Genomic DNA, 50,814 nt, shown 5'->3' on the forward strand with positions numbered 1-50,814 from the left:
AGCGCGAAGTATGCAGGTCAGTGAAGGGACAATGGGCAGCATTACTGGAATATTTATTGGTCAGTGAGGTACAGATGGGGCTCAGGCAGGCAACCATTAATGAGCCTGTACTAGTCCTAGAGAGTCAAGCAAGGATGTGATGGTTTCATGAGTAAATTTGCAAATTTTCCTGGTTAGTATTCAAGTCAGGAGAGAAAAAGATCATGATTAATGTCTATTAGATCACTTCTTACTAGTTAGGCTATGAGTAGAATCAAGCTGTTATTATTAATAGCAGATACCAATTCACACATTGTGCCCAGTTTGACTCACACTCAGACACTCACCGACTGTTATCTGGTATCACGATGTGCTTGTGGCCTTGAGAGACTGGAGAATCTTGATGTTCTGAGTTTTTCTGTTCTTGTGAGTCCACAGGACTGAGAGCCTCCTGACCTTACGTGTTCTTAGGAGATTTTCACTTGTCTCTCAGCACCTACCCATTCTTTCTTTGATCTGGTTTCTGGTATCACATGCACAGGCTCATTGCTCTTTCATGCAAATTCACCCCATGTGGGCTTTTATGACAGAAATGCAGAGCCAGAGTTGATCCAAAAGCCATCATGTGTCCCACAGGACACTGTCCTGTCCCATGATTTCAGCTTGCAGCAGTAATCTTTACCTCCAATTCCTCTGAATACAGTTCTTTTGTATCTATGGGAAATTTATGCCTTTACTGCTTCACGTTATAAACAGAATTTCAAAATACATCACTCACTGCAAGATAACTAAGAGACAAACCACTCTTGCCTAATTGTTTCAATTCACAGTATGAGCCCTTTTGTACAGAGGCTGTACACATTTCTGAAGGCTTCCTCCAGGTCTTACGCCTGTCAGTCCCATACGCCTGTGAAAATGGGAAAGATAAGCACACCCAAATGTATGTCTTGTGGTCTGAAGTTAATACAGGCTGCTTCAAAACTTGTTTTGGGGCCGTGTAAGTACATGTGCCTTTGAACTGCTGTTATCTTTAAACAGAACATAGATGGAGTTAAGAGATGAAGGTAATACACTGAGTGTTAAGGTAAAGATGGGGCTGCCAGAAGGAAAGCAAGCAGTTAGGAAGGAAACCACTTTTTTCCTTGCTCGGGCTGTGCTGGAGGGATTTTGAGTTTCAGAGAAATGAGATGTATCCTGTGGTTAAGATAAACCTGAGCTTTGAGATGGATTAATCTCTGTATCTCAAACTGACAATGGTTTAAACAGACATCTGAAATGAAGTTACCTGGAGTGCTATCTACATTTGTGTTATCTTTATGAATGTATTTGTCAAAGCCTTCCAAAAGCTAGTTATATATTTACTGTCTTGTGAGCCCAAATGCTTTTGGAGAAGTGTCAGTCTGAAATTTTTCAGCAAAAGTATCACTCGAAGAAAGTGGAGTCTAAAGAAATATTAATATTTGACAACATTTGTTTTCAGGGAGACTTCAAGAGTGAACCAATATGATTTTTATTGTAAAAAAGATTAGAAATATTCAGTTTCAGAATAAACTATTTTTTTGATCTTATGACCCATGGAATGAAGAGTTAAACAAATTGAAAGTAAAGTTTTAATGATTTCTTTTAATTGTGGTCTAAGGCATATGTTTTCAGTGCACTTCCACTGAGATATTTTAATTTATACATACAGGGGTTTTATACAGGGTTTTTTTTTTGGTGACTATTGTTGCTTTCTGTACCATTTTTCCTTAATAATTAAAAAAATTATATTATTCTCTGTTATTTTTCCCCTTTAAGTTTTGTTAATTCCAAGTAATCATGAAATCACTATTTATTCAAACCATGTGTATTAAAATTAACTTGGGGTCACTGTCTAGGATTTCATGTTAAGTGTGCAGTCAACTAACAATTGAACAACTGATCCAATGGCCACTGAAAATTTGCATAAATTTTGGCAGATTATGCTCTGACCTTTGCTTGAGAGATTTGTGAGGACTACTTTTTAATTAAATGCCAGCATCTAAATTCTCAAGATCAAAATGATTCAAGTCTCAGTAGGAACCAGGTGACGTGTATGTCTGTGTTTATCCTTTTTTGTAAGATAAGGTTTCTAAACTTTTCCTCTGAATATTTAAATCTTTCATGCCTGAATTTGAAGATACAAGTTAAAAACAGTGGACCAGGTCTCTCTGATAGCTGGTCTCCAAACCCACAATTTCTTCAGACCAAACCATCATAACACCACAGTTCTAGCTTAAGAAAGGGATTTCAGATGTGATCTAAGGGATGCAAATCACTCAATAATCAATATTGCTGCTTGCAATGTTTGTATATTTTCTTCCTTCAGCACTGGTGATTGTTTATTGCTAATAATTTAAATCTGTTTTCCTTTTGTAATTCAATTACAGGTTACTATGAGTGTGTGTGGGCGTGTGAGATAGAAAGAGAAAGTGGAAACTATGCAAGTGTATTTGCTTTGTGAATAACTATTAATTTAAAATATGTGGTAAAAAATAGCCTCTTAATTAATAAAAGACATAGAAGTAAATATTTTTTGTGCTCTTTCTGCATGGCAGAATCTTCTGTCAAGGAAAATGGAATTTACAGTAAACATTATATCTCATATCTTGATACATAAAGGAGAAAATCTGTTCAAGAGTTGCCAGGTCTGTTATTATGTACAGCTGATTGAATCCTTAAATTTTCATATGCAGAAAACAGAAGAATGACTATATCTTTACAATAAAATAATTTAAAAACTGAAAATTTAGGCATCAGATGTGATTAATTACTCTTTTGAAATGTTTGGAGGGTTTTATAATTTTTATTATAATAAATGTATTAGGCATATTTTTAATATGCTATGCTCAAGTCATTTCTTACATTTCACAAGTATCATCTGCATATAGGCATTAATCAAGCTAAAATTAGGATGATAGTATTGCTCTTAAGGTATATACCCAGAAAAAGACAAAGTTGTCGATGTCCAGGAAAGCTTTAAAAATGTGACAGGACTTCCCATTTCTCTTAGCTGAGGATAGAATGCTTTGATTGTAAAAGCCCAACCAGTAATCACAGGGATGCAAACTACAGTGAATAGCTGTTTGCATGTATTGTTAGTTGCTGCATTCAACTCTATCTATGTTAAATGAATAGAACCTGTGGATGATCCTCCTTTACATTTCTATATTGTGCCCAGAAAGAACAGGCAATTAAAAATAATTAATTCAGTGCAAGCTGTGTCAATTAAACTGCCTCAGCTTTGTGACTGCTATCTGAAGATATTTCAAAAGAAAAACCGAGCATCATACACATAGAATAGAGTCAGCCTAAGTATTATCAATAACCAAGGCTATGGGGGTTGTATGAAATTGATTTGGTAAAGCAAAGTGATTGGATCCCCTTAGGGATACATAATGTGTCCTTATGCTCCTGCCTCTGATTGGAAGGAATATGTCAAACACTGAAGGCTCTGATGATCTTGCCTGTCCAAGAATTGAAAATTGTGATGGCGTCCAACATACATGATGAAGAAACATGTAGTTGGATGCTGAAATACAGCAACAGATAATTAAGAAAACGGAAGCAATTAATTAGTTAATTAATTCCCTTTGTGCTACTGGTTTCTTGCACTTGTACCCAGTTATACAATAGTCTACGTTTTCCCTTCTTTTTTCCTCATTTCTTCTTTTGTTCCGTTGCTTCTGTACCAAGAGTGTATATCACGTTCATCTGCCCTTTCGATTCTCACTTTTGAGAGCGCAAGTTATTCCATGCCTTATTCTTACGCAGTGGGATCTTCTCAGTGTTTGTTCAGACAAGGCTGGGAAAGGATTTGGTGGCTCTTTCCTCTTAGACCATTTAGGCTGCTGTCTGTCACTTCAGCTTTTTACTGGCTGTGCTGGTTTATCCACCAGCCCCTGCCCTTTCAGGCCACACTGGGATCTGAGAAATGCTCCTTAGGCCTCGGCCTTGATGAGCAGCCCCTGGGCCCAGCTCCTGTTGAGCTTATCAGAAACAGGGTCTGCTCCCAGAAACTTGCACTGCCTAACGAGCTCCTGGATTTTTTATGAACAGCCTTGGAAACTGTTTTTCTCGCCTGAATGGCATAACATCCTTGTTCTCACAGTTTCAAAGAAAGGGTGCCGGCCCCAAGCGTGGCCAGGATGGAATGTTGCCAGGACTAAGGCCCGTTCACTTGTGGCTACAAACAGAGCTCCAAAATGAGACCCTTGGAGCTCTCCTGGGCCACAGCGGCTGGGACCAGCAACCTCCCTCTGAGCCAGCAAACTTTCCTTTGCTGCACTCGAAGATCACTAAATAACAATGGATCCTGGGCTGATACCCCTGCTCCTCGAGGCCCCTTTGCCCATTGAGGAGCTGCAAGGGTGTCCAAAGTCACTATTTTGTTAATTTTGAGGGGAATTTTTCACGAGTACCTTGCTCTGACTTTTTATGTCTGTGTGCATACAAGTGTGCACAGCTATGGCAAAACAGGAGAAATGCTGCTCTCTCAGGTGTTTAAGTATCTTAGGTATCTAAGTAAGCTAGGCCTGTAAGTAATTTTTATTTAAGTTATAAGCTAAGTTAAATGCTGTTGAAGGTTATTCCTTTGCTAAATTGTTAAGTTTAAGGTGTAACCTAAGTTATGTTAAATGCTGTTCAGTGTTGTTCCATTAGTAAATTGTCAAGTTTAAGGTACAAGTAAAGTTTAAGTACTGTTAAGTTTGAGTGCTATTAAGCTTTTCAGCTGTATTTCTTTTTATCCTTGCCCTTTCTATCTTTGTATCACACACAGCTAAACACACACCTAAACACACATACACAAATAGATAGTACTTGATTAATTTATGTTTTGATTGAGTGGACTTTGTGTGTTGCTTTTTTACCCTTGATGTGCCTTAATCATCTAGTAATAAGTACAGTGAACCCTGCCAATGACCTTTGACATGCTGTTGTTTACTATTAAATCTGATTTTTACTTATACCCTTGCTGGTGATTTTTAAAGCAATCTCAACTTTCATAACACTGAATAATGAGGTTTTCTATTCAGGTCTCCTTTTTTCCCTGTAAAATAGGGGATCTGGGAATCCATGAGTGTAAGACATACTTGTAGGTACACCCTTTCTGTCACTGTGGTAAAAACAAACAGTGACTTACTGACAACTCCCTTAAGCAGAAATTTCCTTCATTTTTTGAGCAACTGACATTAATTGCTCCTGGACTTTCACAAACACTTATATTCTGTCATAGCTGAACTGAAATTTCTGCCTATCCTGCATTTTAGGTTAATTCAACACACATTTACATATGTGTGCAACTACTTGAAGATAATAGAATTTTTTGTTTTTCAGCTCTGAGCTTAGTGTAGTGTTCTCTTCCATTTCATAGGACGGATGAAAATAATTCAAAAGCTAAGTGCAAATATCATAATGTTAATGTCCCTTCATAAAAGAAAGATACTGTTCTAAGAGATTTCACTGCATAAGTAAAAGGTGCAAAAAGAGCGCAAACACACTCAAAAGAGTTGAATACACAACAAAATTTGGCTTGTGTAAGACTCTTGCAACCTGAAGGCATGAATAACACTTGCATTTTCATATCTTAACAAACTAAGCTACTCTGAGATGGAAAAAAAGGAATTTTGGTGAAGAAATTGTCCGTTTAATAGATGTGTGTTTTGGTGTAAGACGCTATCCAGTTAAATGTTCCATTCCTGCCTTTCATTTCAATATGCACATGCAGAGCTAATAAGGGACCACCATATAATGTGCCCAGCTGCCAACTGTACACGTGCTACCAATTCTTAAATCATGTTCTGATGGGCATTGAAAGCAGAGTCCATCAGATGTTGTCCAGAATTTCCATTATGAAAATTCCAGCTGTGCTTATGGGAATGCAAATCAGAGAAGGATCCTGTAGTCATCTCTCACGTAGATGTTTGCATTTCTTGCCTTGCGCTAAGGACTCTAATCAGATTACTGTTTTTTCACTTGGAAAAGACTGTGCTTTAGAAAAGAAATGGGGACTACTCTTTCTTTGAATTGCTCACTGATGACATTTTTCATTATTAAATTACAGTAATACAGAAAAGTGCTTTTAACAGAATAGGGCTTTGTTTCAAATGCTGGCCTCATTGCTTTGTGTGAATGGTTTCGTAGAAAATCTTGTGAGGTTTTTCCTGGATGCTCAATGTGAAGAGTTATAGGACAAGATGATTTGCATGATGTCTTCTGGCAATGTTAGAACAGGATGAGCTCTAAATTTTGTTTGTTTCACGATTTGATTGACCCTACCAGACTTGAATCGAGATGCCATTGCAGTTATGTGGCATTGGTGTGTGTGGAAATAGTTCATATGTTTTGGAAGGGTCTAATTCGATGACTTTCAAACCTTCTTCAGGTTGCAAACTGGCAGGTTTAAGGTGGGGGGAACAAATCACCTTTAGATTACAAACAGAAGAGAAAAAAGAGAAAGTGCCTGCTCTCAGACAAGATGCATGTCTTCAGAGGATCCTAATCCCAAGAAATGTCATTTTCCTACTAATACAGAGGTTGCTGCTTTCCTTCTCAGAACAAATACTTATCAAACTTCTATTCCAATTTATCCAATAGAACAAAGGGATTTAGTAGATGGTGTATATAATGCATGCTGAACATATTTTTATTCATATGGCCGTAGTTAGTTAGGAGGTTAGTTACAGACAGAAAGTCTTCCAGAAGACTGACCCTATGAGCATTTCCCAATATTTCTGTTGGCTTTCCCTCTTAGATGCCCAAATTCATGTGAGTCAACTGGTAACTATTTGATTTAATTTTATGGAAAGGAAGCTATGGAGGGAAGATGTACTTAAAGAGGCAGGAAAACAGCCTTTGGAATCTCATGTGCATGAGGAATGTGGAATAAGGGAACATAAAGCAATTTGTGTGAGAGCAGCTGTTCAGGGTGTCCCTGCTGAGCAGCCGTGTGCCTCAGAGCTCAGCCAGGAGCAGGATGGCTCACACGGATTGCGGGTTGAGCACAGCCCACGTGTTTTGCTGGTTGGTGTGGTCAGAGAGCTCTGAGGCTTGTTCCTGAACGCCAGTGAGGGCAGAGCAGGGAAGGGCAGAGGATGGACCAGCCCTCCCAACACGGGTGTCTCATGGTGCTGGGCTGGGAACCAGCATGGTGACAATGCATGGTGCTGACAATGGCATGTCAGGGTGTCATTGCCATGCGCTGAACTTCTACCATCCTCGTTAAATGGCATAAAAAATGTTCATGGAAGCCTTTGCTTTCACCTGTGGTACAGTTTTTGTCATGAGGGAAAGGAAGACTCGCTCCCAAGTTATCCTTTGACTTGTTAATTTTTAATTTGTAAAATAAAGCAATTCAGGCGCAGACTCAGATCAAGTACAGGTACATTGCTTCAAACAGACTGACAACATCCAAACCAGATACATTGAATCAGGATGGGCTTAGTGAATACAAGGCTCAAGTATGTTTCTGTGACAGTCACTTTAAAAGTGAATATACTCCCCCTGCAGCTGAAAAGAGTCATGAAGCTCCAGTTCAGATGTAACAATAATGCAGTGACACAGATCACTGTTTCAGCAGGAGGAAGAAACTCAAAAGGCCATGTCATGCTTTCCTGAACCATGCTGGAATGTTATAGACACTTTTAAAATCAACAAATATTTCACTAGAGTATAACCAGAGTCAAAAATGATGAATGAGATATTCTGAAAATATTTGGAATTCCTCAGAACCCTCATTAGGAGGTTGTAGTAACCAGAAACCACATTTAAGCCTTATATTCACAGAATGTGACCATGCCTGTGCTAAAACAGGTCTATTCTATTTGTATAAGGTGTTGTAACTTCAAGTATTCCAAGCGATTACATTCTAGTCTGTGTCTTGGCCCTGTTTTTCTGCTGTGTTAGGGAAACTGTGGTGATTTCCAAGGAAAGTACAGCAGATAGTAGAAAATATGCACAATTATTCTTAATAAGACTGACATCCAAGTAAAGCAAATTCCCACCTTCCTATTGACTGCTGATTCCAACACCTATTATTTATATCTCGGATGATTTCAATTTAATTGATTTGGATCTAAACTAGAAAGTCCAGGCTAAGCCACTGTCTTTTACATGGATGCAGTTCTGACGTGACAGTGACTGTGGTGCCAAATCCTGGCTGGCAGCTCTTGAAATTTGGGATTGCTCCAAATTAAGACCAATGTGTGTGCTGTAGGGCAGGCAGCCATTAAAACGACACAGATGGAGTCTCCATTGCTTAAAGCTGAAAAGACATTGAATACGATGATAAGCACACAAATAAAATATACAAGGTAAAAGATAAGGAAGGAGCAGACGGACTTGATGGCTTTCATATGGGCCTCTAAGCTGGGATCCCCAAAGCCACTTGCATTATTTTGCATCTGTCTGGTGTGTATCAACAGAGACCAAATCAGCAGGATGCTTGAAACCACAGACAGTATTAAAGGCATACCTATACCAGCATTACAGAGAAGAATTAATAAACCCAAAGTGTCTTTCCTTGTGGCTCTCCTTGCTGAAGAGTTGGTCATGGATGAAGGAGCAGTGATGTTCTTGTGCACACCGTAGACATCCCAGGCAAAGGGAATTGCGGCTGTGAAGGAGCAGAGCCATGATGTGAGCAGCATCCAGGGCACCAGCCTGGCAATTCTTAGCTTCAGCCAGATGAAGAAAGACTGTGTAAAACTGGCAACCTTGATACAATAGAAGACACTAAGCCAGGCTCCAAACCACAGGCTAGAGTAGCTCATAAACGTAAAAATTATCTTGGTAACTCTTAGCAGGTTTTCTGTGTAAAAGAAGGGCTCATAAAATATATTCATTAAGTAATCCAGTGTATTCCATGACTGCAAAATGAATTTAGATGAACTCAGTGAGATCATGATCATATCATATGGAGGCCACGTTTTGCTCCCAATGCAGCTCAATGAACTGGCAGCCAAGATAATTCCATCTCCTAGAATTCCTGCCATGGATTCAATTATAGCAATGCATAGACAAAGGAGAGCGAAAGATGTCATCATTGCAACTCAAGAGCTTGCAATTATTACTCAGCTTGCTCTGGGCTCCTGAAAGCCTCAGATCTGGCACTGCCAATCCCAAGGAGCTGTTATGGGCAATGCTCACCTATTTATCTCAGAGGCAGAAGTATCCTAATGTCATTTAATATTTCTGCTGTTTTACATCTTGTGTTGGGGGTTGATGTGCCATCTGATTTGTCTAAGCATGCAAATTGGGTCAAGATTCAATTACATAGTTTTCATTTTGCTGAAAGGATTTGCATTGGAAAGAGTTGTGGTGCAGGTGAACTGTGGTGTTTACAAATGTGGATTTGCACTCCAGTGTCTGGTGTACTTCTTTACATGTCTCGATTTGCTTTTCTTTCTAATGCCTTAATGTCTCCCTTTGTTGCACTGTTATGTCTCCAGGGTTTCTGAGACATAGTTGCCATGGCCTCTTCTAATAGTGGGGTAACTTTTCTCTTTATCAGATATTTTCAAGTTACTGCTGCAAAGAGGATTGCCATATTTTTCTTTTGTGGAAAGTTTTGAGCATTATAATTATCATTACATGCTTCCTCTGAGTGTCCCAATGGAGAACAATAAATTTCTGTGGGAATATCAGAGCAGAGAAAAGGAAAATAATTTTGCAGAGTACCTCACTGGTCCATTTTTCACTGGCCTCCAGAATTGCTGTGAAATTTGCCTAACGAATTTAAGATCTGGGAATATACAACATTACATATAGGGGCAGTAGCACAAGTGTTAATTGAGGCACAATTTTGCTCCAATATGGAATATGCATATGTTTTTGAAATTCTGTTATATATGCTAAAAGAAGTGAATTCCACATCCAAGGAGATACAGGTCTTCAATATAAGCGGAGAGGCTTGGATTCCTTTAAAAGCATTGGAACTCATGTTTCATCTGTAGCCCAGAATATAGAAGAAAGCACACTAAAGGTCTTCAGAAGTGCAGTGGCACAAGTAGCTGTCAGTAGCACAGTAAAAATTTGTGGGGAGTGATCAAATGAGAAATTTTGAGATGTTTTCAAGGTGGTTTCTTTGAGTACTTTGAAATTTCCTAGTGCTTAATGTAATCTATGATGGCCTAGGAGAGTGTTCAAGCCATTTTGATCATGCAATCATAGGAGTAAAACTCCATGAGCATTCACCTCAGATTTATGTACATTTGTTTATATATTTTATACATGTACTACTGTGTGTATTATGTACATATTAGGTACAGATACTTATTATTTGAAAATATACACCAAGAAAAGGATTGAAATAATTCAAGACCAAATAAAAAATATTTAAAAAATTATTTCACTTTAGTATTGGTACAAACTCTTTTTCTCTTCTCATTAAGAATATGATTAATAAATATTTTTAGTGAGAGCAACATGATTGCATATGCCCAATTTTTGGTTTTTGATCTGGGCTTATCACTTTGTGACACAGTGATTCAGAGACCTTGCTCTATGTTCAGTTTTGTTGAATACATGCTCTGAATGGCTTCCCCACTATCACATCTGCAAAGTTCTTTGTTGAAATTCAGTTGAAATTGCCAGTTTCCCTCTTGTCAAAACTTGCAAACTACTCATATATTCTTCTGGTTTTATATGTTTACCAAATGGATTTAAAACTCACAGAAGCTCTTCCTTTGGAGATTTTTAAAACAGTTTAGAACATTCTGCTTCCAAATTTTGCAAGTGTACCTTTATTAGAGTTTTTTTAAGTTGTCACACTTCTACAATTTTTGTCATGAAAATCTTTTGAAAAGCAGTTCCTTTCTCATCCACATTTAGAATTTCACTTTCACCTTGAAGAAATAAAGAAGTGTGTTTGGTTTTTTGACAGGAACTGCTCTGTAGCATGCTATTGACAGACACTTCCAACAGAAAAAAAGTCAACAAATATGTATCACTTCCCTTTTAGTAAAAGAAAACTTTGGCTGCTGTTTAAATTCAACTCATTAAATTCAGCTCTTTAAATTCAGCTTTTAAGCTCACTCATTGAATCACAGAACGGTTCGAGCTGAAAGGGGCCTTAAAGACCATCCAGTTCCAAGCCCCTGCCATAGGCAGGGACACCTTCCTGTAGACCAGGCAGCTCAAAGCCCCATTCAGCATTGAGCCTGAGCCTCTTGCCACAAGATAACCAGCAAATGTTTGTGTGATATGTGTGGGGTTTATGGGGAAGGTTTTGGCAATGGGGAGGCTGCAGGGGTGGTTTTTGTGAGAAGAGACCAGAAACATGCCTCTGTGTCACACAGCAGTAGTCCAGTTACCCCCAAAAGGGACCCACCATTGGCCAAGGCTCTGCCCACCAGTGATGCCAGTGACATCTCTGTGACAACTCATTTAATAAAGGGTAAAGACCAGTGCACAGCAACTGTGAGAGAGAGGACAGAGAGAGAATATGTGAGGGAAACAGCCTTGCAGACAGCCAGTCAGTGAAGAAGGAAGGGGACAAGGTGCTCCAGGCACCAGAGCAGACATTGCCTTGCTTTCCCTGGACAGGACCATGCTGATGTAGACTGTGACTCTGCAGGCTCCGGCAGACCACACTGCAGCAGATTTCCACACTGCAGCAGATTTCCACACTGCTGCAGATATCCACACTGCAGCCTGAGCAGAGCCCCCTTGGCAGCAGATGGTTGTGCCCTGAAGGAAGCTGCATCCTGTGGAGATCCCACCATGGAGAAAGCTCGTGGCAGGAGCTGCAGCCTTTGGGGATCCCACGCTGATGCACTTTGTTCCTGGAAGATTTCACCTTTTGGAAAGGATCCCCTCTGCAGTCCCCATTCCCTATTCCCCTACCCTGCTCAGGGAGGGAGAAGATAGAAGAGTGAAGAGGCAGTGATGGGGGAAAAAGGTTTCTGTTTTTGTTCTTTCTTTCTCACTCCCCTAGCCTGTTATTGATTGGAAATCTCTTATTGATTGGGAATAAATTCAATTATTTTGCCCATGTTGAAGGAATCCCCACAAGGCCAGGCAAAGACACTGAGGGCACTATCAGGCCTGCAGTCCACCCATAATGTGGGCAAGGACAGCAGATAAGCTCTGTGAGAACAATGAGGGACAGCCACAAGTCCAGGGATTGCCAGTCATGTCCAGAGTGACAAGACATGCCTAGGATCAAGCCAGTAATTCCAATCTTCAGGCCAGGATCAGTATCCAAGTGAGCTAAGCAGGTGGAAGGGCACAGGCAAAACTGCAGCACAGGCTCAAGGGGAGACCAAGGTTGACCCTCAAGCTTAGAAGTGGCTCCTGAATGTAGAGGGGTCCAAGCCCCACTGAGGCTTCATTCAGCAATTTGCTAAAAGGCCAGTCAGGTGGACTGTGGAAGTTGGCTTTGAAACAAGGCAGCCAAACCCCCAAAAGCAAGGCCTTACTTTCACCAGAAAGTCCATTCATAGCTTTTTGGCTTCCCCTGTCCCCGCATACACAGAAAAGCAGTACAGCCTGGCACACAGGTTTTGCTCTTTTTTTAAATCCTGCTGTGATGGGCACTGAAAATTGACTCCATTGCATGTTGTCCTGAATTTCAATGATGAAAATTCCAGGTGTGCTTATAGGAATGCAAATCAGAGAAGGATCCTGTAGTGATCTCTCATGTAGATATTTGCATTTCTTGCCTAGAGCTAAGGACTCTAATGAGATTACTGGTTTTTTTGTTGTTTTTTGGTTTTTTTTCTTGGAAAAAACTGTGCTTTAGAAAATAAATGGGTTCTTCTGTCTTTCTCTGATTTTCTTACTGATTATTATTTTCATCATTAAATTACAGAAACCCAGAAGAGTGCCTTTAACAGAAAAGGGCTTTGTTTCCAATGCTGGCCTCATTGTTTAATGCTACATGGGAGCAGTTTCCTAGAAAATTTAATGGTTTGTTTTTTTTTCTGGATGCTCAATGAAAGAGATACAGGACAAGATGATGTGCATGATGTCCTTCTGGCAGTGTTAGAGCAGGATGAGCTTTGAATTTTGTGTTTTCTGATTTGATTCACTGGACCAGACTTGAATCAAGCTGCAAGAGGGTCTGAGTAGCATTGGTGGTTATGTAAATAGGTAATATGTTTTGGAAGGGTCTGAGTCCATGACTTTTAAATTTTCTTCAGGTTGCTATATGGTTAGTTAAGATGTGGGAATCAAACCAATTTCCATCCCATGGAAAAACAGACAAAAAGAGAAAAATGCCTACTTTCAAACAAGATGTGTGATACCAGAGGATCCCAACTGCTGTAATTCTCATCTTCTTACTAGTACAGAGGCTGCAACTTTTGTTTCACAGAATAAATTTTTATCAAATTAATTTATTAACTTATCCAGTAGAACACAGGGATTAAGTAGATGGTGCATATAATGCATGTTAAAGATATTTTTATTCATGTGATAATAATTAGTTAGGTGGTCCGTTACACAGAGGAACATCTAGCAGGAGATTGGCCCTATGAGGTGCTTTCCAAAATCTTTGTCAGTGTTCCCTCTTAGACGCCCAAATTCATGTGAGTCAACTGGTAACTATTTGATTTAATTTTATGGAAAGGAAGCTTTGGAGGGAAGATGTACTTAAAAGAGGCAGGAAAACAGCACATGCTTTTGAATCTCATGTGCATGAGGAATGTGGAATAAGGGAACATAAAGCAATTTGTGTGAGAGCAGCTGTTCAGGGTGTCCCTGCTGAGCAGCCGTGTGCCTCAGAGCTCAGCCAGGAGCAGGATGGCTCACACGGATTGTGGGTTGAGCACAGCCCACGTGTTTTGCTTGTTGGTGTGGTCAGAGAGCTCTGAGGCTTGTTCCTGAACGCCAGTGAGGGCAGAGCAGGGAAGGGCAGAGGATGGACCAGCCCTCCCTGGGTTGTCTCATGGTGCTGGGCTGGGAACCAACATAAAAATGTTCATGGAAGCCTTTGCTATCACCTGTGGCACAGTTTATGTCATGAGGGAAAGGAAGACTCACTCCCAAGTTATCCTTTGACTTGTTATTTTTTAATTTGTAAAATAAAGCAATTCAGGCACAGACTCAGATCAAGTACATGTACATTGCTTCAAACAGACTGACAACATCCAAACCAGATACATTGAATCAGGATGGGCTTAGTGAATACAAGGCTCAAGTATGTTTCTGTGACAGTCACTTTAAAAGTGAATATACTCCCCCTGCAGCTGAAAAGAGTCATGAAGCTCCAGTTCAGATGTAACAATAATGCACTGACAACAATCATTACTTCAGGAAGAGCAGAAGAAAAGCAAGAGGCTGTTTTATTCTTTACTGAATCATACTGGAATCTGAGTCTTGGCCTTGTTTTTCTCTTGTTCTAGAGAAACCATGGCAATTTCCAAGGAAAGTGTAGCAAATAGGAGACAACTTACACGACTTTTCAAAACAAGACTCAAATCCAAGTAAGGCAAATTTTTACACTTCTTCATGATTCCAGATCAAGGCCCCAGTCGATTAATTCCAGTGCCTATTATTTTATAGTTCTGACAATTTCATTTTAATCAATTTGGATCTAAACTAGAAAGTCCAAATTAAATCATGATCTTTTACACGGATATAGTTCTGACAGGACAGTTAGTGTGGTGCCAAATCCTAGCTGGCAGCTCTTGAAATTTTGGATTGCTCCAAATTAGAACCATTGTGTGTCCTGTAGGACAGGCAGCCAATATAACTACGCATATGCATTCCTTATCACTTAAAGGTGTAAAAACACTGGAGTAGAGGAGAAGCAAACAAATAAAATATGTAATATAGAACATAAAGAAGGAGCAGACTGACTTGATGGCTTTCATATGGGCCTCTAAGCTGGGATCCCCAAAGCCACTTGCATTATTTTGCATCCGTCTGGTGTGTATCAACAGAGACCAAATCAGCAGGATGCTTGAAACCACAGACAGTATTAAAGGCAAAGCTGTACTTGCATTCCAGAGATAAATGAATAAATCCAATCTGTCTTTCCTTGTGGTTCTCCTTGCTGAAGAGTTGGTCATGGATGAAGGAGCAGTGATGTTCTCGTGCACACCGTAGACATCCCAGGCAAAGGGAATTGCAGCTGCGAGGGAGCAGAGCCATGATGTGAGCAGCATCCAGGGCACCAGCCTGGCAATTCTTAGCTTCAGCCAGATGAAGAAAGACTGTGTAAAACTGGCAATCTTGATACAATAGAAGACACTAAGCCAGGCTCCAAACCACAGGCTGGAGTAGTTCAAAAATGTAAAAAAAGTCTTGGAAGCTACGAACACGTTTTCTGTGTAAAACAAGGGCTCATAAAATATAGACATTAAGAGATCCAGTGTAGTCCATGACTGCAAAATGAATTTAGATGAACTCAGTGAGATCACAATCATGTCATATGGGGGCCACGTTTTGCTCCCAATGCAGCTCAATGAACTGGCAGCCAAGATAATTCCATCTCCTAGAATTCCTGCCATGGATTCAATTATAGCAATGCATAGACAAAGGAGAGCAAAAGATGTCATCATTGCAGCTCAAGAGCTTGCAATTATTACTCAGCTTGCTCTGGGCTCCTGAAAGCCTCAGATCTGGCACTGCCAATCCCAAGGAGCTGTTATGGCCAATGCTCCTCACCTATTTATCTCAGGGGCAGAAGTATCCTAATGTCATTTAATATTTCTGCTGTTTTACATCTAGTTTTGTGGGTTGATGTGTCATCTGATTTGTCTAAGTATGCAAAATGGGTCAAGATTCAATTACATAGTTTTCATTTTGATGGAAGGATTTGTACTGGAAGGGTTATGGAGCAGGTGAACTGTGGTGTTTACAAATGTGAATTTGCACTCCAGTATCTGATGTCCTATTTTACATGCCTAGATTTGGGTTTTTTAAAATATCTTATGTCTTAATCTCTTCCTGTCTTGCTCTGTCATGTCTTCGTTTACAAGTGTAATCTCTGTGGCCTCTTCTAATACTGACGCAGGTCCTTATTAGATGTGTTCAAATATCTGCTAATAGGCTTGGTGGGCATGTGACAGCCAATCAAGGTCAACCCCCCACAAGTATAAAGGATTTTCATCATCTCTCCCCTGCCATTGCACAGTATTGTAAAGGTTCTAATATTTCAAGGTCTTGTTTTTATGAAATGAACAAAACTGATGACATCCTCTCGCACCTTTTGCAGGTCTGGCTCCAGTTTATTTGCTGTAATAACTCATCTATGAACATTGTAGTGAATGAATTCCAGGTGTAGTGATGACTACATAACCTTACCACCCAATCCTTCTCTTATGCCAGTCAAAGCAGCTGTTCCACTGGTCTTTACACTTGCACAGCTCTTCCAGAAAACATTTTTATTAAATAAATAATTTACTGTTGGGAATACAGCTTCTGTAGTAAATCTTCCCTTCAGTGGCTTACAGAAGGTAGCTCTTCATTTATTTCACTACTGTAACAGAATTTGTCAAATACCTTAATCTGAGGCATTTTAGAAACATTTGTACTTTCATCCAATCACTCGGGAATCCTCTTCCACTATGTAATTTGTGCTGATACTTCTCTCTTCAAACCTTCAGCAGTATTTTCTATGTTTCTTCTAACATTGTTTGCTGACAATGGAATCCATTTTAGTTTGATGCTCTATTGCTTTCTGTGTATTATCCCAGACATTTTTACTTTTTATGGCAGGAAGAATAAGTGTTTCTCTGGTGCTATGTGACATTTTTTCTTTTGCTGTGAAGCAAGAAACCTCAAAGGAGGCTTCTCTACACATTTGTCAATAAGTTTGGTGAAATTTTGTGAAGTACTGCATTGAATGTCACATGGCTTGAAACATGGCTGAAAAAATTGTAGGAGTTTCTCTTTGTGCTCTGGATGCTTACATTTTAAATATCTTGCTAATTCTGGTGGCTTCATACTGACATTAGCTAAATTTTCGAAGCATTCTCAAAATAAAATTTTCAAGTACTTCCTGTCCATGTGATCTGCATGGCCAGCTGTGTGCTTGAGTAGTCTGACTGTATGTGCTTGTGTGTGTTTCTATAGATCACAGGATGATACCATCATAGAATGGTTTGGATTGGAAGGGACCTTATAGATTATCTAGTTCCAACCTCGCCACCACTCCACTGCCCAAGGAGTATTTGCTCAGCCTCACTCCCTAGATTGACTTCAAGAAAACAGAGCTGTAGCATCCACACATAATCAGGACAACAGATTCATTCACTTGTAGCAATACAGCCCATAGATGACAAATCTAATTAAGTAGAATAGCAAGTGTAGATATAAACAAATATCATAAATACCGCCTCTTCTGGAGATGTTTCAATACGATAGGTTAGATATTTAATGAAATTATGTAACATTGGAACAATGTCTATTTGTAGTTATTAACATACTACAGTACCCTTCTAATGTTGTTCAATTAGAGAATCAGACACAGTTTGCAGTCAGCAAACTGCTTACAGAAATAATTCTAAATTTAGGATTATTACTAAATTGCAATTCATCCCATATGCAACAAACTACAGAATGTGCAGTTGTTTCATGCAACTTTATACTATCCTGGTAACCCACACCAGGGAATGACCTTTGTTTCCATGGCTAAGAGACCCAGGGTGACCCATGGGCCTCTACTCATTGCAGACCTCAAAAGCCAAGCCAAGCCTACCCTGTCTGGTAATGGGCTGACAATCTGAGTGACACTGCTGCCATTCCAGCTACTGGATTTGATTCTGCTCCTGTATTCTCAATTATGCTCATGCTCAGGAATTATCTAGAAAGTATTGGAACAATCTTTTTCTCCAGGAAGGAAGCTGCTGATGGGTAGATAATTCCTTCACCCTGTGAAAAATGACCATCCAGTTCCTGGGACCACATTGTGCTGTGCACTTTGGAGAAACAGCAGGAAGTGACACATTTTGACCTGAAAAGGGTCCGTTTAAGGTTCTATGTAGTGATCTCGTGCCTGTCACTGTCCCCATATCACATTCTGGTCACCAACACCTGAAAGGATGGTGCTCTGTTGCATTTTGCAGCCTACTCCCTCGATACAGATTGTCAGGCACTCGGTCCCAGTCCATGGCACAGATGGAGACAAAGGTCTCTCAGGCCATCTTCCAGAGTGTCTACCCATGAGTCAAAATCAACATCAGATGGGTTCTAGCTGAACCTGAACACCCCGTCCTCATGGAGTCAACTAACAAAGTACATATATATCCCCATACACAGTTTATCGGAAGGCTACTATAGAAGCCTAGTAGTCAACTATTTCAAAAGCTGCTCAACACCTTGTTAGCCCACAAGGCAGAACTATGGTTGAAGCATAGATTACAATGGTCAGGTCAAGGAGCAGCAGGAGGAGCTGTTCCATAAGGAAACGAGATCCAAAAAGGCAGCATCATCACAAGGCAGGCAAGGACAGGACTGTCAAGCATGCAGTCCCACCTCCTATAGGCAAGGATAGCAGAGAAGCTCTGTGATGGGTCAGCCAGCAGTCCAGTCATACCAGATGTGTCCATAGTGGTACGACATGTCCAAGATCAAGCCAGTAATTCCATCTTGTGGACCAGGATCAGTATCCAGGTCAGCTAGGCAGGTGGAAAGACTCAGGCAAAGCTGCAATACAGCTCAGTGAGAGAGCAAAGGTGAGCACCCAGCTTAGAAGCAGCTCCTGCAATGAGAGGAGGCTGAGCCCTGCTGAGGCATCTCCCAGCAATCTGTTTTAAGGTCAGTCAGCTGTGCTGTGGAAGTTGGCTCTGAAATTCAGCAGCCAAAACCCCAAAAGCAGTGCAGAGCCCCTAACCATCTTCACCATAGCAGTACCTGGGAACTTTATCAATGAGTCCATCCCAGTCCTGCCTTTTTATCATCGGGTGGTAAAATTAATTCTATCAGCAGTATTCAACACAAGTAGATTCCAAGGGCTTGACAAAGAAGTCAGAATTAACTACCACAGTGATGGGTAGCTAAGTACATAAAATAGTTCAGTAAATGTCTAGAGAATAAGTATACAGTGTACAGCACTCTAATCTGGTTTACCAGGAGCACAGCCAGTAGATTAAGGAAAGTGATTCTCTTCCTCAACACTTTTTCAAGGTGGTATCTGGAATATTGCATCCAGTATTTGGGGGAATTATAGTTTTTACTACTAAATTTACACACAACACCAGGCTTAGGCTGACCACAAAGTTCTGGAAGATGGATTCAGAATTCAAAGTAATTTTGGCAAGTTGAAGATGCAGTCTGATAAAATAGGGACAAATGCCTACAGAGATGAATAAAGACATGCATATATAAATTTGTGAAGAAAGCTGTAATAAAAATAGATGCTATGCTGGGAGATGCAACCAGAAATTTTTGTTTGTTGCATAGATTGAAGCAATGTACTCTTGTATGCAGCTCTAATAAAGTTGCATTGCAGAACTATAAAAATTGGAAGCAACAGTCTTTTTCAGTTTAGAAAGAAGAAATCTGCCAAAGGTCTAACAAACATGCAAAAATAACTCTGAAGATCCAGGAATAAACTTTTCTTAAAGTGTGTTGTGGAGAGGACAAGGAGTGGCTGGTTTCATAATTACAAAGCCAGATACTTCTTACAATTAGTGCTAAAATTTAGAGAAAAAAAATCATGTATATTTTCATTGCAAACTTTTTTAAAGAGTTTGAAGAAGATGCTTCTGGAGAGTCACAGGGGAGGCTGATCCTGCCTTGGAGAAGTAAATGAAAGCAAAGCTTATTCATCTAACTATATGGAAATCTACTAAAAATCAATTTGTTTCCATTTCATCAGTCTGGGAGAAATTCTCTCCCAACTAATGAACTTATAACTTATGAACCAAAGTGTTTGGTACATAATAATACCTCATAGTGATGCAGGAAATTATTTAGTTCAATTCAAAATATGCCATGTTGCTGGCCAGATGCAAACAACTCCACTTTACAGAGGCACTGGGAAGTTACCTGATGACTAAAAACCACATAATAACAGAATCAAATATACGAAGGGAACTTGAAATCTCCAGAATTATAAATATAACCCTTAACTTCTGAAACACACTGCAATAACTGGAGATACTGAGGAGAATGAAAAGACTAAGAAGAGGAGACATAAAATGAAATTGTGGTGGAAATACAGAAGAAAGAAATTGAGGGTTCTGCTCAGAAGAGATAAGTTAATTTTAATTTTTTAATTTTTTTTTTAAATTTCACTAGCATTACTTTGTGATATTGCAAAGTATATGAAGAGCTTGAGTATCTAAGTTGGATCTAAACCACAAATGAGGACAGCAGATTTAGGGGCTGAACCAAAAAGAATTTTTGTGACTTATGACTCTTCACTGCCTGGTCCACAGATGTAACTAATGGTAGATATTATGGATGTACTTCTAACAAAAAAAAATACATAAAAACAATGTCTTGCTGATACCTTCTAAAGTATTTTGAATGGCCATGAAGTTCATATAGTTTCAAATTTAGCTGTAAATGCGATGCTTCCATATAGTTTCTTTTTGCGGCATTACAATTAAAGTACACATTTGGAGACATAAATCTGAGTTGTGGTCAAGTGGCTATTGAACTGTAACATCCACAATTCAAGTGATTTTGCAGCAGAAGAACATTATCTACATGTGAAATAGAAATGATTCTTCTTGATAGACCCATAATCTCTGAAATTCAAGACTGTTTTCACCTCACACTTTGGCACACATAATTTAGGTTATAAGGCTTTGCTCTATTTTGCTGTCGCCAAGCATAGCAATTAACCTGAGTTTTCCATAAGTAGGTAGAACTCCACATCTCACACAAGGTTGTCTTTCATCTGAATTGTATCTGTAGGGCTAATACAGTAAAGCACAAGACATAGCTTTTATGTTATGAAATACACCACTTTTGATTATTTTGATTATTGCATATGAAAGGGTATTTTTGTTATTGTCATTTTTCAGAATCAGAACGGAGTTTTACAGGAAATATCCCTTTAAATCAGCCTGTCAGCAATTGTAAAAAACAGAGCAGGTAGCAAGCACTTTAAAGAACCATGGAAAATGGTCTTCTAGGATGTATTTTGGAAGATGGTGCACTGTGAAGAAGCAAGAACAGAGTTGATACACACTCAATTGTATGAGAAGCCCTCTGGCAGACTGCTGGACTTAGATATTACATTTGCCTTAGCATGCCTTCTCAGTAGAAGGCTGTGTGGCTGCTTATTCAGCGATTATGCTTTTATTCTTTTTTGCTCTCCTTGATGTTAAATAAATGCTTCAGAGGCTAGGACTTGCTTTTCTGAATGGAAAACTATGCCTCATAGGTTTTTTGGAATGGTTTCACAGTGAATGTCTGAATGCATAAAGAGATATACAACTGCAAAAATCTTTTTTAATATCAGTCTTTAACCTGTTGCAGAGAAAAAAAAATCAAGTTCTTACTAGTACAGTAACTACAAAAAACCTACAAGATCTTTAACAATAGCCTGAGGTGTTATTCCAATTATGCTATTTATTCTTGAAGGTTGTGCCCAATGAAGCAACAAAGGAGATATTAAAGTAACACAGAAAATAATAGAAGACATTCATGTATGATAGGGTTATGACCAGGGAAACTCATGTACATTCATGTAGGACAGGGAAAAACAAGGTGTTTTTTAGTTTCAATTTTAGTGGTTTTTGCCATTCTTATTTTCACTGCTTCCCCTGTCTTTCTTGCCTAATCTTCTCTACCCTCTTACCCTTCATTCTCAGACTTTCCTTTCCTAGTACCTGAAACCAACTGCTTTTCTTTCCTGTCATCAAGGATACCCTTCCTGCCTACCTCCCAGTTCACACATCTTGTATCCATTCTATCCACTTGGATCCCAGGTTTGAGTATAGTCTTCCTTATGGGTAGACTGATGAATCTTCAATTTGAAGGACTCACAGAGGTCAGGCTATTCCTCTTTTTTCCCCTATTGTCTTTAACAAATTTTTTCAGGTAACTGAATTGTCACACATTGAGCTAATCTGTGGTTAGAAGCTTTGGTCTCTCCCCTTCTTCTTTCCTCCTCTGAACCTAAAGTCTATTTACTGGTGGTTGTGGTTAGAAGTATCAATGACTTTTCTGTCCTTTTTTTCCTGAATAAAGATGTCCTAGAAAGCTGGAAGGACAGGTTGCCCAGGTGGATGTCCCCTCACTAGAAGTGTTCAAGGCCTGGATGGAGATTAAACAGCCTGACCATGGTGGGTTGGTTGAACTGGATGATTTTTAAAAGGTCCCTTCCAACCAAGGCATTCTGTGAGTGAGTGTATGCACTGATGGACTGATGCTAGATGAGAGAGCAAGTTTTTGGTGGGTGAAAGAGTGAAAAGTTGTCATCTGCATATGTGATTTGAGAGTATCTGAGAGCACTTTTGCCCCAGAAGGAGTTTCTCTCTGTCACCTGCAGGGCAGTTAGAACACTCTGCTAGATCCCTGACTGACAGCTCCAATTATGGGTTGTTTAAATTGAATTTATCCTGTCATCAGTCCTCCAATCTACAATTGAATATTATGGCTCTCAGGCGGTCCTGACTCCAGTTTTCTGAACTTTTTTAGTGAAGGAACAAGTGTTACAGTGTTCTGATGTCTTCAGACCAAATTTGTGCTTTTGATGGTTAGCAAAATTACTACTAACCTTCAGCAGACAGTCTTTCATATCAAGGAGATTTTCTTTCATGTTGTTTTTTAATCCTCAAGTCACACTGCTCAGTAGTAGTACCACCAGGGACCCTTTGAGTTAGAAGAGCTTGAGTTAAACAAGAATTTTTTTAAACCTAAGTGCAGTCTCTTTGTAAGTGATAGCCTTTTCACAAGAGTTTTCAAGATGGCCAGTGTCATTAACATTGCCTCACCATGTTTTTCTAATGCACTTTTTAAAAGAGCAATCTTTCGTGCAGTCTGTGATATATATATCTTTTGGAAGGTTGAAGATGGAATATCAATCCATGAAGCAAAACTTCAGTCTACCAAACTGTCGCAGTGGAATTTACTGTTCCCATGATGTAGAAGATCAAAGTCCCAATTCAATTTCACTTCAGGACAGATATTAGAAAAATAATTTGCTGAAATCTGCTTTTGATTCCAAACCATTTGAAATACTAACCATTTAAAATTACCATAAGAAATACTTGCAACAACATCTGTCAAATGCACGCCAACACATTAATACATCCATGTTTCTTTGAATCATATGTTTGTTTAATTCTAAGAGGTATCTAAAAGATAATTGCTGTTAAGCATTTTTATGTGTAACAGCTGGAAGACATGCTGAACATTATATTTTTTTCAATGTGCTGATCAGTTAGATTTGGAAGAAGCTAATGCACTGTATAGAGGAAAGTGTCTGTCCCAGAGAAAAAAGCCAGAGGTTCTCTTACTAATTTGTGGACTCAAGAGAGCAGAGCTGTCATATGTGCCTTAAAGATAAGAAGGGAATGAGTTGATAAGGATTACTTGTGACGCCTTCTCCCTTCCTGCCCTCCCTCCCTCCACCAAGCCCCTCTTCCTGCTTCTGTAATTAGAAAAATTTTACAGGGAAACTTTTTGTCTTTGCTTTCTGTAGGTGATAAAAGTGTCTTCAAAGTAAACCTACATGCTAGCAGGAAAAACAACAGCACTATTTTCATGCATACGTGAATACATCACACACTGAGCTCTCAAGATGCCCAAAGCTCCACAGGTTGTATATTCAAAACCCCATCAGAGTATTTACAATGCCATCATGCAATCCTCTCCAAGGCAGAGCTTTTTCAAGGCTTAAATATGTATACAGACTGTCACTTTCAGACAGAAAGTGCTACTGTCCTGTGGCACATAATCTGAAAGGAATTTCCATATCCAGTTGGTGATGTGGAAAATGTAAGACATGCTTCACTGCCTTATTGCTACCAGATGCAAATATGCTCTATCCTTACCCTGACAGATGCAAGAAACTCTCCTTGAAAACATACATAACTAGAGTGTCTGAATTACTTTGCAACAGCTAATAACCACAGCCAAACAGATTTTTCTGAAGCGTGGATCATATAATTTCAGATAAAATATGTCTTATACCTGGATATCTCAGACCATAGTCACAGAGGCAGCATCTATGTGAAATAAATCCATATTTTTCCAATGTGATACACAAATTTTGGAATAAATGAAAGTTTTAACAACTTCATTCTCTCCATAACAGCTCAACTTTGCTACTGAATTACTGAACAAACTCAAAACCCAATGTCCACTACAGCAGAATACTACTCAGGAGCATACTTTTCCAGAACAGTATTGAGAATCCAACAATAATGTCTATTAGATCCAACAGATAATGTTACTATGGTATGTAATGCCTTCAGAAAAAATATCACCATCACACTAGATCTTGCAAGGCAGCTTTCTCAGCATCACAGAACCATTGAAACATATAGTAATTCAAAGAGCCGTGCTCTTCACTGAGAAAGAGAGGGTTTCTCAGGTTTCCTTTCCTGAAACAGCCCATGCACTCTTGAAATGAAGTTGTGATCCATCTACTGTTCAGGATGTGTCCTGATTAGTTTACAAGTCTGGTAAAAATCGTCCATACATACACATTCAAAGCATTTCTAGGTAGCATGTGTGGGACAATCCATGTCTTGTGGCAATATCAATGTAATGTTTTGCCAAATTATGTGGTAAAATTTCATTTAATCAAGAGGAAGTGAGAATACCTGTTTAATAGATACTGGTATATGAAACCATGTTAATGTCAATCATATCCTTCCAGCATATTGACCAAAGGCTTTTTCTTTCTTCTCAAGTGTCATTTTAAAAATGAATACTTCAGCCAAGGTTTTATTCCTTGCTTTAATTTTAATTATATTGTGTTCAAAATTGTCATAACCATTTTATAATCAAAAGAGGCAATAAATTCCTTGCTCAGGTAAATTTTAAAACTTAGAGAGTGTTCATAGAGAAAAGAGAAGTAAAATTCACTTCATTACATAAAGCTTGGCAGCTGTTAGATGCTGTAATTATGAAGGTGGAAGAGTTGAAATACAGTTAAGACAGATAAATAAAGTGAATATTGTCATGAACAAATTTGATCAGATAGTTTACAAAGATCTCTTCACTGTGAGATCTCAATTGTGGCTAATAAAAGTCTGTTTTGTTGCTTTCATTAAGTCAAATCTCAATCAATTTATGTGAGAAGTATTTGCAAAATGGATTCTGATGTTAAGGTGAAGTGACACACTGCAAGGAAAGAAAGGTCAGTAGGGACCTTTTTGTCAGTATGCAAGGATTTTCTTACTGTATTTAGAGCTGTTTGGTAAATATAGAAATATATAGCTACCAGTAACCTGAATGCTAAAAAGAACTGGGTGTAAGTAACTGGTTTCAGCCATATAAGAAATCTGTTGTGATAGTAAAGTGTTAAATTATGCAAGCACTACAAAAATAAGGAAAAATCAGGTTGATAGGAGCTCTGAACAAGTGAACAGATATCAAATTATCTTCAGACTAGTGAACCAAGATATCATATTCTCCTCAGAGACTTGCAGCCTGCGGAGGCAAAATGTCCTGTCCTGGTCTTCTGCTTGTTTCAAGCACTTTGGCTGACACCAAGCTGGTCCCCACTACCTCTCAGCTCACAGCTGCTAATTGGGAAGGTCTCACATCCCAACGTCTCACTCTCCTACTCAGTTTTTAATGTCTCATAGAAGTAATCTGGGTTCCTAGTCCTCAAAGCAGAGAAACCTCCCTCCTAAATCTTCCCAATACTCCTTAAATAAGCAAAGACACACATGCTGGCCATCTTCCAAGAAGCAATGAACAACTGTAAATAGAATCAGCAATTAATGTTTTTTTTTTCTATGCCTCTTAATGGGAAAGAGAAAATGTGAGATGTGTTTGCCCCTTGAATGGACACTAGGGCGCAGATGAGAGAGCGAGAGCAAGAAGCAAGTCAGCACCTTGGCTTTTCCTCGTGGGAGGAGGAGCACTAGGATCCCTAGCCCGCACTATCTAGCAATAGGCAGAAGCCTGCGGGCCCCAAGGCAACAGCAGGTTGAAACAGGCTAGTGGCAGGGAGAATATCAGACCAAAACAGGCTTGTTGGTTGGGCAGGATAGTCAGGCTGCTGGAGAGAAAAGAAACAGCGAATAGCTGAGAAGAGGCTGAGGGAGATAGAGAATCACATACTTCTGTTCAAAAAGATTTCTGTGGAGCTCCAAGACACAGAAAGGCAGGTGGGTCACAGAGACACAGAAGGGGAAAAAAATCCTTTTATGAGAAGTAGAGGTGTTAAGAAGGTGGGTGGAGAGTTGCAGAAACACCATTTCCCTCCCTCCCATTTTCTCTAAGGGTGTTTGTCTCTGAGCTTTTCCTCTCACTTCTCCTCCCCACAGCAAAGAGCCAAGCTGGGAAGAAGAGATTGTCTCTGAACTCAGCAGAGTGTGTGGGCACAGAAGACTGATAGCAGCCAAGTAAACAGAGTTCACAACTGTGGTAGCCGCAGGAGCAAAGCCTGCTCAGTGACAAGAATGAGCACTGTTCCACAGGTAAGGAAATGGGTCTGTCTTGTAATCTGCTGGGGGACCTTCATTGCACACCTCTCTTTTCCTTCCCCTTTCATAGCTACACTGCTTATTGCCTTGGGGGACCGAGGTAGTTGAGTTTTTGACAGTTTGTATCCCGAAAGGTCTTGTCCGGGTCTCAGAATTAATGATTTGGGATATGGTGTGATGATTTAGGGGTTCTTGCCCTTCCTGTTAGTCACCCTAATGGCCATTCTGAGAACTGTTTGAAGCACTGACCAACAAGTAATAATAGCAATAGTAAAACTATTAGTAGTAGTAATAACAACAACAACAACAACAACAATAAGAATAATAATGACATATTTTATTCTATCTCCATTTTTTTTTCAGCAAGATTTTATAGGAAAGTACTTCTACAGAAATGTGCAGTTTGTCCCCTACAAATAGTTGTGGATAAGCAAGGCATAGGTTTTGGAATGTGAGAATGACATGGTGAGCCTAATTGCTTCCCATGTAGCGTGGTGTCCTTTTTCAGCTTTGATGTCTTATATAAATAGCTAGCAAAGCCTTAATTACATATTTACAGACAAATTGCACTGAACTGAACTGTTAGCTCAAGGTTGCTAAAAAAGTACAAAACATTCAAGGGCAACAGAGATAAGTGAAGTGTTCTATGTTATTAAATAATACAAACACTGAAATGTGCATGTGTTCTTACATTGAGATCTGTTCAGTGTGACTGTGGCTGTAATGCAAACAGTCACTTTTATTTATCTCATCTGCATTTTTATAGTTGAAGAATTCACAGAAATGTTTGTTTTGTATATCCATTCCCAAATTTCTGTGTGATGAACATCAAACCATAATCATAATTTTAGTTGTTGACCATGGTTTTGCTTTACAATTTTAGTACTCCAGAATACAATTCAGCAACCTTTCTGTTTCATATTTCATGTGAGCAGGCACTCTATTTCAAACACAGGCTAAAATATTTCTCAAATAGCATTTAATGGGCTCAATTTATGTGCTTAAATAATTTGCTGACAAAAGATAAATTTAAGAAAATGAAGGTTTTTGTGATATTGGGATATTAGTCTGAAAATATGCCATCCATGTGAGTAATGTGATAAACATGATTTGGGTAACAGCCAAAGTCAGTAATTCATGAATAATCTACTGGCTGAAAAACAATACCACTACATTATCTGGTAAATAGTTATGAAAAATAACTTCAGTTCTCTCTTCCTTTGATCTCTTTTTAAAAATTTACTTTATTTTCATGAAAGCTAGATGCTTCTTTTTCTGTAATAGCGCTAAACATTGTGAAAATGGAAGGTAAGAAAGAATTAGGCAGAGTAACTTCAACCTCCCTTCAGAATTCAGGAACAGCTCACAAACAGAAAGAAGGAGATGCTCAAGGAAAATCAAATTCTTTGGCTGATTTAGTTGTATCAAACAGTTCTTGCTTTAGTGATAACAGTACTTGTCATGCTATCCCAGGTATGCTTGCATTTGAGTCAGATGATACACATAGTACATTAATTTAAAGTCAGAAATTTTTATAATTTACAGCTATTAGAATAAATCTTTTAATGATTTTACAGCCATTTGTTCTCACTTAGCTATAGTGAAGACATTTAAATTTGAGCATTTGCACATGCTTAAAAACATGAAAGAACTGAAACTGTAGTGGAAATTGCATTCATCTTTATGCTAATACTGATTATTCTTCTCACCCATAAGTGAGGCCTATAAGGAAAAACCCTGTCAGAGGTTGAAGTATTTTTATCCTTTTCCACTGGCTTGTTCAAACCATTCACTTGTATCTTTACATGGAGCATGCTGGATGAAGCAACCAGGTCTCAAAACATACCACAAAAAAGTGCTGCTGCTTCCTGCAAGCTATGTAATGTTCCTGTATCCTGTCTCCTGGAAGTGTTGGTATGCCACCTCTGGGTCCATCTACTTAAATCCACACCTCTGCCTCAGCCAAGAATCACTGGCTTAGGAAGGCGTCTGTATTTTAGTGCCTGTGAACCACTTAATCTATTGTGGCATAAAAGTGAAATTCATTCTAGATCAAGAATCTGACAGGGATTTTGCTCTGGTCGGTATCTGTCTAAGAGTACTGAAAAAGCAGGTATTTGTCTGTCTAGATTTGTTTAAGCTCTTGTCATGAAAAAGACATAAAGGAGAACTTAAAGGAGAACTAAATACGACTGCCCTCCTCTTTTTTCTCTGTTTATGTACGTCCACAATTTCTTTCAAATCCCACCCCAGTTACAGATGCAAGATTAGAAAGGCATTTATCATCGAAGGTGAAGTGTTTCAAGAACAATTTTTATGCTTATGGTTCACATAACACAGACCGTAATCCAATTTCTACGTAGAGGTCCACAACCAATTTCCACTCCCCTGTCATTTGTTTTGTACTATGTTATTATTTTGGGCAGGCTGCTCTCAGCCAGGTACTTCTCTAGTCGTTTCACAATGGAGATTTGAGGGGGGCAGTGCTGTTTCTCTTAGAGATTTTTAAAACTCCGTTATTTGATGCATTTTGCATTTCAAAATAAACATCATGCATAGGCCTGAAATAGGCCGACTGTTAAACTAAAAATTCATAAGAAATTCAACAGACAGTCTTGAAATTCCAGTTTCTTGTTAGTATCTCAACAGTCATACCATTTATGACTCAAAAGAGAGAAACAGATGTCTTCTGATAACACGAAACCAAATAATTGCAAAATTGTTACTATTTCATAGTATGAATAGGCCAGACTTTCTGTGTTAAAAACAAGAAGTTTATCGCAGCAGAGAAGTCAGGAGAATTGTGAATGTAAATAATTCACTCTTTCCTAAATGGTGAAAGATGAAGGCTTGCATGCCAAAGAATAGTTTTCCTATTTCCTTTATCAGCTAAGCTAGTTTTCTTTCACTCAGTTAGTTCCCTGCTGTACTGTTGTGACACTTACTCTCTTACTCCAGGAGTAAAACTAGTGTTTTGCTACAGGGACTTATGAAAGGAATTTGGATTTCCTCCTTTGTAGTTTGTACACTGTACTTTGCCAGTATGATCACGTTCTGTATCTAGCAACTTCTAATGTCACTTGTATGTACTTGCTCTCCATTTGGTTATTCTGTATATTTCCTGAAGAAGTCAGGAGAATAGGATTTTAAAGGAGGAAAGCATTAGGCACTCAACTCTTGTTAGCAATTTCCAGGAGTTGAGGAAGCCTTTGAGAGGCTTTTCTTCAAGATTGAATAAAATTCATGTTTGAAAGATTCTAAAATGATGAGGTCTCTTTTTCTATTGCTTATTTTTGTTTTCCTTTCAATTAATGTTTTGGTGCAGAAGTCGTAAATAGTATGTTAGTCCAGATGATTAACAGCAGACTCATTAATTTCCTCAACGTTCCCTTAGGAGAAGGAGCATATACTGTGACATACTTAATTCCTGTAAGATTTTCCTCCATTTCTTGTGATTTTTGTCAAGATCCATGTTTCCTGGTTTTGTGGCAAAGAACACAGATACTTAGAGTGGTGGGAAATGCAGTTTAGCTGCTGCATGTAAGGGAGCAGCAAAGGCAGAAGAGAGGTGACAGTCTGAAACCTGAGAGTCATGGCAAGGCAGGCAAGAAGCAATGACTTAAAAAGCAAGGGGTGCACCCCTCAGTATGGGCATGAGGGGTGTAAGGTAGGCCTGGTGACAGTGCCCAGGGTCAACCAAGAGTGTAGATTGCCAGGCAAGTCCCTTGGGAAGGAGGCAGGTCCTTGGGCAAACCTGCAGAATCAAGTCTGTAGGTGATGGTGAAGATCCAGATTGATGGGATGCCTGTGCAGACAAAGCCATGGCTGCCATTGCAGCAGAGCTCAGATGGATACCGCACAGGAGAGCTGCAGATGGCCAAGTTGAAGTGGGCATGTGCACTAAGGCTGCTTCTTGCCTTTCCTCAAAGAGTTCCAAGGCCTGACAAGGTTTCTCAAACAGATTTCTTTTATCAAAGAATCAGGCTAGAACAGGGAGCTAAACTTGAGCCTGTGGGGACAGTACAGACCAGTCCCTGACAGTGACATGTAGGACTCTCCCAATAGCATTTCCATCAGCTTTCACAGCAGCGAATTTTCTTCATGTTTGCTACAGCTGAGGTTTTCCATTATCCTCTGGGTTTCCCCCCTCCCTTCTGCCTCCCTTTTCTCACTGTGTACTCCTATTCAGTCATTTCACTTTTCATTTTTTTCAGTTCTTTCCCTTTCCTCATATATCACCAGTATGCATTCCTGTGTCTGTTGTTTCGTAAACTGCTGTTCTCCAGTCTTACGTACATCAAAGTATGCAGAAGGAGAGAAAATGTCATATTATCTAACTATATCCAGGTAGATGTTAGGGGTGTATCTTATGATAGTCATCTAGTTTCCTTTACAGCCAACAGAGAAAAGGACAAATAATTCTGAAGAATGCTTCAGCTCATCCTAAAACAGATATCTAAAACAGAAGGTGTACTCATTAGGTCCCTAGCCTGTTCCACAGACAAAAAACACACACCTAGATTATGAAGAAAACAAAATTTAAGTGACATAAAACCTGTCTCTATATAAGATCTTCTCAGCAATTTACAGCTTACTTCAGTTTGTAGAATAGAACAAATCTTTTCTCTCACTTGAATTGGACTAGAGGGCTTTGGATGCAGTATTTTATTTCTTGAGGAGAGATCCAAAATTAGTGCTCAGATTGCCAGACTCTGGCAAAAGAAAGAACCACCAGTCCTAGCCATCCTATTATTAGCTTTATAGACTCAAAAAGGCTTTGATATCTTCAGGAAGTATATGCAAGGTGATTCCACAAACCAGAATGAACCATGGAGGCACAAGTCTCCTCATAGCAAGCTGTATTTTCAATGAGTAAATCAAAACACTGTGCAACAGTTATAGCTTGAAAAAACAGGGAAATAAAGAAAGTGAGAAAGCCCATGGCAGTACAGACATGTAGATGACTTGGATGACTATTGGTGTTTTGGCACTAGTCCTGTGAATGATTTTTTAGTAGATTAGGTGGGAGATGGAGTATGTTATTAGTGCTAACCTTAATATGAATTTTTCTTTCTTGATTTTTTTTCTGTCTCTTCAGACCTGTGACCAGGAGCTGAGAACAGGTGCAAAGAAAGAACGATGCCTTCAGGGGAAAAGCCTACTTCTATGTGCACTTCTTCTCAGTACTCTCCTTGGCTTTACATTGCTTATCACCTACCTCGTGATGACTTGTGCTCTAGGTATAATATGAGATATCCTTTTCCATTCTTCCTCATCCACCCCATTTTTAAGATCCTTTTCTCTCTTACCTACCTCCACTGTGTTTTATGCTTAATATCAGTTTTAAGAACTAGACTTTCAGAATCTGCAGGAATCATAGCTCCTTTTATCAAAAAGGTACATTTTTCTACCTCTTCCTTTATTCACAGTGGGAAGAGATCTTCCACATCTGTCCTCCTCTGCCTGCTATTTAATATGCCTGAGCCCAGTTTTGAGGGAGAGCAGCATTATATTGTATTGCACCTCATCAATGTGTTCTGCTCTCTCTGTAGTAAAGAAACTGAACTGAATCTGAGACTTGGAGCTCCTCTTTTGCCTTTCTATCTCTGCCTTAAGTCTAGTCCTGGTTTTCTAACACAGATCAGTGCAGTCATAGAGTAAAAGCAAAAGTCAGAGTTTCTTGCTAATGAGGAAGCTGTGAATATAGACCAGAAACATTAATTTGGCTTCCAAATTTGCTAAAGAACTATCTGCAGAATGGTCCATGTGAATATCTCTGCATATAGAAAGCTCAATACAGAAGGTGCATTTATATTGGTGGATACAGACATTCCCTGCTCCAAAATAAGCACTGTTGAATCTTTACCTAGCTTTTTTCTTTAGCTCTTGTTATATGTTAGAGACTGCAGAGACCAAAGAAAATCTGTTTAGATCTAGTCCTTTTTCACTCTGCATACCTTCTTCCATGTCAACTTTGAAACCATAGTATGGAAAGTTTTACCTTGATTTACAGGTGGATTATTTCAGTAAATAATTGATCTGATCTGATGTTGATATAGGATACTCAACTAAAATGATAATGTATACCCAGCAATTTGAAGCAGAAAAAGAAAATTATAGATCAGAGCAAGATATTCTAGAAACATCCTTGTCCTCTTTTGACAAATGTCATGCTGAAAAATGTTTCCCATGCTTGGAAAAAGACATGTTTTAATCTTATCTCATTTCTTTCTCTGTGCTATGTCCTTCTCTTGCATCATGTATTGACACCATCAGTCGCTTCTTGTTTATCATGTGGCTGATTCAGAGGAAAGACATTGAGATAGCAGAATAATCCAACCTGTGGCTGCCTAGATAGTACAAAGGACAATCTTCCTGGGATGTGAAAGAGGAACACATTTCATCCACATTCAGCAATACCTTAGAAAGAATTCAACACTGCATGCAAAGGAGCTTGTACCAAAAATAAGTCTTTTGGGGTAAATGCCCCCTAAAAGATTTTTGTTTGGAGTTGTTTTCGCTCTCTACTGTTACTTCTCAGTTCTTTCTTATTTACTTCCTCTTCAGGATCCTGTGATGCTGAGTCAGATCCTGCTCTGTTGGAAAGACTTCTGAATTCTAGGAATGACACTGTTAACCCCTGTGAGGACTTCTACAAATATGCCTGTGGCAGATGGGAAGGCAAACAGTCAAGTAGAACCAGAGAAGAATCACTAAATGTATTTGATGTGTTGTTGGAAGAAAACCTGTTGATCCTGAAAAGGCTTTTAGGTAGGGTCAGATGATTGGTGTGTTACCTTCGGCATCTGCCTCGGTCAGATCTGACAATAGTAGTGACTGAGAGCACAATCATTCCTAACAGGGACTGAGTCCCCTCTCTTCGTTCTTCTGTCATTACAGGTACAGATTTATTTTTTGAGCATGTCACATTACAGTAGCTGCATTTTAAACATTTTAGTTCCTCTTGCCGAGTGTAACAGATGAAAGCCATGCTTTAAATTCTGACAGCAACCCAAACCATTTTCCTGTTACCTTGTCAAAGTAGGCCATTGTTGCTGTGCTAGTCTGAATGTGCACTCTGGTGATGTGTCCTGTCTCCATGGGGCACTGAAGCTAGATATGCACCAACTTTCTCTTGTGCTCCAGCTTCCATGCAAAAAACCTCACATATTTAGCCTCAGGAAGAGTCATGGTGCTAGAAAGTTCCTTGCTTTGGGTCACTGTGGGAAATGTGGATGTATTTGTTAAAATGTTCTGGATCAAAGTACAGTATTTTCTTAACCTGTTCTCTGCTCTAATGCTGTCCCAACTTCTTTTTAAATTGCTTTTTAAAATTTTAAATCTACTTTTTTCCTCAGAAAGTCCACCGTTTGGAATAAGAGGCTCAGCCAAGGAGAAAGCAATACAATTTTATCGTTCCTGCATGGATACTGAACGAATAGAGTCCCAAGGAGCTCAGCCATTGAAGGACCTCCTAAATGAGGTGAATGTTTGTGCTGTTTCCTCTCCCTCAGGAAGAGAATTCCTACAGGGAGAAGGAAAGTGGGCAGGTGCAGTCATAGTCCTACATGATGTAACTTTTGAAGAATCTGACCCTAGTCGTGGTTCATAGCACAACTTGCAAGTGATAAATTTTCTAGCTTTAAATGCTGTTTTAAGAACTGATTTTCTGACATTCAGGTACCTGAATCTCTCCTCATAACCTTATATATTATTGACGGATGGTAAAAAAAACAAGTCTACAGAGAGTGGTCATGTTTAATCTCAGAAGTTTGATTCAGTATGATGTGACTCACAGTTTGGGGAGCATCTTGAAAATGGATGAAATTTTTATGTCTAAAATGAGATGATCATTCAGTAGTCAAGGCTGCAAGGAGAGCTTGTTTAAAGGAGAAAACCCTTCTCTTTCCATTCTGGGAGACTCCTCTTGGTGCCAGGGAGGGCTGGACATCTTCCAGCCAGGAAAGAACATTTATGCCCTGTGTCAAAAGAAGATGCAGAACCTTCCAGCAAAAGGAACAGTGACTACAGGCCCACCTGTGAATCTACACTGATCTCTGTTTGTCCTTCTGGATGGCTTCAGAAAAATGAGAACTATTTCCTGTCTCCTCCTTATCCAGCATTTTTTCCTGCACATCTTACTCTGTTGCTAATTACAATTCCTTCTCCTTGTGTCATTTTGCAGTTCATTGCTTTGCTTAAGGGAAAGTGTCAGATCATTTTAAAGCCACCAGGGTATGTAGAATACTTCACGAGTTTCCCCTGGTGCTTTTTGCTCTGCTGCTTCTCAGTTATCAGAATGACTGAGCCTATAGGTGTAAAAAAAAAAAAATTGTAAGTACAGATCCAAACAGTTTTTCTCACTTGCAGCATTTCTGTCTTTCTTTAGGTTGGTGGATGGTATAACACAGGTGTGCAGGAAGCAAAAGATTTTAATAAGACTCTTCAGATTCTCATGAGCAAATACAGCACCTTTCCATTTTTTAGAGTCCATGTGGGACCTACTCCTTTTGACCCCAAGACGAATATTATTCAGGTGAGTGTGCTAAAGAAAGAACATTGTCAAGGAAGCACTGTGAGTAAAAAGTCAGACCAAGACTCACTCAAGTTAGGCCTGTGTCCTTCACTGAAGAACTAAGCAAACATTTTCCAAAAGTAAAACAAATTAATAGCATTTCAAATTCCATTATAAAGAAATTACCAAAATATCCTCACATTTGCATTTCTGAAAATAGTACTTTTTCTTTACTCCTTTTTGCAGATTGACCATCCTGAGTTTGATATTCCACTTGAGAGTGAATTCAAAGAGAAAAATTATCTTGAGGTAACATATCAGAGGCTGAAGAAAGGTAAAAATAGCTATTTGATGCAGGGATCTCCTTGAATTGCCTCCTGATTCAGAGTGATCTGTTTCCATGGGTTACGGTCAGTGACCTCTGAAAATGCCTCCAGAAAGAATTCTTTACGAAACTCAACTTTTCCAAAGGATAGACTGTAAAATCTAACACATTTTAGCTGCCAGGTTTAAAACTTCTAGTTTAGAATGTTATAATTACAATTTTAATTTCTATTTGCTAAGTAGTCTGAACCTGGGCTTCCTTTTAGTTTTTGCCTTGAATGAATGTTTTTTAAAAAATGCTTTTTGTCCAAAATAAGGCTTTATAACAAAATTTGTGTATTGTAGGGAGGGATAGCTAGCATTTTTCAACTTATTTTAAAGTGTTTGAACATATGTTGGGGGAACAAGTTCTTTGACCTTGGGACATTGTAACAAAATGAACTTTGTCATTTCTGAACTTCATAAAAACTGAGTTATGTCAGTTTCTCAATCTGAGCCTTTCAGAAAAATCCTCAGAAAACTCCTGAGCTATCACAAGCATTTCTCTGAAACCTCATGAAAATAGAAACAAGAAGGTGACATATTCTCTCCATTAAAATACTGGGTCATTATATCACTGAATTTCTCTCCTCTGACTCCAGAAATGGCAGGCCTACATCTCTAAAGTTATTCTAGTATTTGAAGTGATTGTGAGCTGTGAGGAAAAGAATCTTTTGGGAATTCATTGTTGTTCACTGCGAGAGGAACTGTACTTGGCAAAGCATATTCCACATGAATAATTTCAGAAGGATGTTGCAGCAAGAAGACAGTTTTAGGGATGGGGTGGGTCTGCAGTAGTTTTGAAAGACTGAAGTCTATACAGTCAAGATAGATGGGTGGATGGATGGAGGGAGGGATGGATGGATGGATGGATGGATGGATGGATGGATGGATGGATGGATGGAGGGATGGATGGATGGATGGATGGATGGATGGATGGATGGATGGATGGATGGATGGAGGGATGGATGGATGGATGGATGGAGTGACTAAATTTTGGTCATGCATCTTCCATTGAAGATATGCTCTGTATTGCAGGTTCTCCGTGTGTATCTTTCATATTTGAAGAAATTGGGGGTCCTACTTGGAAGGACAGAGGATGGTCCCCCTGACTCCTTTTCCTTGACCTTGTCCTTCATCTCTAACCTCCAGCGATTTGTCACTCCACTGCAGAAAAGACAGCAGCGGGGGATGCTGTTCTTTCACACTACCATTAGGGAGCTACAGGTATCTGTGCCTTAAAGCCTGAGCAACTCAATTACATGTGACTTTCAGGACTTCATTCTGAAGATCCAGATCAAAAGAGATATTGTGTCTCTTGCTTTTTGCTTGTATGATATGGACAGATAATAAATCCAAAGTCTGCAACCAGTCAGAGTCCCATTCTGTTTGTGAGACGCAGACCGATCCAGCAGAAGTGGTGCCCCGTGTGAGGATCAAACTCACAACCTGTGTTTAAATGCCACTGTCTTGCAAATTACACTTAGAGCCTGTTGAGCTTTAAATAACCCAGTAACTTATGGTCTTTTACTGACAAAGTTTTTTCAAGCCCACAACTCTCTCGCTTCCCCAGTGCTAATTCCCTTTAAAAAAAGTCAGTTCTCCTCTTCAAGATGCACATTATAAAAACAATTTAACTTGTGGAAAGTATCTCTTAACATTATTGGGAAGACTATCCTGGTTTCCCTATTATTTCTTGTGAGCCAGTTTAGATTCATAGCTCAGCATGTAAGGTTTGTTTGCTTGCAGGAAAAGGCACCTGCTATTGACTGGCTGGCATGTCTGAAGGCTGTCTTCCATCCTGCGCCAATGAACCTCTCTCAGCAAATTGCAGTGCATGACATGGATTACTTAAGCAACATGTCACAGCTCATCGAGAAATGGCACAAGGGAAGGTACGAGTCAATATCTATGGTTGCAGTTGCTCATGCCCCAAAAAATATTTTCTTCAAATACCATAAGTTTAATAGATTAGAGGCTGCTGTGTTAGAGGCTGCTGAATCCAGTAGTCTAAAAATTGCAAGGCTTTTGTGGCTTTGTATCCACAGGTTTGGCCAGTGCTATGGCTTAGGATATATTCCCAATAGGTTTGCATATGCATGCACCATGTATGAACACACATCTAAAATAACATATTTATGTGTGTCACACAGAGATGGAACAGTGTCTTGACTGGCACCTATCCACTCATAGCACTCATACCAACATGAACACAGACTGATTCTATTCCTCAGCTCCAGCTGATTGGGATTGGTCTATACTAGTGAAATATGTGAGTGCACATGCATGATGTGGCTCACTCCAAGAGCTGGTCTTGGGTATTTAGTCTGTTGAGAAGCTGGCCAAGATCTCTTGGTGTTCACTTGGATATATCACATGAATATATGATCCCCTGAGTCTTGCAGCACTACTTTGGTTGCTCATACTCTGGTGTCTTCCTGTTACAAGCACACGTATACTATCAGGTCTCTTCAGTAGCTGCTCCCAACCACTAGTATTCCCAATAGTCAGCTCTCAGACTGCTGCTCTCTCCAGAAGCTAGCTGGATCCAAAGTCCCTTCAGTAGTCAATTCTCAGACTTGTCATCTCTCCAGCATTCAGTTCCATTTTCACACACAGTGAGTAGAATGTTACTTAACAACAGCGTTCGATAAGTTAGGAGTACAAATCCTGGTTACCATATGCAGGGCTCAGTCAGGCAGACACCCTGGCAAGCAGTTTACACTCAACCATTCCCTCTTATCAGTTTCCTCTCCATTTTCCCACATATATTCTCCCAGTCCACTATGATCCCTCCCTTTTCTCCTCCTTTGGTCCTTCCCATAAACATGCCATAATAAATCTCACATAATCCCACAGACCTCTCATAATATTCTATATGTTTCACCCAGTCCTAAATAGTATCCTTCTCCAACTTCCCATAAAGAATCCTGTACCCCAGCAGGGAGTTACCCCTTAAGTCTCCACAGTGTTTTGGGGAGTTTCTGTATTCAACTCATGTCAATGATCCCTCTTTGATAGCCCCAGGTATATTCTGTTCAGAGTTCTTTATTGTCATTGTTCAGGTTCCTAGGATTTCTCTGCCTTAAGTTACTCCTTTGACACTTACCTCGCTTCTGTGTTTATGGTTACCAGCCTTCAATCTTCTATCTACAGGGTCCTTCACATATATATGATTGTTTGTCTGGTTGGGAATCTTTCCCCAGCCCTTGACAGTCAATTCCAAGATGCACGCCTGGAGCTGTATAAGATCCTTTATGGAAAAATGGGGTCTAGAATGGTGAGTTAGCCTTTTATCAGTTTCTTCAGCCTCCCCAACAGCTGAACACTGTAGCTCATGTCTTCTGAATGTTCTTTTGATACCTTGGATGGATGAAGTTTCTTAGATCTGTGGAGAAAAACTACTCTCCCATGGTCATTAAGAGCTTCTTTTTTCTCAAAAGAAATGTGTGAGTAGATATGACCCTCAGAAGTTTAGAGAGCTGAGTGTACTGTATCATGGAGTAGGGAAAAATATATAGATGGTCACCTTTCTTCTATGGCTTTTTCTCTGCTAATATACAAATCTGTATCTTGAGGGAAAGTAAATGGAGTAAATCATAAGGAAATAAATGTTTTACTAGAAATTTTTACTGTGGTAGCTTAAATAGAACTACATTATTTATTCACTGCTGTCAATTTTAGACAGTGCTACTGTCCACACATCTATGTATCATTTTACTGATTTCCTAGTTCTTTGTCCTCACTCTCACGTGTCTCTACTTTGCTTTTACAGATCCCAGCTGAGCGCTGGAGGAAGTGCTTGACTGATACCAGCTCTTTCTTTGAGCCAGTTCTAGGGAAGATGATTGTGCAAGAAATTTTCCCTGAGCAGACCAAGAAATATGTAGGTATTCATCATCTTAACCCCTAAGCAGAGTTCAGCTTCACCTCTTTCTTTTTTTTTTGGCATGCCACCTTAAGATCACATTAAGGCAGCAATATCATCTGTAGGTTTCCTACCTTTTGTTCCTCCGCTTATGCACTTCCCCTCCTTTTTTGGGAATATGTCAGAACAAGACATTGGTGTCATTTCGGAATAATCAATGCCAAATACCACCTATTATCTTTGTCTCAACTGTTAGAAAAGTCATATGTGCAGCACCAGTAGCTATAACAGCCCTACAAATGCACGCAATCTCTGTATACTCCCTGGAATAACAGCATTAACAGTATTCATCACCAATGTGATATAGCTCAATAAGATTTTCAATTTCAAAGACACTAAGCAATCATATGAAAACATTCTGAGTGGATCCATGGCAAAAAGTACACTTGCCTGCAGTGTGGAAAAGATCCCTGGTTTTTTTTCATTCTGTGATGGTCAGAGTTCCTTTTTTTTTTTTTTTTTTTTTTTTTAGGAAAGTTAGTGTAGTACCTGGTTAAGCAGAGTTTGAAGTCTCTAAGGTGGCAAGAGTAAGTAACACCAAGAAAAGCTAATAGGAAAACCAAGACTACATGTAGGGAAGCATACATTTTAATGAATAAAGCATAATTTTGAAAGGGTTGACTCAGAATGCCATAATTTTGGAAAGGGAGACACCAGCAAGAAATACCTGTGCATACTGAATTTTCATTATGCTCAAGAGGGGAGGCAATTTTTCGATATCGAATGAGAAGGAATTGTCTCCATCTTAGTTACTGTGAGAGGCCAGATGAAAAGGTGTGTGGCAGAGAATGGTGAGCCCTGAGAGGAAAAACTGGATGCCAGATAACTTAAGGCTAAATCACTGTAGAAAATGAAATCTCTTTCATCACACGCACAAAAAAAGGAATTTTCCCCCAGTTATTCTGTGGTTGAATTGCTAGAACATGGGAAGATGGTAGCTAAGAGTGAGCAATGTTTTTGTGCAGTTGTGACCATGCCTTCTTTTCTCCATGGCAGGCTGAGCAGATGTTCTCTGTGATCCGAGATGCCCTCTGTGACCGCCTGGATCAGGTGGAGTGGATGGATGAACAGACTCGCCAAAATGCTAAGGCCTTGGTGCGTGCAGCAGGCAGAAATTACTGATGCCTTCTTTCCCCTGATGGCTCTGGAGAAGGAATGGAAGAGACCTACACCTTTATGTGTTCCTACCTGCTTCTACAGGCACACAGTCTTAGATAGATGCCTTATACTAAAAACTGAAGGTGGTTTTACAAATGCCAGCATGCGTGGGTACATACACTGATAGAGTGGCTCTGTTTTTGTCTGTCCATAAATACTCTGAATTAATTTTATTGTGATACAATTCCATTTTATACATCTAGAAAGGTTAAAAGCTAAAAAGCTAAATGGCAGAAGACAATACAAAGAAAAAGAATAGAACAACACTAGGCCTCAGGTTGTAGAGTTGAGAAAGCAGAGCAGCAGGACAAGATGTCTTCTTGAAACCAAGTAGCTGTCCTTTTGAAGGGCTGACTCACATATCATGCTTCCATTGGTTAGGAATAACCTTTAAAAGGACTTGCAGAATGTGAAGCCTCCTTTTGATCAAGCTTTTTTTATGTTTGTTTTTTTGTTTGTTGTTATTTTAGGTATCCAAACTACAAGTGGAGATTGGTTATCCAGCTCACATACTCCAGACTGACAAAGTGAACCTGGAATACCAGAAAGTGAGCTATATAATGTAAACATGCCTGCCTCATTATTGGCAGTTTACCTGTATCAACTGCTGTCTTGTCTGCTTACAAAAGAGGCTATGACCTCCGGAGCACATTTCCTACAGTTCATTTTTTGGGAACATATGGGACCACAGAACCGTTATCTGTTGCTTCTATATTCTTGCCTATACTGTCACCTATTTAGACGTGCTGGCCTGATAAAAGTAATTTTTTACCTGTTTGTATATTCTGTTTGGCCTTCAGATAACTTTCCGCTCATATCTTAAATTGAAGGTCTTTAGAAATGGGAGAGAAAAAAACTACAAGTACCCCATTGGCTTCTCTTCTGATTAACTCTTTTTTGATCCATGGGACTTTTCTTTTTCTCATTTTTTCTTTTTCTCAATTGTTCAATTCATTCCTCACTTATGCCCTATGACAGTCACATCCCCTGTCTCTTTCCTCAGCTGGAGATGAATGAAGACACTTTTTTCCTCAATGTGGTGGCTTGCTTGAAAGTACTGAGGGAAAATTCCTACCTGAATCTCCTTCAGCATAACCCACAGAAAAAGTAAGTCAGATGGTGATCTGAAAAATATAACAAACTCACATACTTGTGAACCAGCTGAGGTTGGAAGGGACCTGTGGAGATCTCCTAGTTCAATCCTCCTGCTCAAAGCAGGATTAGTGAGAGCAGATCACTCAGAACTGTGATAACTGTATGTCTATATCTGTCTTTTACTGTGGAAGAGGAGGAAGGGCAGGTGGGAGCCAGTGGGCAGAATTGGATTCAGTACCTCTGAAAGTGGTTTCATCAGTTCTGAATGTTGCTGCAAGTCTGCATTGCTACATCCTGCTTTAAAGAAACCTTGAATCTGGCAGGCTGTCCTTCATTGAGCCTGAGCGATGCTACCAAAATACCCATCATTGTGAAGAGAGCGCCAGACCTCTGAAAAAAACCCACTTTTTTTGATCATGCATCCTTAAGTAAGGGGGATAGCTGATTCTCCTGGACTTCTTAACAAAGCCAACAGCAAGGCACCCTGATGACAGGAATGCTGGTGGAGTCACCTCAAAGGCAGGACATGGGATGCTTCAGAAGGAAGGCAGCATTGACAGATGGGCTTAGGGCCTTACACCTCCTGCAGAGTATTCTATGCATGACTTCACAGGAGGTTACTAATGCTAATTTACTTGACAGGGAAATTGTGAGGGAGAATGTCTATGAAAACTAAGCTATTAGTTCTGACTGACTGTAAACAATTGAAGATTTATTTCAAATACCTGTAACTCTAGAGAATGTGAATTTCATCATTTGCTGGTGCTGTGTGAACAGTTGAGCTTTTTTTTTTTTTTTTTGTAAGCTCATTGAAAAAAAGGATCAAATTGTGAGATAAGGAGTTAGTACATTCTCTAATTTCTCTTTTTATTTTGCTTCTAGCTGGCATGTGCACCCCTGGAGTGTGCATTCATACTATTCAATAAGCCACCACATGGTGGTCTTTCCAGCTGGAATGTTCCGCAGTCCTTTTTTCCACATGGAGTTTCCCAGGTATGGAGGGGCTTCAGAGGTGCAAGCTGGATGTAGTCCCTGGGCTGCATCATGCTTCCAGGAGGAATCTTAGCAGGCGGTCTGTCCTTAATTTCTTTTTCTCACTGCATCCCAGAAAGACACAGGAAAGGGGGGAAGCCCAGATTTTTCTAAAGCCAGATGGATACTGCTTGATGCATTCTGAGAGAGAGTGATCATTGACTCTGCTGAAACAAAATCAGAATCTGGGTGAAAATGAACTAACACAAAGATATTACTCCAGGGCAAAGAGGCAGAAGTCATGTGTAGGTTAACTGTAAAGAAGACATTTCACCTTTGCCTCTCTTTTTCTAAATTCCAAGGATTCCTGAAATCTAACCCAGAGAAAACAAGAGCCTCACAGTGCAACTTCTTGTCAGAAGCCTTTTTCAAATGTATCACAGTTCTTCTATTTTTTTTAAGAAACCCTTTCTACTAAGCAAATAGATTTTTAACTCTGAGTCGTCCCCTGCAATAACAACACTTCTCTAGACCATACTCCTCTGGTTCTGTTCTTACATATATGGAACAGATCTCTTAAGCAATGTTTTTTCTGATAATAAAAGCACTCCAAACAGTTGACTGTAAACATATAATTCTATGTCCTTTTTGCCTATAGTGGATTACTACTTGTCCTAGTACCATTATACTAAAACATAAGCTCACATTGTGGCAAGAAGATGAAGTTTGAAAGAAATCTGTTTCAGTTAAAACTAATTATTGTCTTGATGGTGATCTTCTAGTGCTTGCAGTATTTAATTAATTTATTATAGTATGAAGAAAAGGACATCTCAAAAGAATAGTAGAAAAGAAATAGTAGAAAAGATTTTTTTCCCCAGTGATATGGGCTGTCACTATATTCTTTCTCTGTGAAAAAGTGTCTATGCCTTCTTTTTCCTTTTGTATTTGGTGTTAGTAAAGTACATTTTTCTCACTGTCACCTCAGTTGAGTAGACTGATAAGTAAAACTTGATCAGCTTTTGGTGAGTTGGTATGATAGCATTTTCTCAGATGATGCTCCAGAGTTTAAACTTTACTGGTAAAAGCCAATTCAGGTGACTGTGAGGATAATTTTTAAAATAAGAACTCAGCAAAGCAGTACAATTGTTATGGAATCGTAAAAAGGTTTGGGTTGGAAGGAACATTTAAAGATTGTCTAGTTCCACCCCCCTGCCGTGTGCAGGGACACCTTCCACTAGACCAGGTTGCTCAGAGCTCCATCCAGCTTGGCCCTGGACACTTCCAAGGGTGGGGCATTCACAGCTTCTCTGAGTAAAATTTATAAATTACCAGCTATAGAGCTCCTCCTGAGTTCCCAGTGATGGAATAACGATCTAGTACAAAAATTTCATGCTTCAGCAGTGTTAATCAGTGCATGGGAAAAAAGAATGAGCCCATAATTTCATATAATGGAAATGCATTTTGAGTGTTCTCTTCCTTGTGGTAGTATTCGTAAATTAATTGCATAGAACCATAGAAATTCCATTTGGAGGTTTATAGGACGACCTCTTGCTTGTAGCAAGATTGCCAATGCTAGACCAGAGTAACTGCAGTCAAAACATCATGATTTTAATTTGCCTTGCCCGTTTTATGTGTCCTTTCTCTCTAGACAAAAGTTGCCATATTGCTTCTCCCAACATCCTGCTTTTGTATGGTTACCATTGCTGTTTGTGCAGCAGTTCAGACAGAGAAGGCTCAATAAGGACATATATCAACAACGACAATACCTGTCATTACAGCTAATAAAGGCGGAATCTCGTTCATAGACTCTTATTGTTATGATAGCTTATTAGCAACAAATACTTTAAAGTAAGCCCATAGTACAATTTTAAGCATAGGTAAGATAATTTGCATTTGTATTTGCACTTTTACATGGCTGAGTGACAATGCATAGAAAGTACTTCTGTGTGGTCCCAGAGCAGAACACTCCTGTGGAGCACACATTTGTGCTCAGTATAAAGAATGCTCCTCTGTCCTCTTCTTCTTTCCAAAAGCACTCTTTTCATCTTTATTTTTCAGCGCTGTGAATTTTGGAGCCATCGGGGTCTTCATGGCACATGAAATTCTTCACTCATTCTATGGTTATGGTGGGTACTGGCTGTGGTGTCTTCATTTACTGTCCTAGGTCTCCTAGAAGAGTACTTGGTACTCCCTTAGAGGGTCTGAAATCCTAGTCCTTACATCAATATATACATATATGATTAAGGTACATGAACGTAAGGAAAACATATTTCAGTTCAAGCTGGCTACTAGGAAGAATCAGTGATTAATATGAGGAACACAGGTGAATGCCATAAATAGCTTTACTTCTAGGACATTTTTCCCCCACAGTGTTGCCTGAGGGCTGTCCTGCATGCAACAGGAGTGCACTACAAAGCTCTATAGACTGCTTGGTTGAGCAGTATGAAAGCTACAGCTCTAACGTCAATGGCACCTTCACACTGTTGGAGAATACAGCTGACACTGGAGGGCTCGCCGTCGCTTACCAGGTACTGTGATTTACTTCTGCAATCTCACAGTCTCACTATATAACGCACAAGATTGCCCCGCTGCTCCTCTCTCCCATGTCCCCCTCCAGTTCCAGATTTCTTGCACACCTGTGCCAGTGGAGCATGAGCCCAGCATGTTCTCTGTTAGTCCAGAGAGAGTTTCCTCCCAAAGCCTCAATGGAGGCTTGCTCATAGCCTCAATACAGCCATGTAAGACAACTTGTCCCCTTCACCACATTTACTTCCCTGTTTACATCATGCATACAAAGGCATGCTATTGTATATATGCTTATGTTATACTTGAGGAAATAAACTGAGACATGAAACAGAATTTTCTGTGATGGTGAAATGACTCCATAACAATGTTTTCAGCAGTACTTTGGAGAGAATTTTTTTTTTACTCATGCAGTACTTCAGTTTAACTGCTGAGGGTGGTGTGAGATCCCTAGATCTACAATAGTACTTGTTGCATTCTTTCATGAAGAATATTGGGAGGCAGAAAGTCTTTAATTATAGTCAAATATTTGTGATTTTTTTAAAAAATAATTTTCATTCTTTCATAGTATAATCCTATGACAATGTGTGTATTAGTATATGTGTAGTAGCAACTGAAATGGTAAGGAAAGTAATTATGTTGAATTCTCCCACTTTAGATTTATTAAGGGCATGGCCAGCAGCAGAGAGCCTCAGAATGAGGAGAGAGATACAAACTTGCTAATTTAATAAATATATATTAGATTGATAGATTTCATTGACAGAAGACATGAGCTTGTGATACTGTCTAAGGAAGATTTATAACTATCCATTTTATCTCTCCATAGGCCTATAAGAATTGGCTGAAAAAGCACAAAGAAGAGGATTTACCTAAGATTGGACTTTCACACGATCAACTTTTCTACCTCAGTTTTGCTCATGTAATGAATTCTAGTCATGTGTCTTTTTCACTCTCCATTTCTTCCACACCCTTACAGTTTGTCTTTCTCAATATTCAATCACTTTCCCCAATGATTCTGTGAGATCCAGAATCTTATTTAGAAGTTAAAAATCATATTTACAGCTCCTAACCTGTTATGGATCTCAAAGCTAACAAAAGGCCTGTCTGCAAATATATCTTTTACAAAGCACTGAAATCCACCAAAATTAAGTTGTAGCTGACAACTGTGTCAGGGAAAGCAGGCTTCATTGACAGCCTCTAAGTACTTTTTTGCTGTTGTGAGCAATCTTTCACATGGAAAGTGAAATCTAACTGTAGAAGTCAAGTATCTGTCCCTCCCTTCCTTCATTCACTTCTCTGTCATGGTGCGTAGCTGGATGTCGCATCACTCTGATTGACTGATAGTGAAAAAAAGTGTTTCAAATGTTATTTAGAGACAAAGAACTAGAAGTACATGCACCCAAATTTTGCTGTGTCTGTGGGAAGCTGCAGTAAATTGTGCAGCTATGCATAGCTGTGCTGCCAAGTTCCTCATGATAGATGGTGGGACTTCTGTGCTCGAAAAATCACATCCCTATAAGTCACTGTAATTGTGCAAAGGGAGAAGTTTTGTGTGTTTATTAAGTCAGAGCAGTGTGTGAAAAAGCCAGCTTATTGCGTCTTGGTGGCAAAATTTGCATTTTATAGGCTAAATGGCAGCTGCATCATTTGTTGATAAAAAAATGACTGAAATAATGAGAATGAAGACTTGGATTGCCAGTTTGACACCAGTAAAGTCATATAATACTTCCCAAATCTCTAGAGTAGTAATGGGATTTTGTGTAAGTGTAGTCCTTTGTTGATGAGCACTCATTGATTTCACTTAAGAAGTTGAATCTAGGCACTGAGACATCTTTATCACTTTTTTACATAGAGTCCAGTCTTGCATGAGCCTAGTCAGGGTGGCCTAAATTTTCTGTGTTCTGGACTATGCAGTATAGAAAAAGTGTAGATGACTTGTCAGAGAGTGAAATGGGGACAGAGAAGTCTAAGGAAAGGGAAAACAATCTGAAGAAAATCTTGTTGTCAGCCATGTATGCACATTTCCTTGTTTTCTCCAGCGCCCTCTGACATGTGCAGAGGCATGAGGAGACCTGAGTCTTCTTCACATGAGGACTTCCAGTCAAACTGACTTTTCTATTTTTCTTCCCTTCAGGCAATGTGTGGACACCAGGATCCAGAGAAGCTCCAGTCTTCCCTGAACACAGATCCCCATAGTCCCTTGCCACTTCGTGTCTCTGGGCCTGTCAGCAATAGCCGGGACTTTTCCAAGAGCTTCCAGTGTCCAAGTGGAACCCCAATGAACCCAGACAACAAATGCCGCATCTGGTAGTGCACATGGAAGAGGAGGAAGAGAGATGTGATGCCAGGGAGAGGAAGGCCTGACACATGAAAATATGACCATCTTCTCAGGGCCTCTAGGATGACATGGTGCTCTTTTCCACTCCTTTGCCTTCCTTTTCCTGTTATCCTTTCCTCAGCATTTGATAGCAGGGAAATTCTTAAACTGATCTCATAAGGAAGGGATCTCCTCCAAGGCTCTCAGTGCTCTGTCCCAGATGTGTGACAAGTCCCAGGGCAGCAAGGTGACTGGCCAGTTTCTAGTAGGCTTGTGAGGAGTTGTGAACGGAAAGACTGTTAGTAGTCCCTCTGTTTAGTGCATTTACCTGTCTGCTCCAGCAGCCTCACAGTTCTGTAGAAAGGGCAAGTCAATAAACAGGAGCTGTAAGACTTGTTCATATCTTACAATAGCTCTTGGGGAAATCCTATGGGTTACTGGGCAAACCGCACATAACTTACGAGAGAGGGAAGAATCCTCTTCTCTTCTTTTGCTAGTAAATGGAGACAGGTGCTAGGAAAGACAGTGGCTACAACTTGTAGGCTGAAAGGTAAGTGACTTAATAATGAAGTTTACTGGAGGCCTTCTCTGCTCTGTTTTTGTTTCATCAGCAAAATTCAGACATAAGAGGAAAGAGGAAGGCTCCCCCATTAATGGGAGGGTAACTGGGGAGCTGAAAACAGATTATCTTTCTTTTCCAACAAGATCCTCTTTTTAAAAGTGTCTAGGGTTGAGGATATGGTAGAGGATGCAATATGGGCGAGTCACAAAAGTTTCTAGAAGTTTCTGAAGGTTGAACAACTAGAGCCTCTTCCAAGAGCCTCTCTGCATCCTGATCCTGGTTCTCTTCCTACATTTGTAAATATTTACCATCCAAACAGAGACATAGAGCTGTTGCAGGGTTTTACTTTCTACTTGAAATTGAATTTTACGTATTAATTTGCTTTAGAGCAAAAACAGAGTAAGAAACAACATGATTTGGTGTAGCAAAGTGCCTAAAGTACATTCTTAAGACCAATGTAATAATTACATTTATTTCAGTGTCTCATAATTAGAAAATTTATGCCAATGTTCTAAACTTTACTGATGTTAATAAGTATACAAAATACTTATACCTTTTACATACTCTTCAAACTGTTCTTATTTATGGGAACATTTTTATTTTACTTATAATATTGGCTGCCTGGGGATTGTTTGTGGAATAGATGATGGCAAGTGGAAACATCCCTTATCAATGTAAGCATTTTAAAAATAACTGTGTTAATCCTTTTCAAGTACTGACAAATACAGCAAAATGTTTCCCAAGAACGGACTGTTCAGAGATTTTGTTTTCATTAACTAACAAAAATAGTAATAAAGTGTTTGTTTCTGAAAAAAAAATTACTTTGATTGCAAATGCTTTATCATCAGGCCTGTATCTTTTTTCTGTATTTGTACTGTTCACAACTTGTCCGATGCTCTTAGTTGAACTTCACAAGTAATAAATACGAATACTAAAATAATTTGATTTATTTACCATCATAAAAATAACAAAATTAGGCTTGTACTTATCATTACCATTTAAACAGTGTATACTCTTCCTTCCCTTCACTCATTCAATTATTTTCTCCAAGCAGCATGTCCAGACAGGTTTTTTTGAGATGCTAATAGCAAATAACATTGCATACCACTAAGTGCATAGTATAGACATTATTTCTGTGTCCTGAGTCTATCTGGCTTCTGTGTTTATTGTGTTTTAAAAAAGCAAAAGTTACTGACAATATGCATTTTGAGGAGTATAACTTTTCTTGTAACTATCTTGTTAAGTGTATGGGTAGGTACAGTTCCAGGGAATATGCTTTATTTTTTTCTTGTTCTTTCAATATATGTTGGATTTAATAATATTCTGTTTAAAAAACAGGGTCACCGGTGAAATTGGTGAGGTGAATTGATTCTTATTATTAGCTATGATGTTTTTACACAAAGAACATACAGGAAGTGAAAGAAGGGAAGGCGGGCTTAGAAAAAAATTACTGAGAATTTATTGTGTTTCTCAAGAAACAAGAAAGAAGGAAAAAACACTTTCAGTATGTGCACAGGGTCCTTGCCTTTGTCTTCAGTGTTCTAGTTCAGTTCCCTGGGATATGGTTGGTGAAGAAAAGCTGTATTGTCCAGAAGATGATCATGAAACACAGGTAGATGTTCAAATTGTCATCATTCATGATCACAGAAATTATTTCAGTCTCTAGCTCATGCATAAAAAAACCCAAAAAACAATCCTGAGGAGAAGAGCCAGATTCAAGAGCAGATCCTTCACTGCTGAGTTGCTCAGTATCTCTGAGCCCTCATGCTCCACCATATCGATCACCTCCATTCCTTCCCCTGTTGATGAGGCCACAAATGACTCCTCCATTTCCTCCCAGCCTGTAAATGAGGGAAAAAAAAGAACAACATAAGCTTTCTTCTTGTTCACTTCTTTCATACTTGAAGGCTTTTCACCTCTGCCTCCCTCTTGTTTTATTCTCCCTGCTTTCTAAACTTTCAAATTCTCTTCACCTTCACTGTATGTCTATTTCCTCCTTCATCCCAAGCAGCTTTTCATTTGTACCTCTTTCCTCTCTCTGCTTCTTTTGTCCTTTTCTTGTTTCTGTGATTCTGATTTTGAAATATTTTCTTTTAGTAATCGCTTTTTCCTCACTCCACTTTGCATCTCATGTTTTTCTCCTTTCCTGTATTTTCCATTACAAAAGTTATCCCAGATACATTCTTTTATCTTTTCAAGGCCATGACTACAGCAGTAGGCTGTAATAGCCCTTAAAAGCCTTGACTGGAGCCTTTACCTGAATTCCATGGGTCTGAGAGCTGCATTTAAGCTCTGGTCTGGGTCTCAGATCTCTATTTGTAGTCTACTGTAAATATACTTATCTCCAGCTCCATCCCTATCACAGCTGTGCCTGGACCCTGCTATTGTGGATCCTGACCTGCAAATTGACCTCCTGGTTTGACCTTGAATGTGCCTTGTCACTACAGACTTACTTGGTAGTCATGGGACTGTGTCTGACTCTATTTTCTTTCTTTTCTATTTTCTTTCATTGTTTCACCCTGGTCTCCAGACATGTCCTGGACCTTTCCTTTCAGATCTCTGCGGGATGTGAGGGGACAGCTGAGACAGGAGGCTGCAGTCAGGGCTGCGGGTGATCTAAGAGGCCTTAACATCTATGACTGGCCTGAACTTGTGTGTCCCTCATGTCCTCTGCCCAGTGTAAGAGTAGGGTTGGGCCATCACTGGACCATGTCTGACCCTGGTCACCATCACTGGGTTTGGTCCTCACACCGACTCTGTGTGTGTGTGTGTGTGTCACACAAGACTCCTTGAACTAGGACTTGTCTCAACATCACGGACCTCCCCGGTGACCTCTTGTCTGACCTGACTGCCATCCCCAGGCCTGTCCTG

At 39.4% G+C, this 50,814-nt stretch overlaps 3 protein-coding genes across 7 annotated transcripts; 1 reads left to right on the plus strand and 2 right to left on the minus strand.

Annotated features, from left to right (window-relative positions):
• Nucleotides 1-8,105: 8,105 nt before the first annotated feature.
• Nucleotides 8,106-9,041, minus strand: LOC119706216 (taste receptor type 2 member 40-like). The gene has a single exon (XM_038149527.1). The coding sequence runs from the start codon at nucleotides 9,039-9,041 to the stop codon at nucleotides 8,106-8,108; it is 936 nt and encodes a 311-aa protein (XP_038005455.1).
• Nucleotides 9,042-14,283: 5,242 nt separating this feature from the next.
• On the minus strand, nucleotides 14,284-15,503 carry LOC119703346 (taste receptor type 2 member 40-like). The gene has a single exon (XM_038143140.1). The coding sequence runs from the start codon at nucleotides 15,501-15,503 to the stop codon at nucleotides 14,568-14,570; it is 936 nt and encodes a 311-aa protein (XP_037999068.1). The 3' UTR covers nucleotides 14,284-14,567.
• A 10,060-nt stretch (nucleotides 15,504-25,563) lies between these two features.
• KEL (Kell metallo-endopeptidase (Kell blood group)) lies at nucleotides 25,564-48,936 on the plus strand. 5 transcript variants are annotated; one of them, XM_038148874.1, is made up of 19 exons: nucleotides 25,574-26,255; nucleotides 26,352-26,504; nucleotides 31,609-31,750; nucleotides 33,078-33,281; nucleotides 33,869-33,993; nucleotides 34,900-35,046; nucleotides 35,272-35,334; nucleotides 36,427-36,615; nucleotides 37,138-37,283; nucleotides 38,545-38,668; nucleotides 39,164-39,274; nucleotides 40,313-40,411; nucleotides 40,945-41,022; nucleotides 41,478-41,581; nucleotides 42,452-42,562; nucleotides 44,600-44,667; nucleotides 44,912-45,069; nucleotides 45,891-45,983; nucleotides 47,199-48,923. In XM_038148874.1, exons 2-19 carry the CDS (start codon nucleotides 26,487-26,489, stop codon nucleotides 47,373-47,375), a joined length of 2,157 nt encoding a protein of 718 aa, XP_038004802.1. In that variant the 5' UTR covers nucleotides 25,574-26,255; nucleotides 26,352-26,486; the 3' UTR covers nucleotides 47,376-48,923. The 5 variants fall into 5 exon arrangements, with proteins under 5 accessions (XP_038004818.1, XP_038004828.1, XP_038004809.1 ...); XM_038148865.1 differs by having other exon boundaries at nucleotides 25,574-26,192; nucleotides 47,199-48,922; XM_038148890.1 differs by lacking the exon at nucleotides 31,609-31,750 and having other exon boundaries at nucleotides 25,564-26,192; nucleotides 33,078-33,410; nucleotides 47,199-48,936.
• Nucleotides 48,937-50,814: the final 1,878 nt, after the last annotated feature.

This window comes from Motacilla alba, chromosome 1, assembly GCF_015832195.1.
Source record: "Motacilla alba alba isolate MOTALB_02 chromosome 1, Motacilla_alba_V1.0_pri, whole genome shotgun sequence".
Taxonomy (NCBI): domain Eukaryota; kingdom Metazoa; phylum Chordata; class Aves; order Passeriformes; family Motacillidae; genus Motacilla; species Motacilla alba.

Coding starts and splice junctions, on each gene's coding strand:
- LOC119706216 (XM_038149527.1), bottom strand. CDS start 9,041: ATGATGACATCTTTCGCTCTCCTTTGTCTATGCATTGCTATAATTGAA.
- LOC119703346 (XM_038143140.1), bottom strand. CDS start 15,503: ATGATGACATCTTTTGCTCTCCTTTGTCTATGCATTGCTATAATTGAA.
- KEL (XM_038148874.1), top strand. Junction 39,275..40,312: donor CTGAGCAGACCAAGAAATAT/GTAGGTATTCAT, acceptor TCTCCATGGCAG/GCTGAGCAGATGTTCTCTGT. Junction 40,412..40,944: donor GCCAAAATGCTAAGGCCTTG/GTGCGTGCAGCA, acceptor TTGTTATTTTAG/GTATCCAAACTACAAGTGGA.